Genomic DNA, 72,089 nt, shown 5'->3' with positions numbered 1-72,089 from the left:
GGAACCATGTACCCTAAAATCCTGAGTGACAACCCCCTTCCCCTGCCAGGACATTAAAAATGGGTCGTGGCTGTGTCTTCCAGCAGGACAATGACTCAAAACATACAGCGAAGGCAACAGAGGAGTGGGTCAAAAAGAAACACATTAAGGTCATGGAGTGGCCTAGCCAGTCTCTAGACCTTAATCCCATAGAAAACTTATGGAGGGAGCAGAAGGTCCAAATTGCCAAGTGACAGCCTAAAAATCTTAATGATTTAGAGATGATCTGCTAAGAGGAGTGGACCAATATTCCTCCTGATGTGCGCAAACCTCATCATCATCTACAAAAAACGTCTGACTGCCCTGCGCGCCAACAGGTATTAAGTCTTGTTTGCCAGAGAGATCAAATATTTATTTCTCTAAGCAAAATGCAAATAAATTAATAAAATTTGTACAATGTGATTTTTCTGATATTTTTGATATTTTTGATTTTTGATATTCTATCGCTCACTGTTAAAATTAACCTACCCTTAAAATTATAGACTGTTCATGTCTTTATCAGTGAGCAAACTTAAAAAATCAGCAAGGGATCAAATACTTATTTCCTTCACTGTATATATATTTATACATAAAATTCAGACAGAACCTTCCAATGTGAACAAGTGCAAGCTGCTATGGCATTAATACAAATACAAAAACATGTTTTTTTGTAGATAGATCAATACTGTATTTTTCAGACTATAAGACACACTTTTTTCCTCCAAAATTTGTTAGGAAAATGAGGGTGCTTCTTATAGTCCAAATGTGAAGGTGTTTTGGTGGGGGAGGGGGTGCAGAGAAGCAGGGTCACAGCATCACCCTACTCCTGTTGCCAGCTGGCTTTCTGCAGCGGCAGGAGTAGGAGGAAGTGCGGGCCCTGGGCTGCAAGGACAGGGTGTCCCAGCGAATCCATCCCAGCATCCTCTGTACTATTACAGTGGATACTGGCTCTGTAAAAATGATGGCGGTCGTTCTGCTGCAGAGTGGTCTCCATAGCAACCAGATCTCCGCTGTAATCAACAGCGGAGACCCGGAGTTAATGCATGCGATTAGAGTCCACTCTGATCACAGGCATTACTTAAAGGCCCCACTACAGTTTAAAATAGCCCCCCTCGGGGCCGGTTCCCACTGGCCCCGTACCTTTCTAGTTGCAGGACGGCTCCTGCACGGCGTGATTGTAGGAGCCGTCCTGTTCCTCTGACAGCCAATAGCCTAATGAAGGCTCCCAGGCCTGTCATAGGAAAATTACTATCGCGGCTGGTCTATGACCAGCCGCAATAGTAATGTACAAAATATCCATAGACTGCAATGCACTTTTTAAATTTCTCTTTGTAAATTTTGTTGCTGATTAGAGCATGCTTCAATATTGGGCTTATTTTTTGTAAAGGAGCTAACACTAAATTATCTATGTAGAAATACAGCCCTTTTGTTTAGTACTATGGTGTGTTTTTTGTTGTTCTACATATAAAAGTCAAAAAAAGTCTACAAACTTATAAAAATATTTTTTCAGTACGGTGAACGTCGTAGTAGGAAAGAAAATCAAAAGTACCAAACTGCTGTTTTTTTTAACTGTTTCCCTTCTGATTTGAATAAAAAGTGATCTAAGCAATAGACATTCCCCAAGATAGTATAACTACAAAGTACATCTGGCTCCACAAAAAAAGATGCTCTATGCATGTACAGCTGCAAGGCCCCCTGCAAATGTGGCTTTGTAGCTGTTGCAAAACTGCAATGCACATTGTTCAATATTTTACTATTTTTACCATTAGCAGCAGTATTCTTAGTTTAATTTTTTCTGCAATGTCTTTCATGATTCTGCTCTTTTGCAATTCTTAATTTAATTTGAGACCCATTAAAAATAAAACCCATCCAGTGCATTTTGTAATCTCATGACCACAACACTATATTAAAGGAATATTCTCCATTCTTCATTGTGATACTGAATATAAATTGGATGCTTTGTTATCCTCTTATAGGAAGAACTGCAGTCAAAACACAGAGACATGTCTCATAACAGAACCCAGGCTGTATGTAGAATCTCTGATAAAATATGAGTCAGTGGGGAATCGAGCGGAGTTCATACAGTGTTTTCTGACAGAATGAGACAGTAATATGTAAAAAGAAGTACGTGTTACAAATATTTATAGCACCGCTTTATCTCAAGAAGATGCTTATTTAATAGCCATAGCATTCCGCTTAAAGTGATAAGTACTGTTTTCTTTTTAAAGGGATGAAAGGAATGGTTCTCTGTGGGAATGATCCCTGCCAAGTTAAGATGGAGGAACCCATTTTTTCTTCTTTGAGACGATAATCCAATATATGCTGGAAGGAACACAAATTATGATACAATTGTTGAAATTTCAGCTAAATAAACTGATGGCCATTCAAGTAATGGAGGTCTTGTAACTAGAGATGAGCGAGTAGTATTCAGTCGAATACCACGCGGGAAAATTACATTGACTTCAATGCAAAAACCTCGTGCTCCTCATCCTGCTACTTCCAGAACTTGGAGGATCTAAGGTGTTGAACTTTGGTTTACATGGAAACCGGAACAACATTCCCGTTTTTTTTTCCCATAGACTATAATAGGATTCGATATTCGAACGAATACTACTCGCTCATCTCTACTTGTAACTGTTTTCACTGTTTTATGAAGATGGTCAAAAGTGAACTGATACGTCCATTTTTCATAACCATTTGGCACATGAAAAATATCACAGGCCCAATGTTTTTTGTGTTTTTTATTGTAGTATGTTTTATTTTTGAAACTGAATTTTGACCCTACTCCTTTATCCCATACCAAGCATGTTGAGCAGAGGTGTACCTAGAAGTTCCCGGGTATTGATGCTACACCCCTGATCTTGGTGTTCTAACGTTGCTGCTGTAAGTTTTCCCATGCTGAAATTTTATTAAACAGTCAATTTATGGTAATTCACAGAACCCAAAAGTGTCACAATATGACAACTTCTACAAAATGGCTGATATTGTAAAAAAAAGTTCTTAAAAAATGTCTTAATAATTTTCATCAATATTGTCTTGAATCTGATAAAAATGATTATGGGAACAGGATAGGATTTAGGAGCAGTGCAGTCACTGAAGAATTGATTCAGCAATTATATTCCCTGCCTACTTTCCTCACTGCCCTAAGTGACAGAAGACAACTGGGCGACATTCCCTTCTTAGATATAAGTTATGATACAGAAAGCAGATAAGACTGACAACAACAAAAAGGGAGATCAGCTAGCCAGGGGGCTATTCTGGCTGCAAATGTCTGTTTTTTAATGCAATATCTACATAGGTGTATAGAGGCCCATTTCCAGCAACCATCATTCCAGTGTTCTAATGGTACATTGTGTTTGCTAATGGTGTAAGAAGGCTAATGGATGTTTAGAAAACCCTTGTGCAAGTATGTTAGCCCAACCAAAAACAGTTTTGCTGGTTAGAGAAACTGACCTTCCTTTGAGCTAGTTGAGAATCTGGAACATTATATTTGTTGGTTCCATTAAACTCAAAATGGCCAGAAAAAGAGAACTTTCATGTGAAACTCGACAGTCTATTCTTGCTCTTATAAATGAAGGCTATTCCATGTGAGAAATTGCCAAGAAACTGAAGATTTCCTACAACGGTGTGTACTACTCCTTTCGGAGGACAGCACAAACAGGCTCTAACCAGAGTAGAAAGAGAAGAGGGAGGCCCCAATGCACAACTGAGCAACAAGACAAGTAGATTAGAGTCTGTAGTTTGAGAAATCGACACCTCACAGGTCCTCAACTGGCAGCTTCATTAAATAGTACCCGCAAAACGCCAATGTCAACATCTACAGTGAAGAGGCGACTTAGGGCAGAGTGGCAAAGAAAAAGCCAAATCTGAGACTGGCTAATAAAAGGAAAAGATTAATATGGACAAAAGAACACAGACATTGGACAGAGGAAGATTGGAAAAAAGTGTTATGGACAGATGAATTGAAGTTTGAGGTGTTTGGATCACACAGAATGTTTGTGAGATGCAGAACAACTGAACAGATGTTGGAAGAAGCCTGATGCTGTCTGTCAAGCATGGTGGAGGTAATGTGATGGTCTGGGGTTGCTTTGGTGCTGGTAAAATGGGAGATTTGTACAAGGTAAAAGGGATTTTAAATAAGTAAGGCTATCACTCCATTTTGCAACGCCATGCCATACCCTGTGGACAGCGCTTGATTGGAGCCAATTTCATCCTACAACAGGACAATGACCCAAAGCCACCTCCAAATTATACAAGAACTATTAAGGGATGAAGTAGACAGCTGGTATTCTATCTATAATGGAGTGGCCAGCGCAGTCACCAGATCTCAACCCCACTGAGCTGTTGTGGGAGCAGCTTGACTGTATGGTACGCAAAAAGTGCCCATCAAGCCAATACCAACATGTGGCAGGGGCTTCTGGAATCATGGGGTGAAATTTATCCAGATTACCTCAGCAAATTAACAGCTAGAGTGCCAAAAGTCTGCAAGGCTGTAATTGCTGCAAATGGACCATTCTTTGGAGAAAGTTTGAAGGAGAAAATTATTATTTCAAATAAAAAAATGATTATTTCTAACCACCTTGTAAATGTCTTGACTATATTTTCTATTCATTTTGCAACTCATTTGATAAATAAAAGTGTGAGTTTTCATGGAAAACACAAAATTGTCTGGGTGACCCGAAACTTTTGAACGGTAGTGCGTATATATATATATATATATATATATATATATATATATATATATATATATTTATTTATTTATATAGCATTACATTACTGCTTACGATGGCTCAGGTTATGATATGGACCAGGATACATATTATTTGACCCTCCAAAACTATTTTACTCTATTCAAGATAGAGTTATGGTCATTGCCTGTTTTTTTGTTTTTTTTTTTGTTTGTTTTTTTTTTACAAAATCTACAGAGGAATCAAATGTCCTGGGCTGGCAAATCACTAACTTTTGTAGCTGAAGCCCTGTAATTGGGAGAAATATATTGTTAATCGCATTATTTATTGATGGAGAGGTATTTACACGGAATAGATGGGTGTCAGTAACAATGCCATAGTTATGAGGCTTCTTCTACCATTTTCAGACATAAAGCAAAAATGTATTTGGTGTCAGATTAAGGAAGTGTGACTGCCCAGTAGCAAAGACTGTGCCTTTTTTTTTTTGAAAAGCAGCCATGAGCAATGCTAGGTACAAGCTGTACTATATTCTTTAGCAGGCTAGCAATGTGTGATGTTGTTGTAAGTATGTTCTGTATGTTCTGTTCTGCTTACTTATTCTGCTTTGTCTGCCTAGCAACAGTGAGCTAGTAATGGAGGAGGAGCTGAGCTTAGAGGGAGGAGTTGCTAGACAGGGAGCCATGATGGAGCATGGAATAAAGTGTTCTGATCTACAAGAGTAACCATCTCATAGTGGACTTATTCCAGATGACCGGCATCCTCACTACAACACTACAATTGGCGACGATTCATACCTGATCTGGCTACTGTTTCTGAACCCCTACGACAACTCACTAAAAAGGATACTCCTTGGTCATGGACAGTTGAACATCAATCAGCATTTGATACACTAAAGTCCAGTCTTTCTAGTGACACAGTCATGGCCTATTTTGACCCACTAAAGTCTACTGAGCTTATTGTGGATGCCAGTCCTGTAGGCCTTGGTGCAATTTTAACTCAGGTGTCTAAAACTGGCAGTATCTCCACAGTCTCCTATGTGAGCAAGGCTTTAACAGAAACGGAACAGCGCTATTCTCAAACTGAGAGGGAAGCTCTCGCAGTTGTATGGGGATGCCTTCATTTTCATCTTTACCTCTTTGGTCGTCCATTCACAGTGGTCAGTGATCATAAACCACTCATTCCAATCTTCAATAAACATTCATCAAAGCCACCCCCACGACTTGAACGCTGGCTACTCCGCCTGCAGAACTATCGCTTTCACTTGAGATATGAGGCAGGAGCTGGGAACCCTGCAGACTATTTTTCAAGACACCCTTCACCACAGTCTACCAAAGATGACTTGCCTGCCACTGTCTTAGCTGAGGAGCATGTAAATTTCATTGTTACACACTCTGTGCCAAGAGCAATGACCCTCGAGGAAATTAAACATGCGGTGGATTCTGATCCCCAACTTCAGTTGGTAATTGACACTGTTCGGTCTAAGAACTGGAACTCTTTTCTAGCTGAGACTCGTCTTCAACCGCAGGGCCAAACAGAATATTTGCAGGCCTTCTTTAATGCAAGACACTCTCTTTCTGTATCTGACTCAAACATACTACTACGTGACAACCGCCTGGTCATTCCTCAGAAACTTCAGAGTAGAGTGATCGATCTGGCCCATGAGGCCCATCAAGGTATAGTTAAAACAAAGCAATTACTTAGGGAGAAAGTATGGTTTCCTGGACTAGATAAACAAGTGGAAGCACTTATTGCCACATGTATACCTTGCCAAGCAACTACGGTGGACCATAGCCGAGCACCAGTACAAATGACACCTCTGCCAGACAATCCATGGACTGCTGTGAGTGTTGATTTCTGCACTTTGCCAGATCATTCCTATTTACTGGTTGTCATAGATGATTTTTCTAGGTTTCCAGTCATTGAACCCGTTTCCACCACCTCTGCAAGAGCTGTCATACCAAAACTGGACAAAATCTTTTCTGCATATGGCATACCTGAAACAGTGAAGACTGACAATGGGCCACCTTTCAATAGTGCAGATTTTCAGTCTTTTGCAACTTATCTTGGTTTTAACCACAGGAGAATAACTCCTTACTGGCCTCAAGCCAATGGTGAAGTGGAGCGCTTCATGCAATCAATCAACAAAACTCTTCGGATTGCTACCATGGAACACAAGGATTTGCAGCAAGAATTGTACAGATTCCTTAGACAGTACAGAGCCACCCCACACTCTACTACAGGAACTCCGCCAGCGACTGCGCTTTTCGGCAGGCCTTTGCGCATTAAGCTTCCAAACATCCCAGTAGTTCACGTCCAGACTCCATTGGTCCCCAATGATTCCCTTGCCAAAGGCAGGATGAAAAGATATGCAGATAAGAGAAGTTGTCGCTTCAAACAGCTGGACGTGGGAGACTGGGTCCTTGTTAAAAGGCTGAGACCCAGTGACAAGTTATCACCTTATCATCCAGAACCCTTTCAAGTCACACACGTCAAAGGTACCATGGTTACTGCTCAACGCCAGGGTCATCAAGTGACACGAAATGTCTCCCATTTTAAAAAGCTTCGTGATTACAACCCAGGAGCAAGTGCAGAGGAGACAGATGATGAGGAAATCTCACCAGGTACAACTGGTTCAGCAACACCAACAAGAGATACCGAAAATTCACAGACTGTTTCTGATAACGAGATGTCTCAACGCTACCCAACAAGGATAAGTCGAAGGCCACCAGCGCACCTCAGGGACTATGTTCTGCAGTAAAATTTTCTTTTCAGTTCGGACCTTTTATTAATTGTTCATTTATAATGTTTGCATTTTATTTTTTTATTTTTTTATAAGAAGGGGAGAGATGTGATGTTGTTGTAAGTATGTTCTGTATGTTCTGTTCTGCTTACTTATTCTGCTTTGTCTGCCTAGCAACAGTGAGGTAGTAATGGAGGAGGAGCTGAGCTTAGAGGGAGGAGTTGCTAGACAGGGAGCCATGATGGAGCATGGAATAAAGTGTTCTGATCTACAAGAGTAACCATCTCATAGTGGACTTATTCCAGATGACCGGCATCCTCACTACAACACTACACAATGGTTCATACTTTTAAAGTTTGTTGGGGTAAACTCAATGCACCTTTGACTGCCCTTGTGCTAGAAATCAAAATCTACACCTGCAGTCAGCATAGGTTTGTATTATAATTCACATCAATATCTGGCCCTACCCACTTTCCATAAAACCTATCCCAATTTTCTTTTTACTTTCTTAAATCACAAGTCTATGTAATTACATTACTTTGGCCATCTGCCCTTCTCATTTGCATCTTAATGTTGACATAAACCACTGTGACTACTGTCTTACTTGCCCATTCTGCTTCCTATTGGGAAGTTAAAGGGTTATGGAGGACTAGAAAATATGACTGCTTTGTCATAAAGAGCTCCAGTTGCTTTTTCTTAAGCCCCTTTACACTCAACTGTGTACTAGGTCAATGTGCTCTCTGGGTTTTTCCCACATAGCACACTGACCCATTAATTTTTATGGGCCTGTGAACGTAACCCTGAATTACACATCCTGTGTGTGAGCCCACAGTCTTGGCTGCAAAAAATGGAGCATGTCCTATTCCTGTGCGATTTTGTGGCCATGCTTCTGCAGCTTCTATTCATTAAATGAAAGGGGCCTCAGAAGCATGGCCGGTGCATGTGTTGAGGTCATTTCAATGGGACCACTTAAAGGGATTCTACCATTAAAACTTTTTATTTTTTTGTGGATAAGACGTCGGAATAGCCTTTAGAAAGGCTATTCGTCTCTTACCTTTAGGCGTGGTCTCCGCTGTTCCTTAGAAATACCGTTTTTTACCGGTATGCAAATGAGATCTCCCGCAGCAATGGGGGCGGGCCCCAGCGCTCAAACAGTGATGAGGGCGTCCCCACTGCTGCCAGAGAAGTGTCTCCAAGCGCCACCTCCTTCTTCGTCCGCCGCATCATCTTCAATGTCTTCCGGCGCAGGCTCGTAACTTCTAGCAGAGCAGAGCAGACTGTGCAGGCACACAGGTCACGGGAAAATGGCCGCTTGCACGAATAGCTCATGGATCTTGCCCATGTTCGTGTACAGTATAAGGGGCCATAAGCCAGTTGCACACGACTGTGTGCTGCCAGCCGGTTAATTAAAGACATGGGTGGAACACGGGAGACATCCCCTGTATACCGCATATGCACAGGTCATGCTTCTGCGTCTCCTTTCATTAAAAAAAAATAGGAGCCATGGAAACATGGGCTGCAAGATAGGACAAGAATAGGACCAGTTCTCTATTTCGTGGCCTGGACTGTTGGCCTGTAGAAGTGAGCATGTAATTCATGGTCGTGTGTACTGGCCCATAGAAATGAATGGGTCAGTATACTATCTGTGAAATACATGGATAGCACACAAAACATAGCCACTGCCGTCTGCAACCAGCCTAGGGCTCAGGAAAACTCAGATATGTTCCCAATGCAATTATCACTTCATTTGCACATGACTAACATGGCTATTGACATGAAAATGGGGCTCCAAAATAGAATTATCTCTACAAGGTATTAAATATATAACAAATTTACTGCTGAAAGAATCCCTTTAATGGTTTATATTTCAGGATCCGGGTAATAATAACAGTCCTTAGGGACAGTGCGCACCTTCACAAGCATACAGAGACTTACAAGCCATTTTCGCTCCAAGGAAAACAGATTTGCATATTTTTCCCATAATCCCCCAGTGGAGCGAAAATGTCTTGTAAGTCTCCATACGCCTGTGAAGGTGCTCACTCTCCCTAAGGAGTGTTATTATCCCCTGATCCTGATTTATAGTCTCTCACTCTGCCAAACTAGTATCCATACGCTGTGCTGAAGAGATCCAGCAGATTGAAACAGCACTGTCCACAGCTGGGAACTAGTTTGGCTAAACCTCGCATCATAGTATTAAGCCTTGTTGAAAAAGTCGTACATGATGTTTAAGGGGGCTGTCCCTAGAGGGCTGCAAGCAGAGGCACTGTTTGGTTTATTTTGGTCAATTAATAAAACGAGGAATGGGTGAATAAAAGAAAACAAAAGAGAAATCTTAATCACATTAATATTTGGTGTGACCACTCTTTGGAGGAAGAGTCCTGGAACTGATGATATGGCCCTCACAAAGCCCTGATATCATTGTCATCTAGTCTGGGATTACATGAATAGTCAGAAGGATCTGAGCAAGCCTATATACACAGATCTGTGGTTAGTTCTCCAAGATGTTTGGAACAACCTCCCTGCCAAGTTTCTTCAAAAAATGTGTACAAGTGTATCTAGAAGAATTGATGCAGTTTTAAAGGTAAAGGATGGTCATACCAAATACAGTCCTATGAAAAAGTTTGGGCACCCCTATTAATCTTAATCATTTTTAGTTCTAAATATTTTGGTGTTTGCAGCAGCCATTTCAGTTTGATATATCTAATAACTGATGGACACAGTAATATTTCAGGATTGAAATGAGGTTTATTGTACTAACAGAAAATGTGCAATATGCATTAAACCAAAATTTGACCGATGCAAAAGTATGGGCACCTCAACAGAAAAGTGACATTAATATTTAGTAGATCCTCCTTTTGCAAAGATAACAGCCTCTAGTCGCTTCCTGTAGCTTTTAATCAGTTCCTGGATCCTGGATAAAGGTATTTTGGACAAACAATTCAAGTTCAGTTAAGTTAGATGGTCGCCGAGCATGGACAGCCCGCTTCAAATCATCCCACAGATGTTCAATGATATTCAGGTCTGGGGACTGGGATGGCCATTCCAGAACATTGTAATTGTTCCTCTGCATGAATGCCTGAGGATTTGGAGCGGTGTTTTGGATCATTGTCTTGCTGAAATATCCATCCCCGGCGTAACTTCAACTTCGTCACTGATTCTTGAACATTATTCTCAAGAATCTGCTGATACTGAGTGGAATCCATGCGACTCTCAACTTTAACAAGATTCCCGGTGCCGGCATTGGCCACACAGCCCCAAAGCATGATGGAACCTCCACCAAATTTTACAGTGGGTAGCATGTGTTTTTCTTGGAATGCTGTTTCTTTTTGGACGCCATGCATAACGCCTTTTTTTATAACCAAACAACTCAATTTTTGTTTCCAAAATGAAGCTGCCTTGTCCAAATGTGCTTTTGCATACCTCATGCAACTCTATTTGTGGCGTACGTGCAGAAACGGCTTCTTTCTCATCACTCTCCCATACAGCTTCTATTTCTGCAAAGTGCGCTGTATAGTTGACCGATGCACAGTGACACCATCTGCAGCAAGATGATGCTGCAGCTCTTTGGAGGTGGTCTGTGGATTGTCCTTGACTGTTCTCACCATTCTTCTTCTCTGCCTTTCTGATATTTTTCTTGGCCTGCCACTTCTGGGCTTAACAAGAACTGTCCCTGTGGTCTTCCATTTCCTTACTATGTTCCTCACAGTGGAAACTGACAGGTTAAATCTCTGAGACAACGTTTTGTATCCTTCCCCTGAACAACTATGTTGAACAATCTTTGTTTTCAGATCATTTGAGAGCGGGCTGTCCATGTTCGGCGACCATCAAACTTAACTGAACTTGAATTGTTTTGTAGAAAGAAATGGTCCAAAATACCTTCATCCAGGATCCAGGAACTGATTAAAAGCTACAGGAAGCGACTAGAGGCTGTTATCTTTGCAAAAGGAGGATGTACTAAATATTAATGTCACTTTTCTGTTGAGGTGCCCATATTTTTGCACCGGTCAAATTTTGGTTTAATGCATATTGCGCATTTTCTTTTAGTACAATAAACCTCATTTCAATCCTGAAATATTACTGTGTCCATCAGTTATTAGATATATCAAACTGAAATGGCTGTTGCAAACACCAAAATATTTAGAACTAAAAATGATTAAGATTAATAGGGGTGCCCAAACTTTTTCATAGGACTGTATTTATGTGGTTTAGATATCTTTTTTGTTTATTCACTTAATTGTATTACTAGGCAAAAATAAACTAGTAAAGAGGACATTTTACCGCTTCAGAAATGAAGTTCTGTTAATAGTCGCTGCTCCACTGCTTCTAGCACAGTTGGAATTTTCTCTGTAGCCTCCACCATTCCTGGTCAATAAGTGCAGGTAGTTTTGGTGTCTGATATGGTATTTAAACTCTATAATGTCAGGAGGGCGGTGTCAGGCAGGGGGTGTGATTCAGAGCTCAAATCAGAGGCAGCCAGTGTCAGAGCTCAGAATCACACCCCTTACCTGATCCTGTCTGACACCGTTCCCCTGACAGTACAGAGACTAAATAGGATTTTGGTGTCAAAATTAACAGCATTGATTGCTTGAGCAAAGTGGGGGCTAGAGAAAAAATCCCAGCTGTGCCAGAGCAGTGACTATAAATTGACTTGAAAGAGCTGAACTTCTTGGAGAAGGTGATAGGTCCTCTTTAACACTCTATTTTTGAAAGCATTCTTATTCTGCAGTATTTTTTCCATACCTGGCTAAAACTTTTGCATAACTGTGCACTTGCTAGATATTATTAACTAAGTGGGAAAGATGTATTGGTGCCCAAGACGATGATTTTATAATACACTCACCTTTGCATGTCAAGGCAGTTATATTTTTGTAGCCTATCAGCTCCCAAATCGACACATAATACAGCATTATGCAGGGCAATGTCTAATTTTTTCATATACGGTATTTTTTTATTTTATTTTATTTACTTTTTAGAGAAGTGTAAGCCTCCTGGTGCATGGATCCTTTAGGCAATGATTATTATTTATTTTAAAAGTGACATTAATTCTAAAGTGCTGTATATAGTACAACAGCAAGTACAATCGACACAAAACAAAATAAATGACTGACAAGGACTGGAAGGGGATCTCAATCATTATATTAAGAGACAGAGGGAGAAAGAGAAGAGAGAAAATGATTTCAATGACAGGTGTGCCCTCCCTCCTTTTGCAGTAAGGGTAAGTTCACACAGGGTTCTCTGGATCGGAACCTGAGGTGGAGGCCGCCTCAAGTTCCGATCCAAAAGCCAGGTAGCCGCGACTTAAAGCCAATGCACTGCATCAGCATCCAGCCGTGCACTTCGCTCCGGATTAGGCCCAATGAATGGGCCTAGTCGGGAGGAGGGAGTGTCTTCAGGCTGAATCACAAGGCGAAATGGCCTGAAGAATGAGCATCTCGCTTCTTTTGTGCCGGCACCCGGAAAAAGCTCTTGAGTGGCTCCCATTGATTTCAATGGGAGCCGTCTTTTTGTTCAGGATTTTGAGGCGAATACGGCCTCAAAATCCTGACCAAAAAACTCCGTGTGAACTTACCCTAAGAGGTTCATTTGCCTAATATAAAACTGAAATTCCTCCAAAAAGACAGATGATTGAGTAAAAAGAGAGGCATGTCTGAAAAGCTTAGATATATATGTAGATATAGATGTATAAAACAGCAGACATCTGGCAGCTATGGCGGCTGCCTGATTCCCGGTGGCAACCATAGTTAAACACTACTAGTACGGCGGATGTTGGGAATGGGCGAATGAGAGCTGTGTATACAGCTATAGGAGCCCCCTGATGTGGTTCCCCTCTTACCCAGCGGTCACGTGATTCACGAGCTGCCAGTATAAAAAAAAGAAAACTCATGACCCCCCCATAAAAATAAAGTCCTATATATTTTATTCTTATTCTTATGGTAGAGTTGGAAGGGACCTCAAGGGCCATCGGGTCCAACCCCCTGCGAGTGCAGGTTTTCCTAAATCATCCCAGCTATATGATTATCCAGATTCTGCTTGAAGATTTCCATTGATGGAGCGCCCACCACCTCCCGTGGCAGCCTATTCCACTCTCTCACTACCCTCACTGTCAGAAAGTTTTTCCTAATGTCTAATCTGTATCTCTTTCCCTTTAGTTTCATCCCATTGCTTCTTGTACTTCCTTGTGCTAATGAGAATAGGGTAGATCCCTCTGCACTGTGACTACCTTTCAGATATTTGTAGACTGCTATTAAATCTCCCCTCAGCCTTCTCTTCTGCAAACTAAACAATCCCAGTTCTTTTAGCCGCTCCTCATAGGACATGGTTTGCAGACCTTCCACCATTTTGGTTGCTCTTCTCTGGACTTGCTCCAATATATCGATGTCTTTCTTGAATTGAGGCGCCCAGAACTGTACACAGTATTCCAGGTGTGGCCTGACCAGGGAAGAGTACAGCGGAATAATGACCTCTCTTGATCTAGATTCAATGTTTGTCTTAATACATCCCAGAATTTTATTAGCCTTTTTTGCAGCAGCACCGCACTGTTGGCTCATGTTGAATTTGTGATCTACTATTATGCCCAAGTCCTTTTCCCCTATGCTATCACTTAGTTCTATTCCTCCCATACTATATATGTTTTTTACATTTCTGTTACCCAGATGTAGAACTTTGCATTTGTCCCTGTTAAATACCATTTTGTTCGCCTCAGCCCATTGTTCCAGTGTGTCTAAGTCCTTTTGAATACACTCTCTCTCCTCTCTAGTGTTGGCTATTCCTCCTATCTTCGTATCATCTGCAAATTTTATGAGTTCCCCAATAATTCCATCGTCCAGATCATTTATAAAGATATTAAAAAGTACTAGGCCCAGAACAGAGCCCTGCGGCACCCCGCTTTTGACTTTCTTCCAGTTCGATGTGTAGCCATTTAGTATTACTCGTTGTGCCCGATCATTAAGCCAGTTGTGAATCCACCTAACTGATTTTTTGTCAAAGCCATATTTAATCATTTTTTCAATAAGAAGGTTATGTGATACTTTATCAAATGCCTTACTGAAGTCAAGATATACTATGTCCACGGCATTCCCTTGGTCCAACCATTCAGTGATTTTGTTGTAGAAGGAAATCAGGTTAGTCTGACAAGATTTATTGGTCATAAAGCCGTGCTGGCTCTGGTTAATTAATGCCTTCCCATCCAGGTACCGAAGTAAATGTTCCTTGGCAATTTGCTCAAAGATTTTTCCTGCTATCGAGGTCAGACTTACCGGCCTGTAATTTCCTGGATCGTCCCTTTTCCCCTTTTTGTAGATGGGGACAACATTTGCCCTTTTCCAATCTAAAGGGACCACTCCTGTTTCCCATGACTTACTGAAGATTATAGCAAGGGGTTCTGTTATTTCCTCTGCTATCTCTTTCAGGACTCTAGGGTGTAAATCATCTGGTCCTGGGGACTTGGTTTCCTGTAACTTGGCTAAGTGCTCTCTTACCAGACCTTCGCTTATAGTCAGCTTGGAGTCCTCCTTCCCCTCATCTCCATCACCATTAATGTCGATATTTCCATTAGTTTCTTGGGAGAAGACGGATACAAAATATGAATTTAGTAGCTCCACCTGCTGTTCCACCATGTTAACTGTTTCTCCTTTGTCATTCTTCAGGACTCCAATGGTCTCCTTCACTTTTCTTTTGCTTTTAACATATCCCCAAAATCCTTTTACCTTACTCTTTGCCTCTTTTGCAAGCTTCAATTCGTGTTCAGCCTTAGCTCCTTTGATGCTTGTCTTGCAGAGTCTGCAGACTGCTGTGTACTCTTCCTTAGGTATAGTTCTCATCTTCCACTTTTTGTATGTTTCCTTTTTCCTTTTTAGCAGGTTATGTAATTTTTTGGTCATCCATCCTGATATTTTTAGGTGCTTCCCATTTTTCTTCCTTCTAGGTATTGTTAGTTCCTGTGCTTTAATGATTTCCCTACGGAAGATTTCCCACCCTTCATGTGCATTTTTGTGCTTAAGAATTTTGCACCATGGAATTCTGCTAACCCTTGCCTTCAGGCTCTTGAAGTCTGCCCTCTTGAAGTCGAGCCTTGAAGTCTGTGTCTTCTCAGGTCTTCTTCTTCTTGCAACCCCAAACTCAAGTATAGCATGATCGCTGAATCCCAGTGTCCCTGCTATCCGTAGTCCCTCAACCATGTGCTCTTTGTTGGTTAGGACTAGGTCCAAAATGGATGTTCCTCACGTGTTTTCTTCTACTAGCTGGGCAATGAAGTTGTCTGCTAGAGAGGATAAAAATTTGATGGAGCCTTTACTCTTGGCTGTGTGGGTTTCCCAATGAATGTCAGGGTAATTGAAGTCTCCCATGATCACTATTTCATGTTTCTTTGAGAGCGTGGTCATTTGCTGTGAAAAAATCTCATCCATGTCTTCTGTCTGTCCTGGTGGTCTGTAATAAACGCCTAGTATGATGTCCTTATCATTGTTTTTCCCTTGAATTACTACCCAAATACTTTCCAGTAGATTATCATTCTGTAAAACTGTAATTTCTGTGGAGATGTGTTCTTTTTTAACATACAATGCAACTCCACCCCCTCTTTTATTAGTTCTATTCTTTATGAATAAGTTGTATCCTTCCATCTGTATGTTCCAATCATACATGTCGTTCCACCAGGTTTCTGTGATGCCGATGACGTCATAGTTTTCCTTGTGTATCATCAGCTCTAGTTCTCCTTGTTTGTTTCCCATGCTTTGTGCGTTTGTGTAAAAACATTTCAGATTGTGCTCTGTTGTATCCTTTTTCGTAATTTCCTTCTGAGTATCCTGTCTTGGGTCCTCTTTACCACATCTAGTAACCTTGTTTTGTATGTCTTTTAGCTGCATGTTCTTGTCTTTCTTTTTTTTATTTGAATAACCCGAATGAAAAAAGGTTATAGCCCTCAAAAGCACACATACAAAAAAAATGAAAATGTGTTCAGCCTTGAAGTGGTTAAAGTGTGCCTCCTAAATGAAAGTGTGCATTTCAATATAAAAAAAACTTTGTAACATATCTTAATAAGGAAATCTGTTTCCTTTACTTCTTGATAAACTGCTTTCTTTGTCTTAATCTTTAGTCTGACTACTTATTTAAATAATATTTTTCTCGGTATTCAACCTCACACAGAACATTATGGAGAAGGGAGGGGTGGTCCAGAAGACTGCTGGCTAGTTCATTGATTTATTTCCTCATTCTGTGCACTGGTAGCTTCTTATCTACAAACTTAGCAGTGTTAAAAGAGCACAGAGTAGCCGAATGCTGTAAATGAAATTATGTGAGTATCTTTTGAAGCAGCCTCTTCCTTCCCCTCCTCCCTTTATAATATGTAGAAAATAGAAAAGTATCACAAAATTTCTTATATTTATCTGTACTATTCATTTAGGCAAAGTTGTTTCTAACTAGAGGTAAGCTTTAAAGAATGAAATGACTTCTGCCTGCTGCAACCACTGGGGGGAGCTTAGAGGCCTATATAATAGGTCCACAGTTCACTTCCATGTATAATCCCCTACCCCAAACTCTTAACCATTTAAATGTATGTCTATGCAAAGGATTTGTAACTGTATTATGAACACCAAAATCTGACCCTTCTAAAGGTATAACTAGAATTTTTCGTACAACACTTTAGATATATTTAATTGCAGAAAATAAAAAAATGTTGTTCAAGGATAGACAGTCAGAATAAACATGGGTGTGGAGAAGAGATTAAAAGGAAATCAAAGCAGCTGGAAGGGAATATTATTAAAGGAAATAATTTGGCAGTGTCCACATGTAGGTAAAAAATGTGTGTTACCCTGGAAGAAAATATGAATGGATCCAATCTGCTTCTTACTAAATACTTACATCACATGCCTTTCATTAGAATTTTGTTGTGAGAAGACATATGTTATCTATGTATTTCAGTGTCACTGACCTCTGACAGCAGTGTTATTTAGCAAATGCAATACCTCATGTGCTGTATTCACATCAGAAATTACAGAGCAGAAAAAGCAGCTGGATTCATTTGTAAATATACTCCATAGGGAGAAATATTACCTGCAGCACTAAGTAATAATGGCAACAATGACCCTAGAATTCCTGCATTGGATAATATACAGTTCTGAAAAGTACATTCTGCTTTAGTTGTTTACTTCCTTATAATGAAAGTACAATGAGTCTTAGCCATTGGCTCGAACATGTGCCAGTGCTTACATCTAGGAAAAGATTACATGTGCTTTGATATCACTTAGAACTCAAAACTAACAAAAATATATCAATATGTATACAAATATTTCAATGTTGCTAAATAAATGTATAGCAGATGGTCACCCATGAGCAAGCTGTGACATGGCCTATGTAATGCAGTGCGGATTCATATTTACCATACGATACTTTTTCAATTTACTTATCGATATAATGTAAATAGTTGTAACATTTTGTAAACCATCTTCAATAACTGTTTTGCTTAATCTACACTAATCTAAACACCCTCCCTTATACTTCCTAGATATAATAATTTATCAAAATTTATTTTTACCCATATCTCTAGGAAGGTCATGGGACCACCCCACGGAAATTTGCTGGTTCCGTTTCCCCATTTCCAGAAAAGGAACGTCACTACTATTCCCCCCCCCCCATCCACTCAACCATACTTACTTATATTCCTTACAGGCTTCTTCCTGCAGGATGGCGCCTCCCCTTTTTCTGACTGTAGGTGCGAGCTATAGCCCCAGCATTGCACTGTTCTCTGTAGCCGATAATCCAACTCTACTGCGCTGCTCCCTGGCCTGTGCAGTAGAGGTGGATTGTTGGCTGCAGTGCAAAGAGCAGCACTGGGACAATTGCTCATGCCAGCAAAATCAAAAAAGAAGGATGAGTCGTCTCGCAGGAGGAAGACTGGAAGGAAGAGAGGTAAGTATAATGGGATCAGGGGTTGGGCTGTGTAGGTAGGTGTGAGGGATATCTCACCTGCGATCACCCTTCTTTCTTACTTTCTACTTTCACCCCGCGAGTATGCCTGGGTTTATACAATAATACAAAAAAGACTTTATAAATTTTATTTATTTATTAATCCGAGAGGTTCGGTACTAGCCACTAACATATAAATAAATACATACATAAATCAGTGGATGACAAACAAATACAGATAAAAGCACAATACAATACATAAAATAAATCGAGAATAAAAGATAGAAAAGAAAAAAAAAACAAATGCAAAGGATGTCAGGAGTTCCCAGAGACACCCAGAATTCACTCAAAGCACTGCTAAAGGTATATGGGTACATTTATTAACCCATTCATAGATCCAACAGACCTTTTTTTTAAAAAAAACTAAAAGAAAAACAAAAAACAACAACATATTTTACCCAGAAAACCCCTTTAAAAGTGATTCTATCATTTTTTAACTAAGGGCACGTTGTAATAGCCTTTAAAAAGGCTATTCTAGTCCTACCTTTACTCTTTTGATTCTTCATAAATTTGGTTTCTTCTCCCATGGTAATTAGCATCACGGAGCATCGGAAACATCCCGCAGCATTCCGAGCACCAATCCCCCCACCCCCAGTGATCAAAGCACCATTCCACTCTGCCCCTGCATCATGCATGTCCTCTGACACCACCCAGTACCTATTTTGGGCCTGCACAATCAGCTCTGCCAATGTGGATTTGGGCAGAGCTGACTGCGCTTGTATGGTCAGTTACACCACCACAAAATGGCCGCTCGGACATACGCAGTCGACTCTGCAGAAGTCACCTAATTTACATCAAAGCCACGACAAACAGGATTACAGTAGAAGATAGCACCTTTATAGATTACTGACCCATCATTACATCTGCTACTGACTATAGATGATGTCACAGATTATCTACAGCTTATCTATTCCATCTCCTTGCAATGAGCATGTTTTGAAAACTCTACCCTAGACCTCAATGGATCAGCTCCAGTCTATTGCTGCCTACAACCACGAGACTGCTGTAATATATAGCAATGAATGCTGTTAGCCAAGCAGAGGAGAAGATCAGACAAGATGACAGCCCTCAAAATCAAAATTTGCAATCAGAAACAGATAAAAAGTAACATATCTCACTATCTGGTTTATAATAAATAAAAAATGGTAATGTATTAAATATTCAATTTAGAAATTACATTGGTTTGACCAAAATCTATTTGCATTCAAGAATAGAGTAATGACCGCCAGTTTAGGCATCGGGGAGCTGACACCTCTGAGCACATAAGGAGAAGTGTTTTGTTTTTCGGATGAATACCTCCATTTCTTTCCTCTTCCCAGCTGTGGGTTTTATTTGCATTTTACACTACCTCTGAAGATCAGCTGGATTTTCTCAAGGGTTCTTTTAGGGGCTTTCCTGCACAATGTAACTGCACTACGATGACCAGAAACACTTGTAAGGCTGTTCTAATAATAAGGAGAGCAGGTTCTGGTCTGAAGGTGGAGACCATGAGCTCTTCCATGGATTTAGGAAGAAATTCACACCAAATAATAGATACAGAAAGCAGAAAGTATTTATGAATATAGGATCACAGCACCGGTAGTTGTAAATGGTAATACAATTATATAAGAATGACAATGTCTTGTCAAGTGGGACAAATGAGACTTGGTTCAATACAATAAACTGAAAGGTATCATCCTCTATTAGTAATGCTTCATTCCATAATCCTTTATGAATTTCACAGAGTTGCATACGGATAATGTGTTCTCTGTAACATCTTCTTTTGATGCTTATATCCTCATTTCCCCCAACTAATCCCCTGTAATCCTAAAGCAAATATATATATATACAGTCCTATGAAACAGTTTGGGCACCCCTATTAATCTTAATCATTTTTAGTTCTAAATATTTTGGTGTTTGCAGCAGCCATTTCAGTTTGATATATCTAATAACTGATGGACACAGTAATATTTCAGGATTGAAATGAGGTTTATTGTACTAACAGAAAATGTGCAATATGCATTAAACCAAAATTTGACCGATGCAAAAGTATGGGCACCTCAACAGAAAAGTGACATTAATATTTAGTAGATCCTCCTTTTGCAAAGATAACAGCCTCTAGTCGCTTCCTGTAGCTTTTAATCAGTTCCTGGATCCTGGATAAAGGTATTTTGGACAAACAATTCAAGTTCAGTTAAGTTAGATGGTCGCCGAGCATGGATAGCCCGCTTCAAATCATCCCACAGATGTTCAATGATATTCAGGTCTGGGGACTGGGATGGCCATTCCAGAACATTGTAATTGTTCCTCTGCATGAATGCCTGAGGATTTGGAGCGGTGTTTTGGATCATTGTCTTGCTGAAATATCCATCCCCGGCGTAACTTCAACTTCGTCACTGATTCTTGAACATTATTCTCAAGAATCTGCTGATACTGAGTGGAATCCATGCGACTCTCAACTTTAACAAGATTCCTGGTGCCGGCATTGGCCACACAGCCCCAAAGCATGATGGAACCTCCACCAAATTTTACAGTGGGTAGCATGTGTTTTTCTTGGAATGCTGTTTCTTTTTGGACGCCATGCATAACGCCTTTTTTTATAACCAAACAACTCAATTTTTGTTTCCAAAATGAAGCTGCCTTGTCCAAATGTGCTTTTGCATACCTCAGGCAACTCTATTTGTGGCGTACGTGCAGAAACGGCTTCTTTCTCATCACTCTCCCATACAGCTTCTATTTCTGCAAAGTGCGCTGTATAGTTGACCGATGCACAGTGACACCATCTGCAGCAAGATGATGCTGCAGCTCTTTGGAGGTGGTCTGTGGATTGTCCTTGACTGTTCTCACCATTCTTCTTCTCTGCCTTTCTGATATTTTTCTTGGCCTGCCACTTCTGGGTTTAACAAGAACTGTCCCTGTGGTCTTCCATTTCCTTACTATGTTCCTCACAGTGGAAACTGACAGGTTAAATCTCTGAGACAACGTTTTGTATCCTTCCCCTGAACAACTATGTTGAACAATCTTTGTTTTCAGATCATTTGAGAGCGGGCTGTCCATGTTCGGCGACCATCAAACTTAACTGAACTTGAATTGTTTTGTAGAAAGAAATGGTCCAAAATACCTTCATCCAGGATCCAGGAACTGATTAAAAGCTACAGGAAGCGACTAGAGGCTGTTATCTTTGCAAAAGGAGGATGTACTAAATATTAATGTCACTTTTCTGTTGAGGTGCCCATATTTTTGCACCGGTCAAATTTTGGTTTAATGCATATTGCGCATTTTCTGTTAGTACAATAAACCTCATTTCAATCCTGAAATATTACTGTGTCCATCAGTTATTAGATATATCAAACTGAAATGGCTGTTGCAAACACCAAAATATTTAGAACTAAAAATGATTAAGATTAATAGGGGTGCCCAAACTTTTTCATAGGACTGTATATATATATGGTCTTTGGAACATGGGAAGAATATGCAAATCTGTCTTCTATGATGTAATTAAGGAAGACAGTGCCTCAGTCAAGCAGCCCAATAGAGGGCGCTCCCTGAGGATATGCAAATCTGTCTTCCATGATGTAAGATTGGGCTGCATGACTGAGGCACTGTCTTCCTAATTACATCATGGAAGACAGATTTGCATATTCTTCCCATGTTCCTTTTTACAGTGGAGCGCAAATGGCTTAATAAGACTCTACACACCTAAATGGTGGTCTCTCCCTAAGGAGTGATGATATCCCCTTAACCCTGTCTAGAAGCCTCTCACCTCTGCCAAGTCAGTCTTCTCTGCACCAGGCTGAAGAGATCCAATCAGATTGAAACAGCTGTCCTCGGCTGAGAGACTGTACTTGGTAAAATCCCACATCATTGCAGCAAAGGCCTCTGAGAAGGTTGGGCATGATGTTAAAGGGAGCGCCCTCTATTGGTCTGCATGATTGAGGCACTTTTTTCCTAATTACATCATGGAAGACAGATTTGCATATCCTCAGTGAGCGCCCTCTATTGGGCTGAATGACTTAGGCACTGTCTTCCTAATTACATCAGGGAAGACAGGCTTGCACATTCCAGTGAGCACCTTCTATTGGTTTGCAACACTGAGGAGGCAGCAGCAGCTGACTTCCTAATTACATCATGGAAGACAGATTTGCATATTCTTCCCATGGTCCTTTGTGAAGTGGAGTGCTATATGGTGGTCTCTCCCTAAGGAGTGACAATATCCCCTTGAACCTGTCTAAGCCTCTCACCTCTACCAGGTTATAGTCCTCTCTACATCGAGCTGATGAGATGCAAGTACATTGAAAGGCCATCCTCGATTGAGAGACTTTACCTGGTAATAATCTCAGCGTCATTGCAAAACAAAGGCCTCTTGGAAGGTTGAGCATGATGCGAAAGGGAGCAGCCTTTATTGGGTTATTTCACTGGAGTTCTGTCTTCCTAACTACATCAGGGAAGACAGGCTTGCACATTCCAGTGAGCGCCCTCTATTGGTTTGCCACACTGAGGCAGCAGCAGCTGACTTCCTAATTACATCATGGAAGACAGATTTGCATATTCTTCCCATGGTTAATTACATCATGGAAGGCAGATTTACATATTCTTCTCATGTTCCTTTTCACAGTGGAGCGCAAATGGCTTAATAAGACTCCACACACCTAAATGGTGGTCTCTCCCTAAGGAGTGACGATATCCCCTTAACCCTATAAGGTCTTTGTACATTGTTCCTAAACAACCTCTACAAGCAAACGGGCCTGAATATTAGTATAAATAACCGAGGAAAGGAAACCGTAATGAAAGAGCTTTAGACCAACTTAAGACACCCACGGTTGCGACCACAACACCAAGGCACCATTATAATTGTACTGAGCCAAAATGACGTTCCCATACAGCCATATGCTGATCTAAGTTCAGTTCATGAGAAGCCGCAGGGAGTCCAGATACAGCGGCCATGAATGTATACTTTGTTCTTTATTTCATCCTCGCCTTCTGACAGTCCTAGTTGTTTTACCTATCCATTTACATAGCCATATAGTGACTTGCTTTTTATTTCCATTTCTTATTAGATGAGATTAAGAAAAATAGAAATGTCTGTTTTTATTTCTTTACAGGGTTCACTGTGTGATTTAAAGAGAACCTTCGACGTCCTCATAGATGTGCATTATAATATACCGCTATAAAGTAAAAATATGGTTTCTTCTACTTTTCTGTCTTATAGTAACTGATTTGTTTTTATTCACCATTGGTGCTATGTAAATGTATGGGCCATCCATTTGTCACATTAGTTTGTTTTATCTGCAAAACTGATCAGTTAAACTTATGAACAAAACATGTGAATGACCCCTAAGGAATACTGGGATCCAATGGTAAATCCATATTTGTGAATTTTGTGACATTGATGGTTATGTTTTATTTCTTGTATTTTGGCTCTTTTTTGCTGTTTTTGGCCAAAACAGAGATTTTGGCTGCTTTTAGTTTATTATTAATTTTTTTTCAGTGTTTACTGTTGGATTTAAATAACATGGTAACATTTTAGTTCGGGCTGTTACATATGTGGCAATACCAATTAATAATATGTAATTTGATCCATTTTTTTATCATAATAATAAATGTGTTTGGGGGAAAATAACACTTTTTAAGTACTTGTTTTCAAATTTTATACTTTTTTTTAGCATTTTATTAAACCTTTATAATATTTGCTATTATTCCTACTAGCAGACTTTAATTTGCGAATAGGTGAAGACACCCATTGTGGAGTTACAAGGAGTTAAAACACTAAAGCTTGCTTATCTAATATGTATGAGATATTTCTGATGCAGGGAGCTTGTGTTTGGATCTCCAATATACTCTATTCTTTGTTCCTGTAGGAAATAAGTTATTGCCAGGGTTACTTTTTGACAATTTGCTGATCTATTTTCTGTCTACCGGACTGAATTACTGTATTTTTCGAACTATAAGACGCACTTTTTTCCCCAAAAAATTTGGGAGGAAAATGGGAGTGCATTTTATAGTCCGAATGTGAACTATAAGGCGGAGGAGCGGAATTGCAGCATCACCACGCTCATGCCACCGCTGGTTTCCTGCAGCGGCAGGAGTGTGGAGATGCTGCGGGCCCCGGCACTTGTCCCGTGCTATTACAGCAGATTCTGGGTCTGTAAAGATAATGACTGCCGCTCTACTCCAGAGCAGTCGCCATAGCAACTGGGTCTCCAATGTAACATACAGCAGAGACGTGTTTCGGAACATGGTAAGTTCCTTCCTCATGGCACGAGGAAAGAACTTACCATGTTCTGAAACACATAGTCATATTATGCTTGTACGTCTGCTTTAACTCCTTTTTTGGTAAGATGTGACTTTTTTATGGATAAAGAATAAAAGCTATATTTTATTATACATTGCCTGGTTGACACTGGACTCCATCTGTTTTTGCTTCGAATGGTTTAAGCTGGTGCAAGTCTGCCTGCGTCCGTGCTTCCCAGGAGTATTGTCATGATTATAGGGTGAGCAGTATACTATTTTTTGGTTTTTTTTCATACAGTGGAGACGTTGGATCTAATTCCCATGATCAGAGTCTTCTCTGATCGTGGGCATTAAAACTTCAAAGACCCCCCAAAGTTTAAAAATAGTCCCTACCGGCTCCATACCTTTAAAGTTGCAGGCCAGCTCCTGCGCAGTGAGGTTGCAGGAGCCGACCTGTTCCTTTGACAGTCGGGAGTTTATGACCAGCCGTAATAGTAATATACAGAATGTCCCATAGACGGCAATACACTTGTATTGCAGTCTATATGACTTGCAATCAAATTATTGCAGGTTCAAGCCCCCTTGGGAGCTAATAAAATAGTAAAAAAAAAATAATAAAAATAAAATAAATAAAACATCTAGATTACCTCCTTTCACTAGAATACATATAAAAGTAGAAAATTACTGTGAAACACATACACATTAGGTATCCCTGTGTCTGAAAATGCCTGGTCTACTAATATTTTTCCTGTAAGGTAAACATCAAATTTAAAAGTGCTAAACCGCCGTATTTTTTCACCATTTTGCCTCTGATTTAAATAAAAGGTGATCTAAGCAATAGACATTTCCCAAAATGGCAGAACTAAAAAGTACACCTGACCCTGCAAAAAAAAAACAAAAAAAAAACAAACGCTATATGCATCCCTGTACAGCTGCAGGGTCGTCTGTCAATGTGACCTTGCAGCTTTTGCAAAACTACAACTCCCATATATTAACTATTTTACCATTTTTTGCTACAAAGTTTTTTTTCCCTATTTTCCTCCTTTAAAACCTAGGTGCGTCTTCTATTTTTCTATGTGTCCTTATTAATACAGAGCAGTATAATTTTATCCAAAACCATGAGTGAATCCTAAAGAAAGATAAAACATAAAGTCTTATCCAATGTTGACTAGAACACACGCACAAACTTCCCTTGTGAAGAAGGCCTTTCTTGTTATAATATCATGTTGTACACGCCTAACATCTGTCTCTTACCTAAAGGTTCTATCTGGTTCTGCTGAATTGGTTGTTTTAGGACAGTCTAAATAAGTAACTATTTTTGGTGCACAATAAGGGTCCACATGTTTGGTTTGACTTTAGGGAACACTATTTATAGCACAATTTTGGGGGTTATGTGGAACTATTTTAGGGAGCACTTTGTGTGCTACTATTATAGGGGGATTTACCATATTTTTCGGACTATAAGACGCACCTAGGTTTTAGAGGAGGAAAATAGGGGGAAAAAAAATTGAAGCAAAAAATGGTAAAATATTTAATATATGGAAGTTGTAGTTTTGCAACAGTTGCAAGGCCACATTGACAGGTGACCCTGCAGCTGTACAGGGACGCATAGAGCGTTTTTTTGCGGGGCCAGATGTACTTTTTAGTTATACCATTTTGGGGAATATCTATTGCTTAGATCACCTTTTATTGAAAAAAGAACCCGTCGGTTTAGCAATTGTGATATTGACGTTCACCGTACAGGAAAACTATTAGTAGACCGGGCATTTTCGGACACAGGGATACCTAATATGTATGTGTTTGACATATGATTTTCTACTGTTATATGTATTCTAGGGAAAGGAGGTGATTTAGAACTTTTATTTATTTCATTTTTTTATTATATATTTTTAAAGCTTTACCTGTAACTTTACAGGTATGGGGCCGGTGGGGACCGGCCCCGGGGGAGAAGTGGCCGCCAATACAGACCCGGCATCCACTGTACTAGAGAGGCGGATGCCGGCGAGGGATAGACGCCGGCACAGGTCCCGGGGCCTGAGACATCGCTGCCCTGCCCTGCATGAAGCCAGCAGCGCCAGGCGGGGGGACGGAGGAGCGGAATAGCAGCATCACTCCTCCCGCTGCTGGCTTCATGCAGGGCAGGGCAGCAATGTCTCAGGCCCCGGCACCTGTGCCGATGTCTATCCCTCGCCGGCATCCGCCTCTCTATTACAGCGGATGCCGGGCGGCCACATTCGGACTATAAGACGCACCCTTCTTTTCCCCCCAAATTTTGGGGAAAAAAAGTGCGTCTTATAGTCCGAAAAATACGGTATGTATGACAGTATTTTTTTTTTAATTCAAATAGATTTTTATTAAAGAATTTTTAAATTACAGCAAAAGAACAATCAAATTAGAAACTACAGTCTTAAAAGATAAAATCAAGTAAACAATCAGTTCCAAAGAACAAAGAACGCTTGACATAGCAATGTTTAAGGTCAAAATATGGTATGTAGGTAGCCCCACTAGACCCTGCCGGATACGCACAATCCAATCCACATACATACTGGTCTCAAAAATTAAAGGGTCGCATTGGCAATATACTACCTGTGGTCAGAAGGAAATAGGGAGTGGGGGGGGGATGATAGGTGGAGAGGATAACAAGGGGGGGTGAGGGAGTTGGAGGGGCTGAGGGATGAGACAGTAGAAGGAGAAAACACACAAAAAAAGACGGACAAGGTAGACGCTGATTCAATCATGAAATAGGCAATGGGATTGATGTGGGGGACAATAAGAAGGAAAGAAGAGAAGTGGAAAAGTCAGGTGTGACAGTGTTATGAAACCAAGGGGCTCAGGAAGAGTCTATACAGTTATCTAACATTTAGATCGCTCAAACCAAGGAGTCCATATGACAGTATTTTACAGGCAAAACCTTATATATACCCTATTTACAAATGACATAACATGCTTCAGCCTTCGTGTTTTTCCCCCATATGCTTCTTTAAAGGACTTAAACAATTGCTGGACAAAATGTTACTAAATGAAAAATACCCCAAAAATGTGTGTAGAAAAGCCATGAAAACACTTCAGTTGCATGCTGTTTTTTTTTACAAGTATTTTTAAAAGCTGGGACAAAAGTCTGTGTGAAACATGCTTAAAACATACCTGTTGTCTTATTTGCCCTTTCAGGGTAAGTTGTTATCTGTATATACATGAGGAATGAGCTGATTTCTGGCCATTATACAACTTATATTCTGTATTATTTAGCAGTTTTCCCCTATGCAGGTTCTATCAGTACTTTGCAGTTCTCTCTGAGCTGGTGGGTGGAGACTAGCTGCCATACAATGTACACACTAGGCAGAAGACAGTCTGCTCTATAACTGTCTCTCTATCACAAACAGCCACAGGGACAAGCAGGTCATATATAAGGGCCCCTTCACACGGCGTAAGCGCTCGGCTCATTCCGAGCTGTATACGTGAGCGCTTTTAAAAACTTCCCATTCACTTCAATGGGAGCGTGTGTAAAGCTCCCATTGAAGTGAATGGGAAGTGTTTAGAAGCGCTCACGTTTATGGCTCGGAATGAGCCGAGCGCTTACGCCGTGTGAAGGGGCCCTAAAAGTGTACTGACCTGTGCTGATGTGAATCAGACTAAGTCTGTCTTCTATTATGCCCTGTCCTTTCTGCTTACTCCTCCCCCATATAATACTATGGACATCTCTTTTATGGATATGTTAAGCATACTCTTCTAAAATATAGTTGTTCTGATAAAAATCTAACACATACATATAATAGATATAAAAAATGTATAAATGTAATAAAAAATATATATATTTACCAAGGTTACTTATGTTTACATATTACAAATATACCCTGGGGGAAACACAGTGGCCTTACAGTGCTGGAGTCCTAGGTTCAAATCCTGCCAGGAACAACATCTGCAAGGAGTTTGTATGTTCTCCCTGTGTTTGCATGGATTTCCTTCCATATTCCAAAAAACATACTGATAGATAAAAATGAACATTGTGAGCTCTATATGAAGTTCACAATATACATAAAAAATTACAAATATAGCCTGGACCCCATTGTGTAAAAGAAGTCTGCTCAGTGACACATTGCCTAAACCCAAATAATTTCCATTGATCACGTAACATGGACAGATTCCACACTCCACTACTAATCTAAGTAAAAAAAGTTTTCTATGTTTTTGTCATTTCAGTAAATTATGGGAATTTTTCCACATTGCTAATATTTGTATAAATAAAGGCAGTCTTCACTTCTGACCCTTATATGTCTTCCTCATCCTTCTACTGACAAAGCACATGCTGCTATTAATGCAGAAGAAGCACTTTCTAATGTTCTTTAACCTTCTGCCATTTGGACTTGCTTTCCCAAACAGATATGTTTGAGTAAGTGGCCCATTAACATTATAGTTATGGAAATGTTGCTTTTTACCATTAGACCTCTTGCCAGATAATGCCTAGTCTGATACTGCGGCCACTTCACAAAGCGAAGGCTACTGAGTGGATCATGACTCCAAACCAGCGCCAGTTCCAAGTTCTCCAGAGCCTAAGTAAAGCAAATGTCAGACAGTGTTTATACAATGTTAATCAGCATAGTTAATGTAAAATACACCAGCATGAATTATGATAAATCTTCTGACTAGGGATAAAGATAACACGTGGAGGTGGAAGCACAGGATATCTTTGTAAAGGGGAAAATTGATGAACAAGCATTCCCTTCTCATGGCCTTCTCTGGGCTATAATTTATCTTTAACCACTGGGATTTTCTATTCAAGAGAATGGAATGTGTGCATCAAATGAACCCTGAAGTAAAATATGTTTGTCACTGTTTTCAACTTATGTTCACCTTACAGTAGGAGAGGAGCGGGAAGAGGGGGAAATGTAGTGCTTATGGCAGATCTGACATTTGTGAACTGTCTTGGATCAGGATTTTTATTGCACTAGGTTGCCATGCTGGGTGAAATGTTGATAACACGTTCACGTCATCATGGGCTCAATTATCAGCAGCGACTGTTACAATGTATACATTGAAGAATAATTAATATATATGAGACTGCTGTCTTGAGGGTTCATCAGCGGTAGCAGGGGACTGTCTACTCATTGGTAGAGATGAGCGAGTAGTATTCGATCAAGTAGGTATTCGATCGAATACTATGGTATTTGAAATATTCGTACTCAATCGAGTACCACTCACTATTCGAATGGAAAAATTTGATGCAGAACCAGCGTTGATTGGCCGAATGCTATACAGTCGGCCAATCAACGCTGGTTCTTCTCTTACCTTTAGAAGTCTTCTCCGTGCAGTGTCCCCGCAGCATCTTCTGGCTCTGAATTCACTCTGCCAGGCATCGGGCCTGGGCAGAGCTGACTGCGCATGCCCGCGCTACAAGAAAATGGCCGCTTTGACTGTAAGCGGCCATTTTCTTGTAGTGCAGGCATGCGCAGTCGGCTCTGCCCAGGCCCGATGCCTGACAGAGTGAATGAACAGCCGGAAGATGCCGCGGTGACGCTGCATGGAGGAGACTTCTCGGAGGATCCAGCCCGTCCCTCACTTGTGGACTTGGTAAGTTCAATTTGATCGAACGTTGCCTACCCCTGAAACGAGCATTTTTCCCCCATAGAGTATAATAGGATTCGATATTCGATTCGAGTAGTTGAATATTGAGGGGCTACTTGAAAGGAATATCGAATATCGAGTATTTAACTACTCACTCATCTCTACTCATTGGTAAATGCTAACTATTGACTTTTGACATAATTTTGTCCCATATTTTTTGATACCATATAACAATGTACCATATGACAACGTTCCATAGCAACGTTCCAAGTCTATTGAAACTGCTGCCACCCAAAAAAAAGTCTGTAAACACCTATTATGCACCTACCACCTTCCTCTGCAACCCCTATATATATGTCCCTGCATGGTACTACCATTTATTTAGTTTTTTCTTTAGTTTTTATATTAGTTTTTTTTTTAGATTAGTTAACATACATGGTTTCATGTTTTATTCTGTTTTATGACATTTTCGATTGCATAATATACATAGCAAAATCGAAACCAAGCAAGACATCAGCAGATCACTTTTTGTTTACCAGGTTACTAATGCAGCTCCTGGAACCTGTTCTTGCACACAGGATGTGTGCATCTTCCATTCTGCTCCTGGAATCTTTTCTATGGTGCTTCTTGGATCGGGGAGCAGAATAGAAGATGCACACATTGTAACGTCTCTGCTCTGAACCACCCTCCACTCACATGCTGCGGCACAGGAGGTGTGTGCAGTTTGATTCATTGCTTAGAGTTTTTCATTGCATTGTGTGAACACTGCTCTATTATCTATCTCTGTAATTGAATTTCCACCACACTCATGTACTTCACTTTGTTCCCTATGTCCATCAAATATGTAATTCTAGCCTGTCTTCCTATCAAGTCCAGGGCAGGTTCTTCTTCCCTATTTATTCTTGGCTCACATTCACATTGGTGCTTGCTATTGCCTGGTGCGTGCTGGCATATCTCTTGCTGTTGTTACTTGTATTCTTATTCTTGACCTCTGGCTTTCCCTATTGACTACTCTCTTAGATTTTGATTCTGTACTGCATTGCTCGACTGTTACTGGAGCCTTGGCTAGCTGACTTCCCTTTGTTGTTGTTTGTCTTCTCTTCGTTCTGTGTTGTCACTTATATAGGAAGGGCCCGTCAATCAGTTGCCACTGGGGTTGAGCCAATCGTTTTTAAAATCCGATTTCTGATCATTTTCCATTCGAACCCAATCCCGATCCCAATTCCGATCCCAATGAAGTCAATAGGATTTTTTTTAATAATCGAAGATCGGATTTTAAAAATGATCCTATTCACTACACAGTGTGGAGTCCAAAAATTGTTAAAATCTTTTGATTACACACTGTGTAATGATTAAAAAAATCCCCAGGCTACTTAGCCCCCCTGGTGTCTGCTTACCTGCACAGATCTGCTGCTGCTCCCCATTCTTCCCGGTCCGGTCCTCTCTCATTGACATGCCTTCATAGCACCGTGCATGCACCCACCTCCCTAGGCTAGTGTTAGAGATGATGGGAATAGGCGGGGCTTGTTGTGGTTTAGGACAGTGTGGGCAGGGGGACGTGAGTGCATCACTCACGTCTCTTCTCCCAGTACCCTCCCACACTCTCCTAAGCCACAAGCCCCGCCTTCTCCTAGCATCTCTAACACTACTCTAGGGAGGTGGGGGCGCACACGGCGCTCTAAGGGCATGTCAATGAGAGAGAATAGGAGCAAGAAGAACGGGGAGCAGCAGTGGCAGCACTTCTGTGTATTGAGCGAAGTTCGTGAGTAGATAGATACTATCTACTCTTCTGTTTCCTCCCTGAATTGTCAATTCCTCTCTGCTGTGCCGTATACTCGGCTCTGCTACATCTCAGACATAGCAGAACTGAATATACGGTAAAATAGGGATGAAGCAGAAGAGTGACAGGCTGCGGTAAATCCATAGGAGTGAATGGACACAGTTGGCACGCAGGGGGTTAAGCGGCAGGACGCCAGCAAAGTCTGCGTGCCGGCCGCTTCCATTCATTCCTTTGGGTGCGTGCTATTCAAAACGTTTTTTGATTAGTACTCGCTCATCTGATACTATAGCTTTTCCCACAATGATTGGCCAGTAGCTAAGCATTGTGGGAAATAACCTCTGACCTTGATCCTACCGGAAAAGATCAGGATCGGAATTCCGATAGCGATCGTGAAATTTACTCGATCGCCGATCGGAATCTGAACATTTCTGTTCCTGATTGCTCAACCCTAGTTGCCACCTATTGCTTAGGATAGGACCAGCAAGCAGGAAGGGACAGTGGTGGGAATTCAGCTTAGGGCTCACTGTCCATTGTGCCCACCCCCAGGATTCACCAGCAGCTACTGGAGAATTGCTCCTATTGCAATTACATTACACAAATCCTGTGTGCGAGAACAGGTTATGAGAACTTCATTATTAACAAGTATGTATAATGCAAATGTAATTATAGTCGTAGTAGGTGGGGTATGTACTAATACCCATGGGGGAACACTATTAAGCCACTAGTAGAGAAAAAGCACCCTCTCAATTAATAACATTACCTGCGTCTGGGACATTATTACAATTATAGTGCCCCCTACAGGTAATGTTATTAACGGAGGGCACTATAACTATAATAGTGTCCTAGTAGTGATCCCCAGAGGTAATAGCTCACTGAACAAGTAATATTAGCGGTGGGAGGGTGACACTATTAGGATGCTGTTACAGTAATAGTTCTCCTGAGTGATGGTTTTCTCTTCCCTACTCTGCCATATACTTTATTAAGGCAATTCTCTCTATATCATCCCTAATGGAACGAGGGTGCGCCCTAGTCATACTTATATTAAGGGAGCTGTCCCTACCACCAATAATCTATGCATGATATGAGAGATCTCCCTTAATAAAGTATAGGTAAATGTATAAATATAATAATTAAATTATGCATTATATTGTGCTTTCTTATGAGCGGCCTAATTTCTATACCACCAAAAACCAGAGCCCAGATTCTGCCCCCCTGCCAGGCTACGGGAAAATTGGCCTGCATGAAAGTGGTCCTTGGTACAAAAAAAGGTTTGGGGACTGCTGTTTTAGAGGACATGGAAGGTCCTCTTTAAATGAATACTAAGTCTAAAATAGACAATAAATAGAAACATAACTTGCCCATACCTTTTCTCATTTTGCAGTGTTTTTTGCACATTTTGGAAACACCTGGGAGAAGAACAAAGGGGTTAAACTACTGCTGATATGCTCCATTTTGTCCTGTACACTGAAGGACGGCAGACCTGACACAGCAGGGAGGTTCCTGTTGCAGCCAGTTGTCTTATAACCTGCCAACAGACAGTGAAAAGGAATAGGGGAGACACGGTGAGCACCAAGGACAGAGGACATTTCTCCATATATTGGTCAGTTTTAATTGCAATTGAAATTACAAAATGTAAAACACCAATCTATATTCAATATAAGGAATTAAATCAAAGTTTTAAAAAAACAGCATTCATTATACAAAAAACAGAGCCTTGGAAATCCATGTGGGGCATGCTTGTTCATTTTACTTGTTCAGTTTGCCTTTATATTTATGTTTAGTAGTTGCTTATTACTCAATGTATTATCCCAAGGCTAGGACTACATAGACAACTTTGACTGTGAATCTCATCACATGACCAAAGATCGCCATTTTGTCTTCAAACTCCTTCACATAGATTTTTACTCTGCAAGTAATTAATGCACTCCGTTCAATGACTAAAGAGATTAGAAAATCACGAGCAGTATATATACACAATGGGGGGCATTTATTAAGATTGCCATGTTTATACTATTCTTGATCTAATCTCCACTGGTGCATTACTAAGAGGCTGAAAATCAGCTCCAGATTCCAGCTGGAATTTCCCTCCCATTGTTTTCAGTAGGAGGCAGTTTTGGGCGCTACTATCAGCTCATGTGGTGCTGGAAGATGAGTTTATTTAGTTCAATCAAAATATGGACCAAGAACCTCATGTATTGTTATATACAGCTGGTATTTGGAGTAATGCTCTTGGTGCTGTGTTAAGGGCTAGTTCACACAGGAATTAAGGGGGTGGATTATGACGCGTAATCCATGTCATAATCTGGCCCCTCACAATGGTGGTCTATGTAGACTGCAAGGCTACTTTTTTCCATGAGCAGCAGAAAAGAGAAGCAGGCTGCCCTTTCTTCAGGCGGATTCCACGGCTTGTAGAGCCGCAGCATCCGCCTGGCGGCAGCAACCTCCGAAGTCGGCCCATTCATTTGAGACTGCGTCACTCTCGATGCCAAAATCCTCGCTTCCGCTCCCCGTGTGAACTAACCCTAATAGTTCTATTACAGCCATGGCAGGGTGCACCTGCACATTAAAGGGGCTCTATCACTGGGAAAAGTCATTTTTAACTAATCACATGCTTGCATAGGCTTTAGAAATGCTACTTCACACCTACCTATAGCATGTAGATTGCCTCGGTGGTTTCTGAATAAGTCCGTTTTTATTCATATGCTAATGAGCTTCCAGCCAGCTCAGGAAGTTCCCAGCAGCCTTCTATTATCTTCTATGTGTGTGAAGCAAACAGGAAGCTGGGTCATCATCATCAGCAGCAGCCTGTGCATAGGAAACAACAGTGAGAGGTGTGCACGATCTATCGTGCACCAGTCTAATTAGCATATGAATAAAAACGGACTTATTCAGAAACTACTGAGGCAATCTACATACTATAGGTAGGTGTGAAATAGACTTTCTAAAGGCTATGCAAAGGTGTGATTAGTTAGAAATGACTTTTCCTAGTGATAGAGCCCCTTTAAGTTTATTTTGCGTTTTTACTATTTTTGTGTACTTGTTGTTGTAAGCAGTTTGGGTCATGGTTGTACTATACTTCCTCTTAACTCACTTGGAAGCCAAGGTCCAGAGAAAAGAGACTATTTGCAGTATATGTCAAGCATAATATGGCTGAACCACACCTGCCTTAATTCATTGTAGAGTTCCGTCTCAAGAGGTCACCTTGTCACTGGCAGATGGGCTTATACAATTTAATCAAAATGTAGACCAAAAACCTATTTCTCATGTATTTGTATATATGTTAGGTATTTGCAGTATTTGGTTCTATTTGGTTGATATTGCTAAGAATTTTTGTGTATTTTCTGAAAAAAGAAGTGTCCTGCTCAATTTTATCCTGGGTCCTGAAGCTGATTTAGCCACAGAACCTACCACTATCTGTCCTATTTTATGTCACACTAGCAAGTAAAAGCCACAGGGGAAAATTAAAGCTTTGCTACAAGGAAACACAGGGTTCAAAAGAAGGTAGACGATCACCTCAGTTCTTCCGTACTTTCCTATGCCAGAATGCCAATTTTGTATCATAAGTGATAGTAAATCTGACAGGCCAAGGTGTTCAATTCCCAGCTTTCCTTGATCCTTGCAATGCCTTGACCACTTTCTTATAAAGTGTAAAGCAGGATGCAGAAAGAATACACACACCAAAGATGAGCCACATTGACCCCATTTTTTTGGTGCAGATTGTATAGTCAATTTCCACCAGAATGTTAAATTGCATAACTTTTTACTTATACAATAAATGTTTTATTTGCTGAAACTGGAATGCCCTTAATGCTATAGACGCCATTTGCATATTTTGATGGTGATGTGTAGTATTTTTAGTAGATTATGGCATGCTTATCAGACATCTGTGTCGCATTAAATACATGCTTCTGATTGTCATGTCAAATTTATGATTTGAGAGAAGAATAGATGATGTGAAAGATTGTATTTTACTAGTTAACAGATATATTTCACATTCATAAGTCGCACTTTGCTGTCCCATAAAGGGGATCATGAAAATTCTCAAGAATATCACATATATTTGACTGTGTCTCAAGACTCCACACACTGGGTCTCAGATATATCTTGTCATTGCTGGCAATTATAAGTCAGTCCTTGTTTACATACAGTCAACATAAAGAGGTGAAATATTAGAATGTATCAAATATTATAAGAATCAAAATAAATGTATCATGATTAGTTTGTACAGAGGAGTATTTCACATCATAGATCTATTATTACACATTTCTGAACATGCAACATACATATAGATAGCACTATCTGAAACCACATGTATGGGATATGTAAAATCTACAATCAAATTACTTCCTGATAGTAAAAAATGCCAATGTCAAAGGGCAACTCTGATTCATTTTATCTACGACAATGGCAAACATTTGTAATGCACTTTTATCACATAAGGGACTCCATTGTGGAGTAGGGGAGTTTGTGGGTGCCATATAGGCGCTCATCCCCAACACCTACAAGCTTCAATTCACCTATCAGTATATTTTTGATATGTGGGAGTTAACCAGAGTACCTGGAGGAGACCCATACAAACACAAGGCATACATACAAACACCAGACTTAAAGGTATTGGGGGAATTTGTCAATGCACCTATGCCAGTTTTCTGGTGTAGATGTGTAATATTGTGGTGAATTTCTTACACCAAAGATATGTCACATTATCACACATCTACACCGTAAAACCCCATTCTGTGCCTCGCTCACCATGTTCTGTAAATGTGGCGATATATGTGGCTGGCCTTGGGGGAATGCCTAGGATTGACATTTTTATTCTAACTTTTTTTGTAGGTCACAGCATTGATGGTGTTGAACACACCAACACATTGTTGGGATGGTTGTGAACCCACTGGGATTTACTCAATTTTTTTTGGCATAAGTTATATAAGATTTCTGTGTCAGTCCCTGAATGGTGTAGACTTCCATTCTGGTGCATGGATGCACACCCGATTTATTAAAGGAGTTTTCCCATCTCCTTATTTCAGCTTTGCCTACAGTCTCTCCTTCTCACTTCTTGTATCCCCCCTACCTCATGTTGAAAGGTGCACTGCAGAATCACAATAAGTCTGCAGATCAGATACTATGCAAATGTTTGTACAGAATGGACTCAGTGTTATCTGTGTGTTTACATAGAGAGATAACAGACTCGGCTTTATCAGCAAACTACAATTAGCTAAATGGATTGTCCTGCTGGCACTGAGTAAGTGACGTCACTTATCCTATCTCCCAGGTCCGTGGTTATAGCAACGCAGTGTAAACAATGGGGGGAATAAGTTCACATAGCAGGTAAACAAAGCAGAATTTCTAAAGCTATATATTTAGATAAAGTCTTCAATTTACATATGCTAAAAGCATAGAGATGGGACAACCACTTTAAGAGGCTGGGGCCACTTGACAATTCAGGTGCATTTTATGCCCATTGGGTTTTTATTAGGACTGACGTATGAAATGCCAGTCTTAATAAATCTGCCCTATTATGTCTGGTATTGCAGCTTAGCCCCATGAAAAAAATGGGGTAATACCACACAAAACCTGTTCATAGGTGTGGTGTTGTCCCTAGAGGAAAGCAAACATGTATTTAAATCATGGACTAAACTTTTAGCATGTAGCAGGATAGATTTAATCATGCATGAGTGCGAGAGGCAGGGGAGTGCGGCATTGCACTGACTGCTTGTCATAGCGACTATATATAAATCCAGATTTACAGCTTTTAGTCGGTTAGATGGTTGATAGTAGTATTACCCATACTAATATATATATATATATATATATATATATATATATATATATATATATATATATTTATTTTTCATAATTTTGCTGGCAAAGACTTAGTCCCAGGTCACATCTGCATTTGAGTTTCTATTTGGGAGTCTGCTTGGGGACCCTCCAAATGGAAACCTATACACTAGGGTTGAGCGATCGTGTTCGGAAAAGATCGGATTCCGATCGGCGATCGAGAAAATTTCACGATTGCCATCGGAATTCCGAACACAATCTTTTTATGTGGGATCAAGAGCGGTGATCTTTTCCCACAATGCTTTGCTTAGCCTTCATACTGAGTATACGCTATATACTCAGTGTGAAGGCTCCGCTGCAGTTCCATAGGAATGAATGGAAACAGCCAGCACACAGCCTTAACCCCCTGCGCGCCAGCTGCCTCCATTCATTCAAATGGAAGACTAAACTAAATCTCTACCAGCTACTTATGTCTAGAGATGGCTGCTCCGGTGCCCTCCTTCTTCTTGCTTCGCTGCCCCACCTCCCAGGTTAGTGTTTAAAGTGCTAGGTAGACGGGGCTTGTGGCTTAGGAGAGTGTGGGCGGGTACAGGGCGGGGAGACGTGATGTCTCCCCTCCCAGTATCTACCCACACTCTCCTAACCTGCCCACACTCTCCTAATCTGGGAGGCAGGGGGCAGCAAAGGAAGAAAAGTAGCGTGGAGCAGCATCGAGGTGAAGAAGAAAGGCACGGGCACAGGACCAGCCATCTCTGGAGGTAAGTGGACACCAGGGGGGACTAAGTAGCCAGAGGATTAAAAAAAAAATCCTCTGGCTACTTTAATGATTCACTACACAGCGTGGATTCTAACAATTGTTAGATTCCATGCTGTATAGTGAATAGGATTGCTTTTAAAATCCGATCTCCAAAAATAATCCCATTGACTTGCATTGGGATCAGAATTGGGATCGAGATCGGGTTCGAATGAAAAATGATCGGAAATCTGATTTTAAAATCGATCCTGAAAAGTCAAGATCGGCTCAACCCTACTATACACATTAAAAAGCGGTTACCTAAGAAAGCCACACGGACCTCATAGATTATAATGGAGTCCGTGTGGTTTCTGCTCAGTTTCCGCATGAAACATGCGAAGAGAATAGAGCTGCTTGCGGGACTGTTCTCTGCGTATGTTTCATGTGGAAACCAAGCAGAAACCACATGGAGACCATTATAGTCTATGGGATTCATGTGACTTCCTTAGGTAACCGCTTCTTAATTGATATAGGTTTCCGTTTGGGGGTCCCCAAGCAGGCTCCCAAATGGAAACTCGAATGCAGATGTGAACTGGGCCTTATGGAAAAATAGAGTATGGCACCTATTTTTTCTCCAATCCTTTTATCCTTTCATTCATTTCCTTCTATTCTCAACCCTACAATGATATACACAATTACTGTTTATGTTTCCAATCAATTCTTTGGTTTCCTCACAAATTCAGTACTGTGCAGGATTGTAGATTTCTAATTTACACAACACGCACCAATCGGCAGCAAAACCACATCAAATTCTTTATCTCCATTCTGAAGCATTTTGTCTTATGATGCATGTGCCGACACCTTGTAGTGTGTGGATCATTTTCTACTATTGATATCTGCGCATGCTCTTGAATAAACCATAGTTTTAATACCAAATTATACAATACATTCTTATTTAGTATTCATCATGAAAGTATGATAGGCTTAGATAATAAAAATATGTTTTCAGAACTAGAAGAACCAGTCTATTAAGTCTGCAGAATTCCTAGAATAAAGAAACTGCCACTAGGTGGCAATAGAGTCTCCTAAACAGAAGATTGAACTGTATTGTAAGCAGGATAAGCCCGTAAAGGTCCTAAATCCAAGGATGTAAAAACTTAAACAAACAAGTGATCATCTGGTTATTGATGCACTTTATACGGATATGCACTAGTGAATACCTCATGAGATGGGATGAATTCAGTGAGCTCAAATGCATATGTACTGTATACACTGTTCTTATCACACTATTTGGATACACATTTAACTACAGGCTCTTTGGAAAGTATTCAGGTTATTGCAGATCCACTTTAACCCCTTCCCGCCACAGGCATTTTTCGATTTTCCTTTTTGACTCCCTGCTCTTCTAACCCCCAAAACATTTTTATTTTTCTGTTCACAAAGCAATATGAGGCCTTAATGTTTATGGGACAAATTGTACTTCATAATGGTACCACTTAATATTCTGTATGATGTACTGGGAAGCTGCAAAAAATTCTGAATGGGGTGGAATTGGAGAAAAACTGTCTTTGTGTGACTTTCTTATGGGTTTTGTTTTTATGGCATTTACTGTGCAACCAAAATGATATGTCACCTGTATTCTATGGATAAGTATGATTCCTGAGACACCTGTAACTTTTTTATACTTCCATGTATGGGGATGTATAGAGTGTTTTTTGTGGGACCAGACGTAGTTTTTAGTTACTTCTTTATTTGCTTTTTATTCAAATTTTTAGAGAGGCCAAACAGAGGTTCGATGCTGTAATTGTTTTCTAGCAAATCCCATCTACACATTGCAGAAAAATACCTGCAGTGGAAATGCTCCAAAACTGTTGTGTTTTTGGAAATCGCAGCATGTCTATTATACCTACGGAAACCCTGGAGGTTTCTCTATTGCTATAACTGAAGCTTTCTGTGAAAAGTGCTGCGGGAAAAACATGCAGCCTCAGCCTAAAATAGTTGTTCAGTTTCAGCAAATAAATGTTCTTAGTATAAAGAAATACAATTTTCCAATATACTCTCTGTATCAATTCCTTATGACCTAGGGTCATGTGATGAATACACGGGTGCAAAGCTCGTTACTGTCACAATATAGTAATCAGACAATTGTCTTGTAATGAGCTGTGCACCTGTGTGTCCATCACATGACCATTGACCGTCCATCACATGATCATGGGATGATTTTATTCACTGGAACTAAAGCAAGAATGACAGCAAGCAGAGATCTAGGAACCCATTAGGAATTGGGTATATAGAAAGTCTATTGGAAAATTGCATAATTGTTTATTATACAAACAATATTTATTTTTTATAAGGTATCTCATTTATGACGCCCAGATGTTTGAGATTCCTTGTAGGTCCACTAAAATGACCTAGACATTGACTATTAGCAGAACAGAGGCCACTTGCTAAAACTGTGCACTGATTATTTTTGTGGTGAAGTTGTGGTGTAAGTTACTAATTTATTCATTACTTATTTTTCATTATAACTTTCTTTTCCTGTGTGTATAAAATATAACTTGTCACTGAATAGATAAGACTATAGAATCTTTGCTAAATGTCTTGGGGTCCTTTATACTTAGAAGTGATTTCAATGCTAGTCATTCATTTATGTTAATTTTCTGAAAAAAAAGCCTAACATGCAAAAATGGTAATAAATGATTTGTGTAATTAGATTTTTTTATTGGTTACTGCATTATATGTTTTTCTATCGCAGGTGCAATAGGAAGTGCGGCCATATTTGTTTTTCACTTTTGTCACTTTGCCAGTTTGCATATCAGCTCATTTTACTACATATGATGGGAACTCATTTCTGGCATTCAAAGAGGTTCTGTCTCCAGTTTCCATATATAATATATTGTTGAAAAGACCTTTTAGTCCTGATAAGACTAGTGCACTTACTTTGGAAATCCAGAATGCCTGGTCCTTTCTGAAATGTTCCCCATGTAATATTTAGAGATGAGTGAACAGTAAAATGTTCGAGATTCGATATTCGTTTCGAGTAGCCCCTCAATATTCGACTACTCTAATCGAATATCAAACCCCATTATAGTTTATGGGGGGAAAATGCTCGTTTCAGGGGTAGGCAACGTTCGATCAAATTACACTTATCAAGTCCACGAGTGAGGGTCGGGCTGGATCCTCCAAGAAGTCTTTTCCTTGCAGCGTCCCCGTGGCATCTTCCGGCTCTGAATTCACTCTGCCAGGCATCGGGCCTGGGCAGAGCCGACTGCACTACAAGCGGACATGATGCCTGGCAGAGTGAATGAAGAGCCGGAAGACGCCGCGGGGAAGCTGCACGGAGAAGACTTCTAAAGGTAGGAGAAGAACCAGCGTTGATTGGCCGACTGTATAGCATTCGGCCAATCAATGCTGGTTCTGCATCGAACTTTTCCATTCGAATAGTGAGTGGTACTCGATCGAGTATGAGTATTTCGAATACCGTAGTAGCAGAGATTGAGGGTTATTGTGACTATTTCACAAGCTAAACTCTATCTCTCTCCACCTAGCCTAATGTACAAGTGAAAGCTTGTCATGAACAAGGTAAAATTTCAGCACCAGGGTATGAAGAATACTGTCAATTTGGGCAGGTGGGATAGAAACTTAGTTTAGCCTCTGAATACACTGGACTAAGTATTAGCTCAGTCTCTAGCTGGACTCAAGTGTCTCCAAATACCAAATAGTAATCTGACAGCAATATGGAGAAACAATGACTAACATTTCAGACTGGCTGATTTAGAAGAGACTGGAAGCCAAAGACATTGAGACTACAGATGAGCAAGTAGTACTCGATTGAGTAGGTATTCGATTGAATACTACGGTATTCGAAATACTCGTATTCGATCGAGTACCAATCACTGTTCGAATGTAAAAGTTTGATGCAGAACCAGCATTGATTGGCCGAATGCTATACAGTTGGCCAATCAACGCTGGTTCTTCTCCTACCTTTAGAAGTCTTCTCCGTGCAGCTTCCCCGCGGCGTCTTCCGGCTCTTCATTCACTCTGCCAGGCATCGGGCCTGGGCAGAGCCGACTGCGCATGTCCGCTTGTAGTGCAGTCGGCTCTGCCCAGGCCCGATGCCTGGCAGAGTGAATTCAGAGCCGGAAGATGCCGCAGGGACGCTGCAAGGAGAAGACTGCTCGGAGGATCCAGCCCGACCCTCACCCGTGCACTTGGTAAGTATAATTTGATTGAATGTTGTCTACCCCTGAAACGAGCATTTTCCCCCCATAGACTATAATAGGGTTCAATATTCGATTCGAGTAGTCGAATATTGAGGGGCTACTCGAAACGAATATCGAACCTCGAACATTTCACTGTTCACTCATCTCTAATTGAGACTTGTATGTACGTAACTAACATTTGGGCATTAGTTTAGGTGAATCTCAAGGTATGAAACCTATCATTTCTATTTCATGGTCACACAATTCTGGGCCTTTTTGACATTATTTCCTGGTCATTCTTGTGACATGAGGTATCTTTTAAAAATGTCTACCAAATATATTCCTGAGCATTTGCAGAAATTGTATATGTCTGTTATTGACTTTTATTAAGTCAATATATGTTTTCTTTTCTTGCATTTACTTGGCATATGTTTGCCCACTGACATGTTTGGGCACAGAGCATCGTCATATTTTTCTGGTTTATAGGCTAAACATAGTCTTATGTATTGTGAATACAAATGTAGTGTGACCCTAGCTATTATCTGATCAGCATAACAAGTCTGACAGTATGTACGCATACATAATATCTCTTGTAGTTACTTAAATTGGTTGTCATGTTATGGAAACTTATGCCCTATCCATAGGACAGGATATAAGTGTCTGATCATTGGGGCCCAATCGCCAGGTCCTCCACTTATCAGGAGGACTTGGGGCCAGAAGTCTCTCTAAGGCATCCTTGTGAAATGAGCACCAGTGCGCTTCCATGTCCAGCGCTCTATTCACTTCTATACTACTGGAGGCACATTACAGTTATGGCAGCTCCATAGAAGTGAATGAAGCACCAGACCTACAAGCACATTGGTGCTCCTTTCACTAGGAAGCCTTCGGGGGAATTTTGGTTCCCTGTCTTCCTGATCACTGGGTGACCCTGTCATGAGGATAGGGGATAAAATTCACAACAGGACAGGACAATCCCTTTAAGTGCTGCCTTTGTAATTTAGTACTATTTAATAGAACATAAGATAAAATCACAAATTGATTCAAAAATATATTTATTATATATTACATGTTTAAGTTTTACATACAGTACAGTTCATGCATACATTCAATGTATAAGATCAAACAATTATATAGCTTAGAATATTTTATTTTACTATATGTTTTGTATTAGTTCTGAGTTGGGGAGTTTATCAACCCATCTATGCCAATTTTCTGGTGTATATTGATGTAATTGTGGTGAGTCTTTGGCACACAGCCATTTCTTGTACCACTTCTTTAGTTTTGTTTCTCGCTCATCAAGTTTTGCAAAAGTAGTTGGAGTGGGTGGACTTGGCATAACATATTTGTTACAACTCGTGCCAAGGAACTGGCATGAGTTATATAGGGAACCTACACCAGTTACTGACTGGCATATATTGCCATTGTGGCAAACAGACATGCGCTTGATTTATTAAGAACCCAGAGCATCTTAACATTTCAGGCACTGCATCAGCCAGTCATCCATTACATCTGAAACTTGTCTACATTAACATACACCATATAACAGTTATTGTCAATCATATTAAGCTTTGTTAATCTTTTCATTTATTTCATTATTTCATTAACTTTTTAGTCTGAACTTTCTTATTGAATTTAATAAAAAAATTTTTTAAGTGACTTAATATGTTTAAAATTCTTAGCTCTTTGAAAAGAGAGAAACATGCATGTTATCCTACTTGTATTAAAGTAACAATTATACATATTATATTAGTATAACAAATATGACTATTATATGTAGGTTCTTCAAAATAATCTTTAAATGTAAACTAACATAAATATGAAAGATCGTTTTTGAAGGATTGACTTTAGAAAGGGTACTTCATGCTAAAGTAAGAGGGGAAAATTCCCTTTTTTTTGTTAGGGACATTTGTAATAGTTGGAAAGTAATTGAAAAAAAACTGAGATATATATTAGAATAGTCAACAATAAAAGTATGTCCAGATTTTGTGGGAATAGGAACGCTGAGGGCCCCTTCACACGGAGTTTACGCTTCGTGTATTCTGTCTACGCACTGTGTATTCTGTACATTCTACACATGTAAAAATACACGTGTAAAATGTAGTTAGCCATTGAGTTCAATGGCTTTTCATATAACGCGCGTCTTTTTGCACGCGTGCAAAAAGATGCGGGCAAAAAGATGCACGTTATACGAACATGCCATCGAACTCAATGGCTAACTACATTTTACACGTGTATTTTTACACGTGTAAAATGTACAGAATACACGGAGCGTAAACTCCGTGTGAAGGGGCCCTAAGACCAATGATAGAATATTGGTAGGCCATAAAAGTAACTGAATACAATGTAACACACTACAATATAAAAACAACACTATAATACACACAGTGCAGCACTTGGGGAACAAAACAATATAGGGGTACCAATAGGAGGTAAACAAGACAATCTGTAGATTGCGGTGCGATACCCACTTTGTCAGCCTCTTAGTGATCCTTCACTCCTCCCCCTAAAGCACGGTCACCTCTGGATGTCTTATCCATAATCCTATATTTACTAGTGGACACAATGTTTGATACATTTTGTTAATAAGGATACTAAGAAATTATACTTTTAATTTCATTTAATTACTTCTAATTTAATGGACACTGTTAATTTTTTGATGTGCACACAAGTCACTAGGTCTTTGATATCATTATATAAAGATTTTTCAGGGTTATTCAATAAATCTTAATTTTAAACATTGTGTATAGTGGCACAAAGAAAAGGGGCACTTAGTCATATACATATGGAACAGGAGATAGTTTGTGTGCCAATTGGCTGGAGAGCGATACAATAATAAGCAACTGCAAGCAGCAGTGAAGTATTATGGAGGTTCGTTGCAAGTTTGGGGCTGTATTTTGGCAAATCGAGTTGGTGATTTGGTCTGGATTAACAGTGTGCTCAATGCTGAGAAATACAGGTAGATACATTTCCATCATGAAATTCCATCAGGGAGATGTCTAACTGGTCCATATTTATTCTTCAGCAGGACAACACCAAACATACAGCCAATGCCATTAAGAATTATCTTAAGCGTAAAGAAGAACAAGGAGCCCTAGAAGTGATGATATGGCCCCAACAGAGCTCTGAGCTCGACATGATCCGGTCTGTCTGGTATAATGGAATCTACCAAAACAATGGAACTTAAAGGTAAATAAAAATGGAGATAAAAAGAGATTTCGAGATTGTTTAAGAGAAATAATGAAATAAATAAAACATAAAAATGTGGCTACTTAGGCTTTATAAAAGAGGTAGAAAAGCCTGGATCATTTACCAAAAACAGGGAATCTTAATCCAAATTTCAGACAACCAGCCCTCAGAATGTCGCCTTACAATCAACATCTTACAATCTGTCTCTCTTCAATCTGTATAAACCTACATGAATACCTAAAAATAGCAAAAAATATTTCATATTTATTTGTAAAATCGTATCAATCCAATACTAGGGTTGAGACGACTTTTCAGGATCGATTTTAAAATCCGATTTCTGATCATTTTTCATTCGAACCCGATCTCGATCCCAATTCCGATCCCAATGCAAGTCAATGGGATTTTTTCATTAATCGGAGATCGGATTTTAAAAGCAATCCTATTCACTACACAGCATGGAATCTAACAATTGTTAGAATCTACGCTGTGTAGTGAATCACTAAGTAGCCAGAGGATTTTTTTTTAATCCTCTGGCTACTTAGTCCCCCCTGGTGTCCACTTACCTGCAGAGATGGCTGCTCCAGTGCCTGGTGTTTTTCTTTGCCTCGCTGCCGCTCCACGCTGCTCTTCTCGCCTCGCTGCCCCCTGACTCCCAGGTTAGGAGAGTGTTGGCAGGTACTGGGAGGGGATATGTCACGTCTCCCCGCCCTGTACCCGCCCACACTCTTCCTAGCTGTTTAAACACTAACCTGGGAGGCGGCAGCAGCGAGGCGAGAAGAGCAGTGTGATGCGGCAGCGAGGCGAAGAAGATACAACCTCCCTGCTGAGTCCCTTGTAAAACTGTGTTCAAGTGTACCTAGAAGAACTGATCTCGTGGAACTTGTATTCATATTGAAGGCTTTGGTCAATCATGTTCATTGTTCCTCAGCAGGATACAACAGATCAGTCAATGGCCAGCATAATATGTAATGGTAAAATATGTAGGCCTGAAAGTAAACCTATTCATGAGCAGCCATTTTGATTAAGTAACACAAATTAGATTGAGAAAGATCATGATAAATATTGCAGAAAAATATCTAATGTACAAATGACTTCTACAAGAAGAAATATACATCCCTACACTTTACTTCTCTTTACTTTATTTCTGTCCAGGCACATTGCTGTCATATCCGTAGATTCCTATTTACATGAAAGTGGTGGTACATATGGTTAGTTTCTGATTTCCGTGTGGATTTCCATGGGACTCACTTGTAGAGTTGTGTACAGATCCTGCATGATCTAGATAGGCGTTATATAGACTCAAAGGTTTCATCAAGACCAATTACCCCTGTCTTGTGACTAACCCATTTTGCTTTGTTCTACAATAAAAGTGTTAAGCGTTTTAGATCTTAGGCCATGTTTTCTTTGGATGTGAGTCACTTATTGCACATGTGCCAAGCCCTGTGCTGTCATGAGCTTAGCTGTCAGTGTATGTTTAATGGCCAAAGGAAATCTTAGTCATGATGCATCATGACGTCTGCACTGCACCAGTTTATTATTGCTCAGTGTCTTGGTTACAGCCACAGAGTAAAGATGAAAAGAAAGGCAAATGGAAGTGTTAAGAAAGCTGGGATTATTTAGACATCTTGTATAGTGAGTGCTGAGTGTGCATCCAAGTTGCCACTGGGTCATTTAATATATTGCTATTTAGCCAATGTCATCGTCTTCAATGATGCTATCCTTTTCATGGATTTATAGCCGGTACATTTAGAAGAAGCAGATTCCGGTTAGTGTCTTGTAGGAGGTTTAATTTTTCTTGGAAGGTAAATGACTTTATTATACTTTCTATCCTCTAGTACTATTCAATGACCAAAATCAGAAACCTTGAAAATCCTCTGGAATTGATATACAAAGTAGATTATTATATTAAAAAATATGAAAAAACATTTAGCATTGTGAGTACCTTTTATACGAACATTTTTTCGCCAAATACAACTCCAGTTCTTATCATCGTTTAATAAACGCACCTGTACTGCTAAGGGGGCGTTCACACTACCGTCTGTGTCCAACAGGTAGTGTCCGCTCCTAGTGTCCGCTCAAAATCTCGCACGGACATTAGGAGCGGACACTAGCTGTGTCTGTGACACCTGTCATTTATTTAAATAGGCATCGGGTGCGTTCTTTTGCACTCCGTGCCTGTCGTTCACTGTCCGCATGTAAAGATGTCCGACTTCTCAAGTAGACAGAAAAACCCGACATGTCGGATTTTTCTGTCCGCTTGAAAAGTCGGACATCTTTACATGCGGACAGTGAAGGAAGGGCACAGAGTGCAAAAGATTGCACCCGATGCCCATTTAAATAAATGACAGGTGTCACGGACACAGCTAGTGTCCGCTCCTAATGTCCGTGCGAGATTTTGAGAGGACACTAGGAGCAGACACTACCTATCGGACACTGAGGTACAGGAAAAAAAATCCAACTGCACCAGAATCAACAGAACAGCCTCTATCAAGTGATAAAAAGAGCTGAAATTTGTGGAGTTGGAGAAAGGTCCTCTTTAAGGTGATCCTTCAGGCTTCTCTCTACGCATTCTCCTCAGTATACATATATGCAGCAATATCCTGATAATGCTGTTTTCCTCACTGGCAGTCTAATAGTCTGTATTTAATAAAGATTCTGCCTTTGCTTTAGTACAAATCCACTCTCTATGCACTGACATCCTGAAGAGTCTATGCCAGCAGCCCATCTGAGGAGGCAGAGCTGCAGAGGAGATGGGGAGTGCAGCAGCCTGAGCCAATGATGACATAGGAAATAACTATTAGCCCCATTATAGCTGCAGCACATTTTATTTTTCTCCCTGAATACAATACAAGCCTGCCCCAAGCCCATTACTAGCACTGATTTCTCAACATGTAATTCTGTGACAAGTAAAATAGCAAACAAATCGCTTAGAAAAGCCCATGTGAAAATAATGTAGGAGATCCAGGGAAACTGGACAAGTCCTGGTTATGATGTCTGACACAGAAAAAGAGAAATCTGAACTTGCTGTCTATGACTAGCACCCTCACAGAAATAATGCAAGCAGCTAGTCAGAAGTAGATAGACTCTCCTTAGGGCCCCTTCACAAGGAGTAAACGCGCCACGTATTGTGGTGCGTTTACGGCGTGTGTACGCCGCGTTTTTTTATGGTGTGCGATTACGCCGCATTAACGCCGTGTTTACGCGGCGTAATCGCGCACCGTAAAAAACCGCGGTGTACACGCGCCGTAAACGCGCCACAATACGTGGCGCGTTTACTCCGTGTGAAGGGGCCCTTATATTCACTGTAAGCTGTGAGAAGCTGCGGACTCCTCTGTGATCAGTGTACAGGCAAGAAACAGATAGCAGAAAAGCCAAAACTGTGAAGAGAGACCTGCCCCTCCACTTCCTGTGTTCCTGACTTCAGCTTGTTAATTTCTACAGACAGGCTTGCCCTAGTGAGGCTGGGGTCATATAGTGCTTTTGTGCTGAAGAGTTGCATCCAGTTATTAATTACAGTAATGAATACTGCATACATACATACATGCATATGCATGTCACCTGTATGATATTGGTCTTTAAATTGAAAACCTTTGCTTTACTTGTTGTTAGCGTACAGGAGAGATTTATAGTAACATGTGCTAGGCATTATAGCTTTTAAAAAATGCATTCAGTTCTTCAGTAAAAAAGCACAGTGTAAACCCAGCCTTACAAGGATTGAACAACAAATTAGGAATTAGAGACACCTCGTGGCTGTAATTTTTCAGGCAGAAAACAGCAACATTTTGATGTATGATCATATGATCTATTAAATAAGTTGTCTGAAAAGTGACCATGCAATGCACAAAAAGTGCTGATGGAGTCTAAACATCCTGTAGTAAGCTACTTTATCATGAAGATACAATGTCCTATAAAGAAGGTACAAATCAAGAAATATAAAAGTCTGACTATCCACATATAAAAATATAAAATATAAAGTGTGACTATCCAGAATTTACCACTCTAAATTGTATTAAAAAAAGTATCGTTTCACAAATTACTGAAGTTCTGTGCTTGATATGAGTATATATTTCAATGTATGCAGTCATGTTTATGGCTAGGATTTGAATAAAACATACAAAGAAGAGCTCAAATTCCAAAAATACACACATAAAAGCGCTGCGGATGACTATTAATCATATACATTAACAGCACTATAAACATGTGTTTCTTATTTGGCAGTTGTATCTTAGAGAGAAGGAGGGGTTTGGAGACAAGTTTTATCTATTTTTTCCATTTATGCATGTTAATATTAGAAATTACATTAAAAAACAAACACTTGAAATAACATGGAAAAGAGCAGTAGCTGCAAGGACTATGAGCAGCTGTACGATACAAAGCTATGCAACACTGTAACTAGGGTAGGTTCACACTACTCATATCAATGTCCATGGCAGAAAATGTGTCAATCGTGTTTTTACTCTAGATCCAATGGGAATCGGAGGAGAGGGCGATTTCTACATCTGTCTAATGTTCATTACGCTCATATTATGACAGATGAGAGCAATGGACATTCATAATTGTAGTGTGAACATCTCCTTACAAGTCTCATACATTTCCTCTTCCTACATTTCCTCCATCATCTCTATCTACTATTTATGTGTTTTTCTCAAATGTGACAAAGATACACCATTTACCATTACTAGGGTCAAGATATTCTGCAGCACTTTCCAGATATTGTCATCATTCAATGTCCCTAGTAGGATTCACAATCTAAATTGCCTACCTGTGTATGGCTGGATCCAAACCCAAATCCACTGAAAAGCAACGTTGCTAACCACTGAGTCACCATACTGTCTACCAGGTGTATGGCTGGATCCATCCCAAACCCACTGCAAGGCAACGGTGCTAACCACTGAGTCACCATATTGTCTACCAGGTGTTCTGCCAATGACCTGAGACTAATATCCTCTATAATCAGAAGCTCCTACTCTCTTCTCCAACACTTCTCCTGTGTTGCACCAGCGGGTTGGAATGTGCAACCCAAGACAATCAGAATAGCACCCAAATTCTACAGATCCAATTGCATCCTAAAATCTCTTCTGTTTACCAACCCCTCTATCTCATAAAAATACCTTGACCACCATATAAGTACCTCTTGTGTCATCCCTTCTATCTCATAGATTGTCAGCTCTCTCAAGCAGAGCCCTCAATATTGTTGTGTGAATTGGTTTATACCCTGTAATGTTTCATATCTCTGTACATGAATCTTATAGTTTGTAAAGTGTTGCAGAATATATTGGCTCTATATAGCTAAAATGTATTATTATTATTATCATCATCTTTTTTGTTGTTCTTGAATGGAGATAGTTGGGAAGATAATATTGATAATGATGTCAAAGATTTAGATTTAGTTATCTTAGTGGTTCACTTTATGTGATACATTTGTTGCATCTGCTACACGTTAGACACGTTTATCTAATGCTACAGCAACTATTTTGGAGAAAATATCATATCATGTTTTGATAATCTGTTTAATGAATGCATTTTATGGATTAAAAGAAAAATGGATGGAAAAAAATGTTAAGAATGGAAGAAATCAGATGCAAATGCTTACATAAGTCACTGTTAAATAAAAAAAAAATATACCACTTTTCTGTTCTTTAAAAAATAAAATGGACAGAAATTGATTTTTTAAACCATTAACTATGTAATTTTCAGCCAGCTTACATAGCTTGTGTCAGGTTTTGAACCGGGGTCTTGTGGCTTTCCTGGTTGATTCTCTGCCTCGTGACTATTTGCCTGGTTGTGTTTGGTCTATGTCTTTCTGTTGCATGTGCTTCTTTATTGTCTGCTGGAGTTTGGAGGTCCCAGGTGTGTTCATTTGCATTATCCAGTCAGGTGTTGCTAGTCTCTATTTAAGATGGGCTGTCTGTTCACTCCAGGTCAGTTTTCGTTGTTACCAACCTGGATTCTTGGCTCAGTAGGAGGAGGGTTTTGTGAAAGTTGTTTGGTTTCAGGAGCTAATCTGGAAGTGGTGTGAGTCTGTTCTGTGTGACAGTCTGTTTAACCCTCAACATTTCTTCTCTTGCCTGACACAGTTTTGGTGTTAGTGAGTTTTGTTTAAAGGGGCTCTATCAGCAAAATTATGCTGTATGAGCACCACATATGCCTGAATAGCCTTTAAAAAGGCTATTCAGGCACCACTAATCTTATTTTAACCCACCCCCCATTTTAAAATAATACCCTAAAAGCGATTATTCAAATGATGCTTACCGTTCACGCTGGGCGGACGTGCACTGTCAGACGTTATCTTGCTGTCACGCCTTCCTCTTCTTTCTTCTTCAAGCGACGTCCTCCTGTCCTGGCTCTTCCACGCCTTGATCTTCTGTTCTTCTGGTGGGTTGTGTTCAAATCCTGTGCGTGCGCAGTATCACTCCCTCTGGAGTGCTAATGTGCATGCTCCGTCGCCATTTTTGTTGTAGTTCTAAGTACCCCTTAGAACTATGCGAGTGTACTGTGCATGCGCAGTACGCTCGCAAACTTCTTCATTCCGGAAGAAAAGAAGATGAAGGCGTGGAAGAGCAAGGATAGGAGGACGTCGCTGGAAGAAGAAAGAAGAGGAAGGCGTGACAGCAAGATGACGTCCGACGGTGCACAACCGCCCACCGTGCACGGTAAGTATCATTTGAATAATCATTTTTAGGGTATTATTTTAAAACTGGGCGGGGGGTTAGGGTAAGATTAGCGGTGCCTAAATAGCCTTTTAAATGCTATTCAAGCATATGTTGGGCTCATACAGCATAATTTTGCTGATAGAGTCCCTTTAAGGGCTTCAGGTTTGTTTTACCCCTGTCCTGTGATACCCTTGCCTCATTACTCCACTCTTTCTCTCCTCAAGCACCTGTTGTGTGTTTATGGTTGTGCTGCGCGTTTGTTTTCCAGCACATACTTTCCTAGTTGTTACTGTTTGCAACTGCACCTATTCTTTCATTAGGGGTGACTGCCTCTAGTTTCCCAGTTCCTAGCCTATTTCAGCTCTCACCCCACCTGTCTCTTAGGTCCCCACGTTTAGAGAGCCAAAAGTTGTCGGGGCCAAGCTTAGCTTGGGTACAGCTGACCAACACCCTCAGACAGGGCCTAGTTAGCCATCGTAGCGCCAGGGAATGTTTTCCTACCCTTGTTGCATAGGGGTGCAAGCAGCATTCAGCATAATAGGCATAGAAAAATATCCTGTAGGTTCCCAATTCAATATGAATATATAAAATGGAAACCCCAGCACAGATATGAACAGAACCGTACAAGAATGGAATATTAGAATTGCCCTCAGTAAAACATTTCATTTAACTTTAAATGTTAAATTTTGCACGATATACTTTTATGATCTAAATCAGGGGTCCTCAAACTTTTTAAACAGTGGGCCGGAGGCAGAGCAGATCGCACAGACATCAGGAGCGGTGCCCTCCAATAGGTAAAGTGAAGTGCGCTCCATGGCCTGGCCCGAGCTCACCAGGAGCTTCATTATAAATGCACGCCTGCCGGCGTTGTCTGCGGGGCCAGACAGAAGTGCTTGGCGGGCCACATGTGGCCCTTGGGCCGTAGTTTGAGGACCCCTGATCTAAATCATAGTTACATATTATGGTTGAAAAAAGACATAAGTCCATCAAGTTCAACTAGGGAATGGGATAGAACCTGACATTCTATGCACTTCCATAACTATCAATGCTATTTTGCTCTAAAAAGGCATCTAAACCTTTTTTTTGAAGTTGTCGCCTATCACTGCTGTGACCAGCTCCTGGTGTAGGCTATTCCACAGATTCATAGTCCTTACAGTGAATGTTATCTATGAATATACTCTTGATATTTTACATTTTATTTTATTTGTATTTCTTAACTTTTATAATTGAACACAATTTAATTTAATAATGACATTTAATTATTACAAATATAACACAAAATTCAAGCTTTTCTGTCTCAGGTTGTGTTAGATTTGTAAAATTTTGGAAAGTACAGACCTGATTGGTAGTGCCACATTATATATGGAGAAGTTGAAGAATAACGTAATTGTCTTGGATGATAAAAAGTATTTGTCAGTAAGAATGCCAACATCTGCTTAGGCAGCAGACATATAAAAACAGTGTGACAAACAAGACCATTAAACAATCTGATTTTCTTGTTGGGAGAGTTGCATGCTGTAGGGGAGAGTATTAAAATGTAGAATTTGATAGCGTGTCTTAAAGTTTTAATGATGTGTTCATGAATATAAAACATGCATGTGCCGAGCGCTTTATGTTGTCTTTTCTGTATAATTAGTTCTATCTGTTTTATGAGCTTACTGTTCTTACCTTCATTTCATGAATATGACTTGGGTTTGTAAACTAAAGTGTTATTCTTTAGCAAGAGCCTACCAATAATATTCTATTTATATTCTTTATAATGTGTCATCAGTTCATATTCACTTGTAAAGTAAGTTTTACTGAGGGTTAGTTGAACCTTAATGAATAAAATAGATTGGAAGAAGACTATAATATCACAAGGGAGTAATGCAGAGTTACAAAACATAATATCAATAGAAATCTGAGTTATCAATTGCAACTCACTATGTAATTTCATTGTAAAGAGTTGGACTTTGTAATGTATCAATATGGACTTAGTGGAGTGCAATTAAATAGATAGGGATGGCTCAGTATACAATGTAATAATGTGTATATATATATATATATATATATATATATATATATATATATATATGGGATTAGTTTTTGAGACTGCTCAATATTTTATAGAAAACAATATTCTGCGCTGTGTCACTATAAGTATAATATAGTCTTGAGATTTCATTGTACCCTGCACAGATTCAAGACACCCTGTGCCAGATGCAGCAAAGCAGTCCCAGAACATTACAGAGCCTCCTCCATGTTTCACAGTAGGAACAGTGTTCTTAAGATATGCTTCATTTTTCCATCTGATGTGCCTTGCCAAAAAGTTCAAATTTTGCCTTATCTGTCCATTGGACATTCTCTCAGAAGCTTTGTGACGTGTCAACATGTAGTTTGGTTATTATTACTTTTATCAGATTCAAGTTATTTCTGTGACCATTGTGGGTTTTTCTCTCACGAGAGGTACCAACAATTTTGTTCATCTATCTATCTATCTATCTATCTATCTATCTATCTATCTATCTATTTATTTCTTCCTTCTGTGGATTATAATACATTGAAAACAAAATTCCTCCTCCATAGACTATAGAAATAATTATACATTACAGCCTATAAAACAGTTCTTATACAGTCACAGTTGTTGACCCACAAGCCAGGTAATATTTGGACTTAATGTTAGTATTTCCATTCCTTGATGACTTTATAAATCATGATAGTGTTTGAAGCATACCACCAGTAACATTACAACTAGCTCCATAAATCCCTGCTGATGCTGCTAGAATCACAAGACTTAATCAACCATCAACATTTCTGTAAAGACACATGAACAGTTTGCAGTTGTCTCTTTGGGTAAAATATTCATGCTATCGTCCCTCTCTTTCAGTGGAAAGGGCTGCAATTGTTTCAGTTTCCTCCTTCTCTGCCCCATATTGAAATGGATGAAGTGTGAGGCTACAAGTGAATGAGCTAATAACAGTATACAACAGTCAGTTTTTAATTCTAAATTGGAAACTTGTGTTTACATACTGGGGTGAATATCCTAACGGGTTGTTGGCCACATTTGTCAGTGGAGAGTAGAAACATATGCATCCTTTTGTGATTCATGAAATATGTAGATGTTCATGATTAGAGATGAGCGAACAGTGTTCTATCGAACACATGTTCGATCGGATATCAGGGTGTTCGCCATGTTCGAATCGAATCGAACACCGCGTGGTAAAGTGCGCCAAAATTCGATTCCCCTCCCACCTTTCCTGGCGCCTTTTTTGCACCAATAACAGCGCAGGGGAGGTGGGACAGGAACTACGACACCGGGGGCATTGAAAAAAATTGGAAAAAGTCATTGGCTGCCGAAATCAGGTGACCTCCATTTTAGACGAATAGTGGATTTCAAATCCGGGTCATATGAGAATGTGAACTTTGTGACTATGAGACAGGGATAGCTGTACAGGCAGGGATAGCTAGGGATAACCTTTATTTAGGGGGGAATGTTATTAAAAATAACTTTTTGGGGCTCTATCGGGTGTGTAATTGTGATTTTTGTGAGATAAACTTTTTCCCATAGGGATGCATTGGCCAGCGCTGATTGGCCGAATTCCGTACTCTGGCCAATCAGCGCTGGCCAATGCATTCTATTAGCTTGATGAAGCAGAGTGTGCACAAGGGTTCAAGCGCACCCTCGGCTCTGATGTAGCAGAGCCGAGGCTGCACAAGGGTTCAAGCGCACCCTCGGCTCTGATGTAGGAGAGCCGAGGGTGCACTTGAACCCTTGTGCACCCTCAGCTCTGCTACATCAGAGCCGAGGGTGCGCTTGAACCCTTGTGCACACTCTGCTTCATCAAGCTAATAGAATGCATTGGCCAGCGCTGATTGGCCAGAGTACGGAACTCGACCAATCAGCGCTGGCTCTGCTGGAGGAGGCGGAGTCTAAGATCGCTCCACACCAGTCTCCATTCAGGTCCGACCTTAGACTCCGCCTGATTGGCCGAAGGCTGGCCAATGCATTCCTATGCGAATGCAGAGACTTAGCAGTGCTGAGTCAGTTTTGCTCAACTACACATCTGATGCACACTCGGCACTGCTACATCAGATGTAGCAATCTGATGTAGCAGAGCCGAGGGTGCACTAGAACCCCTGTGCAAACTCAGTTCACGCTAATAGAATGCATTGGCCAGCGCTGATTGGCCAATGCATTCTATTAGCCCGATGAAGTAGAGCTGAATGTGTGTGCTAAGCACACACATTCAGCACTGCTTCATCACGCCAATACAATGCATTAGCCAGTGCTGATTGGCCAGAGTACGGAATTCGGCCAATCAGCGCTGGCTCTGCTGGAGGAGGCGGAGTCTAAGATCGCTCCACACCAGTCTCCATTCAGGTCCGACCTTAGACTCCGCCTCCTCCAGCAGAGCCAGCGCTGATTGGCCGAATTCCGTACTCTGGCCAATCAGCACTGGCTAATGCATTGTATTGGCGTGATGAAGCAGTGCTGAAGGAGGCGGAGTCTAAGGTCGGACCTGAATGGAGACTGGTGTGGAGCGATCTTAGACTCCGCCTCCTCCAGCAGAGCCAGCGCTGATTGGTCGAGTTCCGTACTCTGGCCAATCAGCACTGGCCAATGCATTTCTATGGGGAAAAGTTAGCTTGCGAAAATCGCAAACTGACAGGGATTTCCATGAAATAAAGTGACTTTTATGCCCCCAGACATGCTTCCCCGGCTGTCCCAGTGTCATTCCAGGGTGTTGGTATCATTTCCTGGGGTGTCATAGTGGACTTGGTGACCCTCCGGACACGAATTTGGGTTTCCCCCTTAACGAGTTTATGTTCCCCATAGACTATAATGGGGTTCGAAACCCATTCGAACACTCGAACAGTGAGCGGCTGTTCGAATCGAATTTCGAACCTCGAACATTTTAGTGTTCGCTCATCTCTATTCATGATGTGTAGATGTGGCTGTCATTGATGTCACTTATATTTAATAAATCTTTGATAGATGTAAGGTCATGGGAGAAATGCTTAAAGAGGACCTTTCACCATATCTGGGCACATGCAGTGTTATATACTGCCAGAAAGCTGACAGTGCGCTGAGTTCAGCGCACTGTCGGCTTTCCCGATCCGTGCCCGGTGTAAAGCGCTATCGGTCCCGGTACCGTAGCGCTTTACAGTCAGAAGGGCGTTTCTGACCGTTAGCCAGAGACGTCCTTCTGCCTCGCGGCGCCAATCGCGCTGTGCTGTGGAGCGGGGAGGAACGCCCCCTCCCTCCCTGATAATGCTAGTCTACGGACAAGCTGTGTGAGCAGAGGGAGGGGGGCGTTCCTCCCCGCTCCACAGCACAGCGCGATTGGCGCCGCGAGGCAGAAGGACGTCTCTGGCTAATGGTCAGAAACGCCCTTCTGACCATAGAAGAGCTACGGTACCGGGCCGTAAGCTCTTCACACCGGGCACAGATCGGGAAAGCCGACAGTGCGCTGAATTCAGCGCACTGTCAGCTTTCTGGCAGTATATAGAACTGCCTGTGCCCGGATATGGTGAAAGGTCCTCTTTAAACAGTGTTTACCAAAGAATGTGTTGTAGGAATAGAATTGTAACCTAATAGTGGTTTGGGATACTTGTTTTAGTCTCCAAATGTGCTAATTTCCAGTCCTATAATCAAGTAATATATCTTCTGATTTTTGAGCCATTTGGTTCTTCACTTTGCCCCACCTGTAAAATAATGAAATTATAATACAGTCGCTAGGGAACAAAAAGTTGTAATAGGTGCATATTACACGTTACTTTCCTAGGGTACACTGCAAACTCTCTGTCAGGTATTGTGACTCTAATTACCAAATATGTCTCTTATTCATATTTTCTAATGAACTGACCTTGATGCTTATACATTAAGATAAGATAATCCTTTAATAGTTCCATAATGGGGAAATTCAGTGTGATTCAGCATCATCTATAGTACAGTAGTATATAGCAAGATAGAAACACATACAAGCTCATGGCAGATAGAGAGATACTAGGAGTCATAGCAACAAAAAAGAAAGAAAAGACAAACTGCAGGATCATTTAGTTCTCTGTGCAAAGTGATGTTGATAATACAGCCTGACTGCGGTTGGAGGACACGAGGAGGGGGCACAGCATGTAGATATAACAGGCAGAATCAGCTTTATGCAGAGGTGGGGGACATATGCAGCTATCCCAATAACATGTGGCAGTTCCTTTGGTAGGTAGAAAGATCTCATGCTCACAGCTGATAGTTCGATATCTTGCATCAGCACTCCTCTGTCCTATAGTCCTCTGTCCTATTCTCATTCTGTTCTATCTGAATACTTTTCACTTCATTGCCTACAGTCTGCATCATGACTGCTTTCTTTTACTTTTATAAATGTTGCTGGGCTTACTCTGTGAGAAGCAGAAAGAAAGCCTATGTCCAGCCTGAATGATATCCTTGCTTCATTCAATAATGTTACAGCAGAACCTGTACTGTATTCTACTGGAAGTTATATTGCATTTTCAAATTGCCTGTTTGAGTTTACACTGTCTAACTACATACTAAATTGCGCATGGAGGGAAATCACATTTTTGGACCACTAGGTGTAGTCTATAGTTGAATTATACATTGATAATTGTGCCCCCCCCCCCCCTCCAGTGTATTACCTCAAGTAGATATTTTTTACATACATTGCAAAAATGGCATAGTTTTTTCAATGTGGTATCTTGTGGGTCAATGGTATTTGCTTTTACATAGCTCATGCTGTAAGTATGAGTAATTCCTGTACTGTGACAGAATGAAGTCATTGTACAGCCATAATAATTATATTGCTGAGGCCTTTGTAAAAAAAAAATAAAAAAATCATAGTGGAGTTGCAGCAGTAGACACTCCACTATAACGTCTAGCACCTTCTAGCACCTGCTTTGGCAGTGAATTCAAATGGACCATTCAATGAGAAGGTGATGCTGATATAAAAATAAATAGCAGCCGTTTAAGTGTTTGGCTAAGGTGCTTTGGTGCTAAATTCAAATGGACACATAACAATGAGGCCTTGACCGACAATAGTGGCAGTGACCCTGTTTATACAGTCCTATGAAAAAGTTTGGGCACCCCTATTAATCTTAATCATTTTTAGTTCTAAATATTTTGGTGTTTGCAGCAGCCATTTCAGTTTGATATATCTAATAACTGATGGACACAGTAATATTTCAGGATTGAAATGAGGTTTATTGTACTAACAGAAAATGTGCAATATGCATTAAACCAAAATTTGACTGGTGCAAAAGTATGGGCACCCTTATCATTTTATTGATTTGAATACTCCTAACTACTTTTTACTGACTTACTGAAGCACAAAATTGGTTTTGTAACCTCACTGAGCTTTGAATTTCATAGCCAGGTGTATCCAATCATGAGAAAAGGTATTTAAGGTGGCCAATTGCAAGTTGTTCTCCTATTTGAATCTCCTCTGAAGAGTGGCATCATGGGCTACTCAAAACAACTCTCAAATGATCTGAAAACAAAGATTGTCCAACATAGTTGTTCAGGGGAAGGATACAAAAAGTTGTCTCAGAGATTTAACTTGTCAGTTTCCACTGTGAGGAACATAGTAAGGAAATGGAAGACCACAGGGACAGTTCTTGTTAAGTCCAGAAGTGGCAGGCCAAGAAAAATATCAGAAAGGCAGAGAAGAAGAATGGTGAGAACAGTCAAGGACAATCCACAGACCACCTCCAAAGAGCTGCAGCATCATCTTGCTGCAGATGGTGTCACTGTGCATCGGTCAAAAATACAGCGCACTTTGCACAAGGAGAAGCTGTATGGGAGAGTGATGAGAAAGAAGCCGTTTCTGCAAGCACACCACAAACAGAGTCGCCTGAGGTATGCAGAAGCACATTTGGACAAGCCAGCTTCATTTTGGAAGAAGTTCCTGTGGACTGATGAAACAAAGATTGAGTTGTTTGGTCATACAAAAAGGCGTTATACATGGCGTCCAAAAAAAACAGCATTACAAGAAAAACACATGCTACCCACTGTAAAATTTGGTGGAGGTTCCATCATGCTTTGGGGCTGTGTGGCCAATGCCGGCACCGGGAATCTTGTTAAAGTTGAGGGTCGCATGGATTCCACTCAGTATCAGCAGATTCTTCAGAATAATGTTCAAGAATCAGTGATGAAGTTGAAGTTACCCCGGGGATGGATATTTCAGCAAGACAATGATCCAAAACACCGCTCCAAATCGACTCAGGAATTCATGCAGAGGAACAATTACAATGTTCTGAAATGGCCATCCCAGTCCCCAGACCTGAATATCATTGAACATCTGTGGGATGATCTGAAGCGGGCTGTCCATGGTCGGCCACCATCAAACTTAACTGAACTTGAATTGTTTTGTAAAGAGGAATGGTCCAAAATACCTTCATCCAGGATCCAGGAACTGATTAAAAGCTACAGGAAGCGACTAGAGGCTGTTATCTTTGCAAAAGGAGGATCTACTAAATATTAATGTCACTTTTCTGTTGAGGTGCCCATACTTTTGCACCAGTCAAATTTTGGTTTAATGCATATTGCACATTTTCTGTTAGTACAATAAACCTCATTTCAATCCTGAAATATTACTGTGTCCATCAGTTATTAGATATATCAAACTGAAATGGCTGTTGCAAACACCAAAATATTTAGAACAAAAAATGATTAAGATTAATAGGGGTGCCCAAACTTTTTCATAGGACTGTATTTAATGTTGGAAAGTCCTTCCTTCCAACCGCGACAGGCTGTATAATCTACATCAGACCAAGTGAAGATCACTCCGTACAGAAAACTAATGATTATGATTATGAAGTCTTCCTTCTTTCTCTTCTGTTCCTTAGCTGCTATGGACTCCTAGTATATCTTCTCTTCTCAGCACATGTATGCCTACGTCTGTAATATATTACTGTGTATTATCCTGTATCTGTATTACTATACTGCTGTAACATACTGAAATTTCCCCACTGTGGGACTATTAAAGGATTATCTTATCTTATTTATCCCTGTATTGTGGCACAATGATATCAAAGTACAAGGATAATAATTATATTGCTCATGCAGCGTAAAAAAAATAAAATAATAATTTTAATAATTTAAGCATTTGCTTTGGTGCTAAATTGTGGTGGTTTTGGTTCATGACCCAATCACAGAAAACCAATGGCCACTACTAATTTCAATAGTAGCAAATAGAGGCATCAACTCTTTAGTGATTGGCCTATTTGAATATAATTTAAAGGGACAAATAATAATAATAATAATAATACATTTTATTTATATAGCGCCAACATATTCCGCAGCACTGTACAATTTATAGGGTTCAGATACATACAGACATACATAACAAAGAACGTCATTTCACACAATGGGACTGAGGGCCCTGCTCAAAAGAGCTTACAATCTATGAGGTAGAGGGGGTGACACAAGAGGTAGCAGGGGCGGCATTGCTTATACAGTGTTCAGACAATTTTGTGCATTAGGAATTGTGATAGGCTAGTCTGAAAAGATGCGTCTTTAGTTTGCGTTTGAAACTGTAGAAGTTGGGAGTTAATCTTATTGTCCGGGGTAGAGCATTCCAGAGAAGTGGTGCAGCTCGGGAGAAGTCTTGTATACGAGCGTGGGAGGTTCTGATAATAGAGGATGTAAGTGTTAGATCATTGAGTGAGCGGAGAACACGGGTTGGGCGGTAGACAGAGATGAGGGAAGAAATGTAGGGAGGTGCGGCATTATGGAGAGCCTTGTGGATGAGAGTAATAACTTTATATTTTATTCTATAATGAATAGGCAGCCAGTGTAGTGACTGGCACAGACCAGAGGCATCGCTGTAGCGTCTAGCCTGATAGATGAGCCTGGCCGCTGCATTCAGAATAGATTGTAGAGGGGAGAGTTTAGTGAGGGGAAGACCGATTAGTAAGGAATTACAGTAGTCAAGGCGAGAATGAATCAGAGAGACAGTAAGTGTCTTTAGTGTATCTCTGGTAAGGAAAGGGCGTATTCTGGAGATGTTTTTGAGGTGGAGGTGACATGAACGTGCGAGTGATTCAATATGAGGGGTGAAGGAAAGGTCTGCGTCAAATATGACCCCGAGGCAGCGGGCATGCTGCCTAGGAGTTATAGTAAGGCCTGAGACTGCAATGGATATATCAGGGACAGATCTGTTAGATGGTGGAAACAGTAGTAGTTCAGTCTTAGAGAGATTTGGTTTCAGATAGAGCGAGGACATGATATTAGAGACAGCAGAGAGACAGTCACTGGTGTTCTGTATGAGTGCAGGGGTGATGTCACGGGAAGATGTGTATAATTGGGTGTCATCAGCATAAAGATGGTACCTGAAGCCAAATCTGGCGATGGTTTGTCCAATGGGGGCTGTGTAGAGAGAAAAGAGCAGGGGGCCGAGGACCGAGCCCTGAGGAACCCCAACAGCAAGGGAAAGAGGGGAGGAAACAGAGCCCGCAAATGATACACTGAAAGTGCGGTCTGAGAGATCAGAGGAGAACCAGGAGAGCGCAGTGTCATTGAGGCCGACTGAGCGGAGCATAGTGAGGAGAAGTTGATGGTCAACAGTGTCAAAAGCTGCAGAGAGGTCCAGAAGAATAAGAAGAGAGAAGTCACCATTGGATTTAGCCTTTAGTAGATCATTAGAGACTTTTGTGAGAGCTGTTTCAGTAGAGTGCAGAGCGCGGAAACCAGATTGTAAGGGGTCAAGCAGAGAGTTAGCAGAGAGATAACGAATTAACCAAGAATAAACCAGGCGTTCCAAAAGTTTAGAGATGAAGGGGAGGTTAGAGACGGGTCGATAGTTAGCAGCACAGGATGGGTCCAGGGAGGGTTTTTTCAGTAGCGGGGTTATAACAGCATGCTTGAAGGAGGATGGGAAGATTCCAGAAGAGAGAGAAATGACAAAAATCCCTGTCCCGCTATGACAAAGGGCACTTGTCATGGCGGGGCAGGGATTGTGACCGCTAAAAATGAAACAGCTCTGCTATGATTTTATTATTTTTCCTGTACTGTTACATCATTGTATCACTGTACAGAAATGATTCAAAGTAAGACCATTAACATTATTAGTGGCTGCAGCTCCACTATGGCATGTTATCTCTGCACTGTGCCACCAATGATTTGATCTCACTATAGGCAGTAGAGGAGGGATGGGTGAGGTTTTGGGAGGTGAGAAGGATCCAGACACTTTCAAGTAATTCATTTGAATTGATGGGCATCTCCTGCTATGAATTCTGGTGTGCTGTTAGCACCAGTGACGTAACTAGGAATGGCGCGGCCCCGTGGCGAACTTTTGACATGGGGCTCCCCCCCCCCCCGACCGACACCAATGCCGAAGACCTCGACCGACCCCTCCTACACATTTCTGTGCATTCTATTATCCCCCATAGTGGCCCCTGCACACAGTATTATGTCCCTTAATGGCCCCTGCAAACAGTATTATCCCCTACAGTGGCCCCTGCAAACAGTATTATTCCTCATTGTGGTCCCTGCACACAGTATTATGTTCCTTAGTGGCCCCTGCAAACAGTATTATCCCCCATAGTTGCCCCTGCACACAGTATTATCCCCCATTGTGGTCCCTGCACACAGTATTATGTCCCTTAATGGCCCCTGCAAACAGTATTATCCCCTACAGTGGCCCCTGCAAACAGTATTATCCCCCATTGTGGTCCCTGCACACAGTATTATGTTCCTTAGTGGCCCCTGCACACAGTATTATCTCCCATAGTGGCCCCTGCACACAGTATTATCCCCCATAGTGGCCCCTGCACACAGTATTATGTCCCTTAGTGGACTCTGCACACAGTATTATCCCCCATAGTTGCTCCTGCACACAGTATCATGTCCCTTAGTGGCCCCTGCACACAGTATCATGTCCCTTAGTGGCCCCTGCACACAGTATTATGTCCCTTAGTGGACTCTGCACACAGTATTATCCCCCATAGTTGCCCCTGCACACAGTATTATCCCCTATAGTGTCCCCTGCATACAGTATTATCCCTCATAGTTGCCCCTGCACACAGTATTATCCCCCATAGTTGCCCCTGCACACAGTATTGTGTCCCACTGTGGACACCCATAAACAATTATTATACTCTGGGGTCTTTTCAGACCCCAGAGTATAATAATTGGAGACCCGGGGGAATAAAAACATAAAAAACTACTGTTACTTACCTGCCCCCCGGCTCCTACGCGGTCTTCTCCGCTGCCTTCTCCGCTGCTGTCCTTGTACAATGACGTCGGACGTCACATGACCCGGGACGCAGCAGCTGTGGATTCATGTTAACGATATATCTTGTTAAAATTATTTCTTTGGAGTAGTCATTGCAATTTTTAATCTTAAAAAAGGCTCAAAATACCGTAGCACCTGATATAAAAGCAATTCATAATAGTTATAATAGGTCCTGACAATGGCTGCTCCCTCTGGGCTCTGCTGCAGCGACCACTGTATTCCTCTCCAGCTTGTCCTCTATAAGCTTCCTCCCAGACACCAACCCTTCATGTCACCTGAAGTTGACCGATAACGGATAAAGGGAAACTTGGCTCTTTACCGATGTTCTCTTTGCTGAAGTAGATGTTGTACTTACAGTGCATGGAAGTCTTCAGTGGGATACAGTTGATAATCTAGGCCAAGCTCCAAGATTCCAGGCCAAAGGAGTGACCAGAATGCTTTCACTGTTGCAGTTCATGCACTGCCTGATTTCAAAGAACCCCCCTCCCTCTTTCACAAATGTCCTAAGAGTGTTTCAGTTTGTAGAACCAAATAGTGTTTCTGTGGCTATCAATTTGCTCTTCTCCACAAACTTTCAATATCACCTCCTCTATTTGTGTCTGCTCTCAAGGTGTCCACCAGACAAGCTATCCTCAAAGACCACAGGAGACCATCCAAGGAGATCACAGGAGTGGGCCGTTAATTATGGAGCCATTTCCATCCAGGGTAACCAAGGCAATAACTGACCCACTGTAGGGAAGCAACTAGCAACATCTGCCATAGTACAACCCATAGGTACAACATGATTCAACCTCCAGAAAACACTAGAATAGATGACATGCACCCAATTAAAGTGATACTTCCCTATTAACATAATGCAAAATTCAATAGACAATACACAATACAATACACATACAATATACAGCGATATAAAAGTAAACCTGCTTGGGCTGTGCCTCTGCTATCATCGGGTATGCTATCTATGCCTACCTCAGGCAAGTAACTAGAAAATGGGAGAGGGGAAAACAGACTGTTATTGTACTACTTTACGTTGTGACCCCTCACCAATTCCATATATGGTACTGGTAGTCTAGTCTTCAGAATCTACCGTATTTTTCGGACCATAAGACGCACTAAGGTTTTAGAGGAGGAAAATAGGGAAAAAAAAATTTAAGGAAAAAAAATTGGTGAAATATTTAATAACCTAATAATATAATATTTCACCAATGTAAATAGAACCGGGGGCTTTCGGACACAGGGATACCAAATGTGTATGTGTTTCACAGTAATGTTTTTGTTTTATATGTATTGTAGGGCTATGGGGGTGATTTGAACATATCTATCTATCTATCTATCTAATCTATCCTATCTATCTATCTATCTATCTATCTATCTATCTATCTATCTATCTATCTCCTATCTATCTATCTATCTATCTATCTAATCTATCCTATCTATCTATCTCCTATCTATCTATCTATCTATCTATCTATCTATCTATCTATCTATCTGTCTGTCTGTCTGTCTGTCTGTCTATCTGTCTGTCTATCTATCTATCTCCTATCTATCTATCTATCTATCTATCTATCTATCTATCTATCTATCTATCTATCTATCTATCTATCTCCTATCTATCTATCCTATCTGTCTGTCTGTCTATCTATCTGTCTGTCTATCTGTCTATCTATTCTATCTAATCTCATCCATGGATGGAAAGAGACACCCTGCAGTGAAGCTATGTAAGAAGAGAAAAAGGGGCGGGCCAGACGGGTGAAGGAGGTGTGGTTTTCTAAGCAAACTTGAAAACACACCTCTTTCACCTGTCTGGCTCGTCCCTCCTTCACTGCCTCTCAGATCTTGCTTCTGCAATGAAGCCACACAGGCAGGGAAGTAGGGGCGGGCCAGACGGGTGAAGGAGGCGTGGTTTCAAGCTTGCCGAGAAAACCACGCCTCCTCCTCCCGTTTGGCCCGCCCCTCCTTCCCTGTCTGTGTGGTTTCATTGCACGAGCCAGATCTGAGAGGCAGTGAAGGAGGGGCGGGCCAGACGGGAGAAGGAGGCGTGGTTTTCTCGGCAAGCTTGAAACCACGCTTCCTTCACCTGTCTGGCCCGCCCCTACTTCCCTGCCTCTCAGATCTCGCTCCTGCAAACACGCGACACAGACAGGGAAGGAGGGGCAGAGCAGGCAGGCACCGTGCTGCTCTTCTTTTCATTCGCACAGACGGGACACAGATGCTGCGCACGCTGCATTCGGACTATAAGACGCACACACATTTTCCTCCCATATTGGGAGGAAAAAAAGTGCGTCTTATAGTCCGAAAAATACGGTATATAGAAATACACCTTTTATTGCACAATAATGATAGGAGCTATACATATATATATATATATATATATATATATATATATATTTATTTATATTATCCACTGCATGTTTTAAAAAGAGCTCAGGGGACAGTGTTTCTACTTGTGTAGACCCCAAGCTGGTACAGGAAACCCTATAGATGAGACATTGGTCTCTGGGGAAAAATGTATATATTATATATAGATTTGCTTTCCTCTAGAAGGAAGAAAGCTCTTTCAAACCTAAAGGTTATACTAGAGAAAGATCCTTCCTCCCAGTGGAAATCGGCATGACAGCAGTGGCGTAACTAGGAATGGCGGGGCCCTGTGGCGAACTTTTGACATGGGGCCCCCCCGACTGACACCGAAGACCTCAACCGTCCCCCTCCTCCGCATTCCTGCAAGCTCTATTATACCCCATAGTGACCTCTGCACACAGTATTATGTCCCTCAGTGACCCCTACACACAGTATTATGTCCCTCAGTGGCCCCTACACACAGTATAATGCCCCACTGTGGACACCCATAAACTTTTCAGACCCAAGAGTATAATAATTGGAGACCCAGGGGGATAAAAAACCCCCCCCAAAAAACGCTGTTACTCATCTATCTCCCGGCTCCGCTGCAGTCCTCCGCTGTCGGCCTCTGCTGTAGTCCATCTTCAGAGACGTCAGACAACTAGGCCTGAAGCCTGCCCGGATCGTGGAGAGGTAAGTAACAGTGTTTTTTATTTCTTACTAGAGATGAGTGAGTACTGTTTGGATCAGCCGATCCGAACAGCACGCTCCATAGAAAAGAATGGATGCACCTGGTACTTCCGATTTGACATCGGCCGGCCGCTTAACCCCCCGCGTGCCGGCTACGTCCATTCATTTCTATGCGAGCGTGCTGTTCGGATCGGCTGATCCGAACAGTACTCGCTCATCTCTATTTCTTACCTATCACTGGCCTCCGATCATTATGCTAGGGGTCTGAAAAGACCCCTGAGTATAATGATAGTGTTTGTGGGGCCTGCGGTGTCACTTACCGATCCCGACCCTGCCAGGGTTGATAAGTAAATAGGGCCCGTTACCGGCTGGAGTAACTCCAGCTGGTAATGGCCTATTAAAAAAAAAAAAAAAAAAAAAAAACAGAGCGGTAGCAGCTGTCTCCGAGCCCCCTAATGTCCCGGGCCCTGTGGTAGCTGCCTCTGCTGCTACGGCGGTAGTTATGCCACTTCATGACAGTTATGTCAGGTCTACTTGCAATAGAAATTTGGCCCCTCCATCATGTGATATGGCACCATCTTATTTTCTAGTATAAAGCCCTGATCGGAATGTTTCTGGACACTTGTATTACATTGTAAATGATGATAGTCACGCAGTTGGGGCATTTTTCGGAAACTAAACCAGGTACATTGAAAAAAACATTTAAGCTACAATAGAAAGATGAATGATAAAGTGGAGTACCCCTTTAAGGAAATAACCAAAAGGATCACTACGGACATATGTTTGCATGGTATTTCAGCTCTACAGACAAGATCTGAGGAAGGGGTGGTGCTAGCTTGTGGCACCGATACCCCAAAACGCGTCATCTGTACAAATAAAAATATTTTTTCTTTGCCAACCTGGCTCCAGTGGTCGTTGTCGAGAGTGTGTGCGCCCACTGGATTTTTCCAGCAATGTGGGTTATCCAGATTCCACTAACCACTCAGACATTTTAACAGCCTGTCCTCCAGGGGTGCTGTTTTTATCCAGGAAGTGGCGACCCCTGCATTTGGCTATATAGCCTCACAACCCCATTCACAACCCTACTGTTATACCCACAAAAGTGAAGTGGAAGGTACGTGTTCTCCAGAGGAGGAATTACACAACCAACTATACAAATATCAGTGTCACTCCCCAGTAAAGGAGGCACAGAATCTTCGTTTGTTGCTTCCTCATAACATAATGCCGTTAAGGAAATACTAATTAGGCAAATTCACAACATTATCTTAATAATGAAAATTTTTGTTGTGGATTTTTGCATTGTCTGGATCGAAACGCAAATGTTAGATAGCAGTATAGAGCTCACCTTCACAGTGTGTACAAGGGTAGTTTCTGACTTGATAGGGATGTTGTTACCAGTTGTACAACACACAGACCAGAGTCACATTTTGAGTTTATGAGAATACTTTAGAACATAACCGGTGTACGGTTACCATTATATTTCCAGTATGCAAATACGTTCTGTGGGCACCATCAGGCGGTTTTATTTTTGTTTTCTTAACTATTCAAGAGATTCTAGAGTATATATCTGATGCCACATCTTATACATCACATATAATACACTCTGACATGCGTATTATCAGATAATGCTGACACACTCTACGTCTGTGCTCAGTGCCAGGCAGCAGATACACCGACATGAGCTCTGCCTCCATATCTTTTCTATCATGCTTTCATTCCTGGATGCAATTTGTTAACATCTGAAGTTTTAAATAATGAAACTAGAGGAGTTACACTTCATAAAAGATTTCCTTTTTTATAGGTCTTTTCCTGCTGTATCCAGTTTACAGGTTCCTTGATTAAATCCATTTGTGATACGTCGTCCTTTCATCCATTAGGTGTGCTGCGAGCCACAAATCATTGCCGGAATAGTCCAGACAATACTTAGCAGTCTCCCTCTCTCATTTACAAATGTCATTCATATCATCCATTTCCTTTGGCCTATTTGCTGTCACAATCATTATCTTCATCAGCATCACATCGATAATCTGCTCTTTCCAGCCTAAAATAAAACGCATAAAGGTTTTCTATTGTGTGTAGCAAGTGCTATGAATTTACAGATTGTGCCTTAAAATAACACTCTATTAACATACAAGTCATTGGGAAACAGGTACCAACCAGGCCACCATTTCTCACACTCTCTTCTGTTTAAAGAGAACTTGAGAACTTGTGTAAAAATAATACTTTCATATTAAAGGTCTCTGTTTGCTTTGCAGAGAGGCAAATGACATCCGCTGATATGGTTTTAGTATTACGTGGTACCAATACTATGTAACACCAGATCTATCAGCTTACTCTCTATTCAGAGTGATTTATGATAAGTTGGACTATTACGATATGACTATATGATTTATATAAGTCGGACTATACATGACTATTATATGAACTAAATACATACACTGTATATATAAATGTACATATATATATATATATATATATATATATATATATATAATGTATTTATTTTATTTACCTTCCTGTAATACCAATTATAACTATATCTTCTTTTTATCCCATAGGAGTCAGTCATGAAGATACACAATAACATAACGAAAAATCATATTTACATTGGCCCTAATAGACAAGTGCCTACTAGTGAAGTGGATGAAAAGGATATCTAATATGTACAGTATATGCATATATGTATGTGTATTTACTCTCCATACTGTTCCTGCATCATGTATGTTTCAGTCTTATTTTATTCTAAAATATTTTTCACAAATTATAATTTGTGAATTTATGCTAACAAATATTAATAATAAAGAATTTTTTTCCCATAGTAGATGATTGTTAGGAATATTACAGTTAAAATAATATTTCGTGATAGGTCAAACATCTATAAGCTAACGTCTGCAATTGATTTTGGACATTGGACTGTTGAGGTTGCACAATGGCTTTTACCATAATTTTCATTTAATCAAAGGATGTTTTGGAAAATTTTGTGACATTCTTTGATGCAGTTTAGTCGAACCAATGTCAGAATCGGATTGAAGTAAAATTGCACATTTAAAGAAAAAACTAGACTTTTATCCACTTTTGGCTTTGGCCCAAAAAACTACATAAAAAAATGCAATGATTATTTTTTGTTATATGTGTGAAACAGTCCTAATTGGAATGCTGTTACTTCGAATTTTATATTATATTACTATTATATATTATTAGAATATTATATTGCATTGATTGATAAAAAAAACCCTGAATCTCATATAAATATATATATATTTTTTACCAATTTAGATAAAATGAAGTTAATCTCTTTTTCTTCCCTGCTCAATGGTGTATTACTAGATTTGCTATTATAAAGAATTAAAAAAAAATAATAATTGTAAAATCAACTGATCAGGATGAATCCTGGTATTTCTAGGCTTCCAAAGTGCATTAGTTTGCATTGTATAGGAAGAAATATTGCAATAATTCCAGTTAATAAGTTATAGTAGTATTTCATAATTGTGTTTTTATGTAATGGCTTTTACAATTCTTCAAGTAAGCATTTTTTGATGTTTACAGTAAACACCATGTAACAAGGGAATAAAATATAGGAATATTGCAAAACCGTACAGTCAATATGAGAGGTGGGGAGGTCTAAGATCTGCGTGTGATGGCTTTTATATTTTATTATAATAGTAAGATAAGTGTTACGTAAAGTGATCTAAACCTATTTCAACATCACTCTTTCCTATACAATATTTACTTCCAAATGTAAAATCAGTGCCAGATTTTATATGTGTCATGCGGTAAACATTTTATTTGTTATTTATATGTGTATATCTATAATTCTTTTTCCGTGCAATTTTAATGATAAACTTTATGTTACATCGATTTCTAAAGCCACATAAAAGTATTATATAATATCAAGGACGATCTAATACATAAATCACTCAATTAAACGCCCTTTCTACGTTTCATTATTGGGACTGGTATTACATGGAACATCAGGCTAAGTAACTGGTTAAACTTCTAGAAGCTGTTGAGTGAGGCTATTGGCAATGTTGGCAAGTATGTTAGGACAAATTAGCCTGTTTTAACTAGGAGCCATTCTTTTTCACGCATTTAATGAAGGCCAATGCCACACACTAGAATACTTCTCACCTCATTACTACCCATAAAAAGCAATGATCCATTCAAAGGCCATATGAGATGTAAAAGAGAGCAGCCCCTCTCCATCTAGCACATAAGAAAGAGCTCTTCTCTCTGCATCCTTTGAAGTCGATCATTAGGATGTTTAGCAGATAAAAGAACTGAAACACTTATCTGCATAATCTCACGTCTGACAAATGTTCATGTTTCTCTCTT

The sequence above is a fragment of the Leptodactylus fuscus genome, chromosome 1 (assembly GCF_031893055.1).
Source record: "Leptodactylus fuscus isolate aLepFus1 chromosome 1, aLepFus1.hap2, whole genome shotgun sequence".
In the NCBI taxonomy this organism is placed as follows: Eukaryota; Metazoa; Chordata; class Amphibia; order Anura; family Leptodactylidae; genus Leptodactylus; species Leptodactylus fuscus.
The sequence above is the reverse complement of the archived record's forward strand: the minus strand, read 5'-3'. Positions refer to the sequence as shown.